This window comes from Colossoma macropomum, unplaced genomic scaffold, assembly GCF_904425465.1.
Source record: "Colossoma macropomum unplaced genomic scaffold, Colossoma_macropomum, whole genome shotgun sequence".
Lineage (NCBI taxonomy): Eukaryota > Metazoa > Chordata > Actinopteri > Characiformes > Serrasalmidae > Colossoma > Colossoma macropomum.
The window spans coordinates 47,728,825-47,800,913 of NW_023494791.1; the positions used below are offsets into that span (position 1 = coordinate 47,728,825).

Sequence of the window (72,089 nt, forward strand, 5' to 3'; positions counted from 1 at the left end):
AACATATTAAACATATAAAATGTGCCATAACAGGTTTGTTGATAACATGTTTATTTGTTTATAGTAGTTCGATTGTCTCTCCTGGAGGGTTTGCCCAACGTCAGCCATTCTGGACAGTTTGTATTGCAATGTTGGCCCATTGAAGGACCCTATTAGACCTTCAGTGGGTCTGTAAGTGGATGTTTACCTCATCAAATCGCAGGTTTTTTATTGTGGCAGAAAATGCTAACACCAGTACATCATTCCCAGTTACATGCTGGCTTAAAATAAAGACTAAGGCCTAATCCCATTTCATCCCTTGCCCCTACCACTCAGCCCTACCCCTACGTTTCCGCCTAGGGGTAGGGAGACCTGATTCTTGTTGAGATAGAGGGGGAGGGTGAAGTGTTGGGGCTACACGACCCTCTAAATGGAGGTTTTTCAGAGACTCCAAACAGAGAGTTATGAGAAAAAAAGAAAAACCGGCAAGACGGAGAACAAGAGACCAAAGAAACCCACAAATGTGAGAATTTTCTCTGTTAAAAAGTTATAATAACCACTGTATTATCATCGTTTAATGTAACTTTACTGTATTATGGTCCTTTTCTTTATAATAAGTGTACAAAATCGCTAGTATAGTGCTGATGTCTCAGTAGCTAAATTTCCCGTTCCACCTTAAATGCTGCAGCAGTTACATTCTGACATCTCAGACATCAGAACTGCTGCACCATTTAAGGTGGAACGGGAAACTTCAAACAAGAAGCGAATATCTGACTTCAGCTTCATATCACTGAAGAATTAGCGGTGGGTGATAATAAATAATTGCCCCCCTCTTTGAAGGCATATGATGCCCTAAATGTAACTAAAGCCCAGCAGTGAGGAGCTGAACTTTACCCTCCTCTGCTGTCACTGCAGACTGGCAGGGTCGCCTACAGAGCAGCGCTGGTAGCTGTTAATGAAGTGATGCTCTTTTTATTTGAGGGTCCCATTTCAAAAGGTAATACTTCAACCACTTCAACCACTACTCAGTTCCAAGGGGAAAGGAGACACTCGAAAACAAGGGGTAGGGGTAAAAAGAAGTGGGACTGGGCCTAATAAATGCCTATACACAAGCATTCCACCCTTAAATGGTATCACCGGCGATAGTAAAAGCATGACTGTAATTTTGTATGAATTATTATAGTTTAATTGAAACGAGTGGAGAAACTGTGTGGAAAGTGCAGATTGTAAACAGTCCAGACCACATTAGTGTCTGTAGGTAGAAAAGATGTTTTATTATGATATGAATTTAATTAAAGAAATCACTGTGACTGTCGACACAGAATGCAGATCAAATGTAAATGTAATGCATCACACAATTAACTATATAACCATTATAATGTTGTAACCTACATTACACAATTACATTTCCTGAGTTATGTACACTAGAAAATGGTCCTTCAAGGGTTCTTTACCAAAGGGAACAGTCCTATTTAGACCCATTAGTTCTATATAGAACCATTTCATGCTTAAATGGTTCTTTGCATGGTGAAATGGTTCTTCAGATTGTTGAAGAATGTGTTGTATATGGTTTTTGAAAATGGTTCTATATAGCACCAAAAAGGGTTCTTCTACTGTTACAAACTTGACATTATAATAGTAGAAGAACCCTTTTTGGTGCTATACAGAACCATGTACAACGCGCTCTCCAACCTGAAGAACCATTTCACCATGCAAGGTTCTTTCAGTGTTAATGGTTCTATATAAAACCATTGTTTTTACCAAAGAACCATCTTTTTAAGAGTGTAATGTAAATCGACTCTAACAAAGCTACAATGAGCAATAATCAGTGTGAGGGTCAATATGTGCTTCTTATTCTCTGTAATGCACTAACAGATGCCAGCGCTGGTCTACATGGAGCTTCTACGCCGGACAAGCGTTCGAGTTCCTGGCTCAGACTGAGAGGTCAGAGGGTAAGTGTCAAGTACGTTTTGAAACATGGTGGTCCAGAACCGTTCCTGTCCTGTTTCTCATCTCTGGTGGACGATCCTGTGTCAGATTGGCTGATTGTGCCAGCGATGATTGGTGGAAAGTTGCGTTCACCACTAAGGTCTCCGTGAAGCTCGTCTGGGCCCCAGAGACGCTGAGCCTCCACCGGGCTTGTCTTCACCTCGGTCCTCCTGAGCCTTTCAGCCCTGAGCTTCGGCTTTGGCCTTCTGCTCGGCCTCCTAATCAGTTCTGCTTGGAGATGCTCGCTAACGAACCGCGGCTAATTGGACGGTTGCGATCTCCGTGGCGATCGGGGCGTCATGGATACCGGGTTACCGGGGCCTGATATTCGATAAATAGGTGGGAATGGGATACAGTGAGCACAGCGATATGTCAGCCCCCCTAATCACGGGCGCGCTATTGGAAACATATGAAGGCCTTGGACAGGCTGGACTTTCTCCATTAGATACAATTCCACCCTTCACACGAATTACTGCGCTCTCGTATGGTTCCTATTTCTGTCGTTTGCCAAACTCGTCAACGGTGAGCCTTGTTTTCTGTTGGTTTAAGCCTCAGTGGTCTGGAATTATTACTGTAGTTTTCCTACAATGTTTAACCGTAATAACTTAATGAATTACATAGTTACATAATGAATTGCACTTACGTTCTGTTTGTCAATAAATGACACAAACGTGGAAAAAACAAGACTGTAGTACGCAAAACGAACTAATGTGGTATAGATTGAGACTTCACAGTCTTTCCACACAATTTCTCCACATGTTTCAAGTCAAATTCATATAAAATTACAATGTGGCTCAATTACTGCAGGCAGTAACTGTGACTCCTAAAGAGAAAAACCTGTAGTGCATCAAGAATTAAGTTATAATAAATGTAATATTCAGAATGCCTCATATTTGAAAATCAAATCTTGAACTAGATAGCTTGACAAATATTATTGTAAGTAGATCATTAGAGCATAGAAGGGTGTTGTTAGGCATGGTGCAAAGCAGAGTAAAACCACCTCACCTGTGATAAAATCTCTGTAATGTATGACCTCAGGTGGCTTATTGCTTTCATAAAACAGTGGCCTATATAAAATATGATAAAGCACACAATTTACACACAAGTCATTATTGTTAACCATCAAAATAAACAATTTTTCCACCAAGAAATGTAGCTACTTTAAGGCCACTGCACACCAGACGCGTCGCGAAATCTCCAAAATTTAGAAATCATTGTTTTTAATGGGGACCTGTCCACGGTGTGTCCTGCCTTCCACCCAATGACAGCTGGGATAGACTCCAGCACCCCACCGCAACCCAGAAGGATAAGTGGTTTAGATGATTAGTTTCGACTCTATAACAGGTTATAAAAGCCATCTCACACTGTCCGACTGATTTGCAGAATTTTTGGGGTGACTGAAATATTTGAGATCACACAGTAAACGATTAGGGATCACACACTACTCAACTTTTCAGCTGTTGCTGAATCGAACATACTCACGAGAACTCACGAGAACTCACGAGAACTTGCGAACTCACATGTTCTCCCGTTACTAGGAGACGCAAATAAGCAGAGAGCGTAAGTTAGAGCGACTCGCCGCTGCTGCTGTTTTCTTTGCCGTTTGCGCCGACACAGTAAAGAAGCTGCAGGTAAACATGTTTAAGTGAGGGTCACTGATTAAAAATGTGATCAGTTTGGTATTTATAGTTTTAAATGTACATAAACTCGACTGTGCTTTAAACTCAGCTCATTAAAAGCTTTGCTCCACACGTGAGACTTTTCACCATTTTTCTTTGTTTACTTGCTGTATTTCCTTCTTTCACGCTCTCAGTTTTCATTGGTTGTTGCAGGAATCCATTCAGATTGAGTCGGTCGGGTCGAAAAAATCATGTTTGATAAACTCTGATCTGAAACGCGATCAGGAGGCCAAAAATCTGAGTCTGCGCCGCTCAAACACGACTCGACTCTCTCTCTGACTGTCGACTCCGACTGACCCAAAAATCTGCAGACTAGAGCCGACCAGCTCAGACTCAGCCGGACTGAGAATTGGGGCTGAAATTCGGGTAAAAGTCGTGCAGATTTAACCCCAGTTTAAGCTAATGTTACTAGCCTGGCCTTTTCAGTATCTTTCACATGAAAACAGCCAGTCTGTGCAGAGGCAGTGAACTGATGCTAAGAGTGAAAAGTGATGCTGAATGCTTAGTTTCATTCAGTGTTCAGAGTAGAAATAATAATAGTGTAAAAATGAACCAGAACCTGGCGTTTATCGGCTCTAACTGCCGGCGTTCTATAGCAGCGCTCTGCTACGTGACGCTACACTATCCAGCGGCCAGTTTTAGAGTATGGCATTGTTGCCAAGCAACCATAGACTGCTAAAATAGGACAAGAACATTCAATCTCCTATCATTGGGAATGTTCTTGGGAACGTGATGTCATAACGCAGTGCTGTATGGGTTTTCCGCATCAGGGCAGGGATCGTCAGTCCAGGCTGGTTTAAAACTTTCCTACCTGCTTTCCTTTATTCTGGCTGATCTGTAGCTTCCCTAAATGCATTTGCAGAGATGACTAGCATGTGGATCCACATGACTACCAGATCTCAGATCAGATCACAATCAATAAATGTCTCAGTTTAAACAGAACGTGGGGCCGCATTACAGAAAAGTCTTATCTTTTTGTCTTAACTTAAGATCTGACATAAGATTTTTCACAAATTCGTATTACAGAAACAAATCTGATCTTAATTTAGGAATCTTATCTGATCTTACAGCATCTTTTCTTATCTTAAGTTAGGAAATCTTAACTTACTCGATTGAAGTCGACAATCAACTGTCGTGTCTGTTACCTAGCAACCAACCATACGCGCACACACGCGTAAACACAATCAAGTTAGTTAGACAGCTAACGTTAGCTACCGTTACTGGTGGAAAGAAAGTCAAATAAAACTAAAGCGATAAACTGAGAGTTAAGAATATTGTTTTAGCGCCCCCTGCTGTTTATCAGAGCGTCGCCGTCTCCACAGTTTCAGTCTCCATTTCCCAAACGCTTCAGCCGAGCGCGCTAACGTTACTCCTCCTAATAAACAGACACACGTTCAGCTCCGTCTCCTCATTATTCACCACCATCACTGCAATATTTCATCATCAACATTAACACACGAAGGTGATCAGAGGGGCGGTGGAGATCGAGTCTGCAGCGTCTGAGATCTTAAAAACCGCTGATAGAAAGAAAACCTCACAAGTCAAAGCAGCGTTTTCAGTGTAGATAAATGTGGCATCATTATGTCAGTTATAGTGAACTGAGCTGCGTCACTGCATTAAACAATAGAAACAGACAGTTTCTGTAAAACCGTTTTCTAATCTGGAAATAAGATTACAGACTTAAGAACTGTTGTTCTGTAATGGCTTCTGTCCTCTCTTTAGTCTTAACTGAAGTTGCCATGACAACAAAGCAGATAAGATATGATCTCAGACTTAAGAAGTTTCTGTAATGCAGTGGGTCTATGTGAGCAGCACTACAGTCAAAGATTAGTCCATTAACAGCACAGAGGTTTAGTGAGTTACATTAATACAGAGCTCAGTTGTTGTGTTGTGTTGCTTCACACGCGGCTCAGCCAGTCAGATTTAAGCACCGGAACTATCCATGTTATAACTTACAGTGTATAATAATACTTTAATAAAACATCTAAAATGTATACGTTTTGTGTGTGATGGTTAGCTGTGCAGCTAACATCATGCTAAACTGGTACCCATAGGCTTCCACTGCTTGTTAGCTACATTAGCCTCGTAGCTCCAGTGCTAAAACTAAAGAAGCAAACTTCAGAGCCCAAACGTCTCTCGGCTCATCGGCTACATTTGGAGTAAGAGGAGGGTGAACTGTGTAAATTAGGCTTTCTTTGATCAACTAAAGCATTAAAAACAGTGTTAGATTTTTGGTGGAAATCTGGCAGGACAGTCGCTCATGTCTGAGTTCCCACGTCTGAAGGAATGAAAGCAGTGAGAAGAACTGAGAGGAACGTGGAGAGGAGTGGAAGACAAACAGTCTCACAGAGAGAGAGAAAAGAAAAGCAAAAAGAGAAGAACAGATTGAGTGACGGGGATCCAGCAGGGAGAGGAGATGAAGAATCTCGTGTTGACTTTGTATTTAAAAACTCATACGCTCTGTATGCGCGACCGCAGCGGCCGAGATGTTGGACCACAGTGGGTTTCTCCTCTCGGTGGGTTTCTCCTCTCGGTGGGTTTCTCCTCTCGGTGGTTTTACACTGACCTGTTTATTATTTTTTCTTAATTGTGATTGTAGTATTTCTTCAAATATTATTATGATTCTTATTTTTATTAATAAAGTCACTACATTAAAACTATACAGTACAAAATGTATGTAGGTGTATGTATAAAAAGAGACATTAGATATTTTTAAGTTGTTAGTTATTACTTAAACAATTCTATAGTGTGTGTTGTGCTGGTCTGAGTGGATCAGACACAGCAGTGCTGCTGGAGTTTTTAAACACTGTGTCCACTCACTGTCCACTCTATTAGACACTCCTACCTTGTCGGTCCACCTTGTAGATGTAAAGTCAGAGACGATAGCTCATCTGCTGCTGCACAGTTTGTGTTGGTCATCCTCTAGTTCTTCATCAGTGGTCACAGGACGCTGTTGGCTGGATATTTTTGGTTGGTGGACGATTCTCAGGCCAGCAGTGACGCTGAGGTGTTTAAAAACTCCAGCAGCACTGCTGTGTCTGATCCACTCAGACCAGCACAACACACACTAACACACCACCACCACGTCAGTGTTACTGCAGTGCTGTGAATGACCCACCACCCAAATAGTACCTGCTCTGTGAGGGTCCATGGGGGTCCTGACCACTGAAGAACAGGGTAAAAGGGGGCTAACAAAGTATCAGAGAAACAGATGGACTACAGTCTGTAACTGTAGAACTACAAAGTGCACCTATATAGTAAGTGGAGCTGATAAAATGGACAATGAGCGTAGAAACAAGGAGGTGGACTTAATAAAGTGCTCAGTGTGTGTAATTTAATTAAAATATATACAGTTGTGGTCAAATTACATGTTGTTACGGAGCCCCGCTGGTGACATCCTGTATAAATAAAAATAACGCATGGCCACGACTTAGTAAGGTATGAGAACGAGATCCTAATTTACATTCACGTCATTTGCTCTTATCCAGAGCGACTTACAATTTAATCATTTTTACACAGGTAGGTGAAGGTAGTGTTGAGAGTCTTACCCAAGTACTCTTATTGGTATAGTGTAGGGTGCTTATCCACTTCACTACACCAATCCTAATGCATGGCCACAGCATGATCCAGTAAGGCCCTACTAAGTTGTTATCTCATTCCCGAGGCGGCACGGTGGCGCAGTGGGTAGCGCTGTCGCCTCACAGCAAGAATGGCCTGGGTTCGATTCCCGGCCAGGTGACCAGGGTCATTTCTGTGTGGAGTTTGCCTGTTCTCCCCGTGTCTGTGTGGGTTTCCTCCGGGTACTCCGGTTTCCTCCCACAGTCCAAAGACATGCAGTCAGGCTGATTGGACATGCTGAATTGCCCCTAGGTGTGAGTGTGTATGTCTGTCTGCCCTGCGATGGACTGGCGACCTGTCCAGGGTTTATCCTGCCTTCCGCCCAATGACAGCTGGGATAGGCTCCAGCACCCCACTGCGACCCAGAAGGATAAGCGGTTTAGATGATGGATGGATGGATGAAATAAGTGAACCCGTCCTCTACAGAGACACACTTAAATGTGGCATTTTCTGCTAATTTTAGTGCCCAGTTTCTAATTGTTTGCTGAGTTTGACATATTGGAAAAAAGATATATATAGAATATAAAAATTTGGGTAAATTTGGCTAAAATATCCGTACAGTGTAAATGTTTTAGCTTTTATTTATTTATAATCCTTTATAGTGTTAATTTTTTGTGAAGGATAGAGTTTATATTTTTTATCTTATTTTTTACTGTTAGTATTATATATATTGTCTATAAAGTAACAAACTGTAAAAATCCTGTTAAGTAATTAACAAAGTTAATTACTTGCTTATTATTTCTCTTCTTGTTACTTCTTTTCTTTTTCTTGAGTGCCTTTCTCTCCCTTTGCTGCTGTAACACTGAGAATTCCCCCGTTGTGGGACTAATAAAGGGTTATCTTATCTTATCTTATCTCATCTTATCTTATCTTATCTTGTCGTAAAACATGCCATAAAATTTGCAAAGGCCACATTTTATGTTTTAGGTAAATTCAGCAGATAAACAGTGACCGTGCATTAAAGGGTGCAGAGGTGTGTCTCTGTAGAGGAGTGTAAACTTATTCACAGTTTGAAAATGAACATGAACCAAAAAGGGAGCATCCAGGGTGTGTCAGGTTGTTTGGTTTTGTTTTTGAAATTTGTTTGTTTTACCTGAACAGAATTTTAGAGAGTCTTTTATTTGAGTGAGTTGTGTCCCAGAGTGTGTGTGTGTGTGTGTGCGTGTGTGTGCGTGTGTGTGTGTGTGTGTGTGTGTGTGCGTGTGTGTGTGCGTGTGTGGGTGTGTGATTTATTTCCTGTGGAATTGAAGGTGTGTTCACGTTATTAAACATAACTTATTATAAATGTGCCCTGATGTCAATATCAGGAAGCTACAAATCACATCTATCACACACACACACACACACACACACACACACACGCACACACACACACACACACACACACACACACGCACACACACACACACACACACACACACAAATACATGCTGGTCTCACTGTATTTGTGAGAAAATATGACGATTCTTAATGTTCCACACAGATTTTCAGACAAATTCACTTTAAAACAATGGGATCTGACTGCTCACCATGTGGCCACGAGGGACAGGGATGCAGGTGTTCATGGATCTGTATAGAACCATTGTCTTGACCAAAGAACCCCTGAAGAACAAACTTCTTAACTGTATAGTAGATATGGCACATTTGTATGACCCGACATCCAGACAAGCTCTAAAAACAAACATATCTGTACGTGTGTGTGCGTGTGTGTGTGTGTGTGTGTGTGTGTGTGTGTGTGTGTGCGTGTGTGTGTGTGTGTGTGTGCGTGTGTGGTAATACACTGGCATGTCTCTGCAGGTGAGGTTAAGCTTGGCAGGCTCGCTCTGCTCAGGTGGCCGTCCGTTATTACGAAACTGAACAATAATCGCAGTAAAACAAAGGCTCCTTCAGCCGAGGAGGAAGAGTGCAGATAGGTGAGGCTGCCTTTGTTATTAATCCTGTTGAGGTTGTGTTTCAGACCAGGAACTGACAGCTCTCTGTTCCGATAAGACGGTGATGATGATGTTTTATTTGCTGAAATGAATGTAAACACGTGCACATTTCAACACTGCATCGGTTTACATATATCTAATTATTTTTTTTTATCAAACTGATCATGTGACTCATATCATTTGTATGAAAGCCACAACACACACACACACAAAGAGCTCACTGAGCCGCTGCTGTTATGAGGCCGTAAAGTTGTCATCAGTGGCTTCCTGTGTGGCATGACGTCCCACATTCACTACTATTTGTGGTTCTACACTCTAATCAACCTCAACAAACTGATTCTCATATTAAACACACTCACACATACAGGCATGAGGCTGTAGCTCATCTGTTGATGCGCAGGTCATGCTGACTGCCCTCTAGGTCTTCATCAGCGGTCAGTTTCTGACCACAGAGCCACTCCTCTCTGGATATTAGTATTGAACCTCTAAGGAAGGTCATTTTAATTAAGTGGCCAGTGAGCGGAAGCATGAGGCGGGTGTTTCTAATAAAGTGGCCAGTGAGTGGAAGCACAAGGTTGGTGTTTCTAATAAAGTGGCCAGTGAGTGGAAGCACAAGGTTGGTGTTTCTAATAAAGTGGCCAGTGAGTGGTAGCACAAAGTGGGTGTTTCTAATAAAATGGCCAGTGAGTGAAAGCACAAAGTGGGTGTTTGCAATAAAGTGTCCAGTGAGTGGAAGCACAAGGTGGGTGTTTCTAATAAAGTGGCCGGTAAGTGGTAGCACAAAGTGGGTGTTTCTAATAAAGTGGCCAGTGAATGGAAGCACAAGGTGGGTGTTTCTAATAAAGTGGCCACTGAATGGAAGCACAAGGTGGGTGTTTCTAATAAAGCAGCCAGCGAGTGAAAATACAATGTAGGTGTTTCTAATAAAGTGGCCAGTGACTGGAAATACAAGATCAGAGTTTCTAATAAAGTTCCTTTTGTCCCAATCACTTCTGTCATTTTTACTCTTCTACATTTTACTTAAGGCAGTGCTGCCCTCTAGTGTCCCGTACTAACACAACAACACAAATTATGGTGTAAAAAAGGTTTGTGTGTTTATAACTACTGCATTTTCCCTTTCACTCTGTCTTGAAAGCAGCCTTATTTTAAAAAAATTAAAAGTAATAAACTGAACATTGTCTATCCATGTTTATGGATAATATGTTATGCAGTTTTTGCACTATAAGCTTTGAGTCTGATCTCAGAATATCACTAAATATCATTTTAATTATATTAAAATCTACAGAATAAAAAATGTATTCACCAAGTACAAAATGTGAATTGTTTTATAATAAAAACCAGGTGGAATAGACTATACACAACATAAACATATAGATTACATGAAGAATGTGTGATGGCACTTATGTACAGTTACATTACACATTATACAAGGTTTATGTTCTGCCCTAATGCACTTTTACACTGACTCTGAAAGGGCTTTAAACTGCATATTCCCTCACAGGAGAAACGCATGGAATCTCACACACCATCCTGGCTCTCTGCCATCACACACACGCACACACACACACACACACACACACACACTCACGTCATGTGCCTCCGGCCTGCTGTTGCTCTTTCCAAGCTCCTGCCATGCTGCCGCGTTCTCCACCAGCAATTAAAACTCGCAGCCACTTTGATTTTGATGTGGGCAATTTAACTAGTGCCCCATAAACGTGAATGTTTTTGCACAGAGCGCTGTTGTTTTGGCCGTTTATTTCTTTAATAAGTTGGAACGCACTTCAAGAAGAATCCCGTTTCAAACACATGCCGTCCAGCTGCAGCAGGTCAGCACGAATTACTTGAATTATCAACCGTAATGATTTTAGATGGCTGGAGTTTTATTGAGCTCAGCGCAGAGCCAAACTGCGTCTGGACTCCAGAGTTTACGTGTAAAACACCAGGCCTACGGCATTAAACGTGCTTAAGGAATTTAATTCACTGAGCAGCAGGTTAACACAAGCGAGCATCTTCACCGGTCATCAGTGACTGAAGTGAGAGCATGAAGACCCCCGAGAAAGTGTGAAACCCACTTACAACATCTGTGTGGCTTTAAATGCCAAAAACAGTCATAAATCATTTTTATATGACTTTTTTAACCTGCAGGCTGTTTTTGTTACTGTCGCTTTAAGACTGATGTATGTATATGACGTCTGTTCTGATTGGCTGCCCTGTATTGGGCCTTGTTCAATTAGCAGCCCATGGCTGGAACACTCCTTATAATATGGGCGGGGCTATACTGCCATAGGCTGAATAGAATATGCAGACGTATGTAAATGAGATGGTTTGAAACAATGTTTACACACTGCAGCACACTTTTATTTGAAAAATAAAAAAGTGAGGAAAATTCTGTTTTTCATGATGTTAATATGTTAAATATGTTAAAAAAATATCCCAGATTGCAGCACATATCGGTTCGCTGTCTTGATGCGAAGGGTCCGCAACCCGCTGACTGTATGCTACTGCTGGTCCACCTTCGGACCGCCCAGATTACTGTTGTGTGTACAAGGTCTAACTACTTTTTATTCTTCTCAAACAGATTTTAAATGCAGAGACTTTTAGTTTGGAAAATAGACCAAGACAAATTTTACAAGCAACTGAGAGAGAGAAATTAATGACTAGGCCTGATATGAACAGATTTAGCTGAACATGCTGCTGATACTGTGCTGGATTAAAATGATTGACCAAACAAATAAAAGGAAAGTGAGCGATTAGAAGTGGAATTACGTCTAACACTCGGCTTAATCACCAGTGGGCCGCCCGGAAAACACTGAGCCTCTGCTTTTCCATGGCCCGCTATCCTCTTCCTGTCTGGGTAGAAAGAAATTGTGCACAAAATGTTGCAGAAGTATGTTCCCTGTAGAGCCCATGTGTCAAACACAAGGCCCGCGGGTCAAGCCAGGCCCGTGACACAGTCCTATTCAGCCCTCAGAATTATTTTCATTTTCCATTCTTAGTAGCCTGTTTCACCCTGAGCAGCGCTACAGTTCATGCATGTATTACCTCAAGGCTGGATTACTGTAATGTTCTAGATCAGAGGTCACTAACTGGTGAACCGCGGCCCGAGTCCAGACCCAGGCGCTGTCCTATGCAGACCTGGACCTATAACCAATAAACTACGGAGAATTCTTTAATTTCGACAGGGTGGTCCTATTTTACTCTGGATAACTTGTCTAGCCTTTACGGCAGCTTTAGCGGCCCGGAAGAGTCACAGACCAATCGCATGCGTTGTAAATATCACACGTGATGCTACTCAGCCAATCAGATCTGTGCATTACGATGAGCACTGAGACTCGAGTGAGTGACGCACACACAGGGGAGGGACGAGGCGAGACACAGCAGTTGGAGAAGAAAGTGAGTCAGAGGGAAGTTATTTCACATGGTGGCTCTAAAAAGAGAAAACTGACAGTAAATGTTGTTGAAATATGACTGAACTGTACTTTATTTGATTTTATATTCAGTTGTTGACTGTATAAGATGTTGATATACCTACTAGGCTACTTCAGTAAACAGTATATGGCACTGAGTCATAACATAAGTTAGACATTATGATGTTCTGGACCTTTGCTTGAGGATATTTTCTCTAACTGGACCTTATTGAATTTTAATTAAAGACCCCTGTTCTAGATGTTCCAGCAAAAGCCATAACAAGCTTCAGTATTTCTCTATTTCAATATTTTATACTAATATTAAAACTTCATTCTCGGTTCATTTTACTATTTTGTTACTGTTTGCTATCCGGTGTCGAGGAGGATGGGTTCCCTTTATCAGTCTTGGTTCCTTTCAGTGTTTCTTCCTGTTGCGCTTAAGTAGTTTTTCCTGCCACTGTCGCCATTGGCGACGCTCATGGGGACTCGGATCCAAATTTTTCTGTAAAGCTGCTTTGTGACGACGCCTGTTATAAAAAGCGCTACATAAATAAACCTTGACTTGGCTCAATTTGACTTGATTTGACCAGGTTCAAACTTTTGCATACGACTGCAAGCTTCCATCACATTAGCCTTGTAGCTCCAGCGCTAAAGCTAGAGAAGCAGATTTCAGACATCAGACACGTCTTGGCTGATCGACTACATTTGAACTAAGTAGAAAAGCTGGGAACATTTTATTTTTGGCCAAACTTTCATCTTAAATGAGCAATTTTAATTAGGCCTCATCACTGGAGCATGAACTTTCAGGGTGGAGGCCACAAGCTGAGAACGTGAAGTTCAAACAGCTTCCATAATGCAAAATCAGCACTCGGCCCTCAAACTGATCCATATCAACTGCACCCACCACAAACCTGTACAAGCATTAGAACGCCTTGAATTTCTGCACCTTTCACACAGTGTCCTGTCCATCCAGAGCTGATGTTTGGGGGGGGTCCAAGTTGGCACCGGACCCTATTTTTCTAACCTTTGGTGCGTTTATGACTCTCCTGTATGCAGTAAAGTGTGGGGGTTCATTTGTTTCAGCTTTTCTAGTCTTGGCTGGCTGCCTGGCCCGGTGTTATTAATAGGCATCCTAATCACCAGCAAGGCGCACGCTTTAAAATCCCTGTCTTCATAATCAGGCACCATATGGTATCAGGAGCTGGAGGGAGGCTACGCGGCGCTCCGCAGGGAAAATAAATAAATAACTGCATAAATAAGGTTGAAAAATGCACCGTATTTGGTAACATGTGTTTTGGTTTAAAGCAAATGGAATCATTTTCAGTGATCAAATCGATGACATACTTTCCTGCACACACGCAGCCAAACGGCAGTTAGAGCCCTGCATACGTCCCGTATCAGAGCCACCTTAACGTAAAGCACAGAGTTTACCTTACAGATCTTACACTGACACCGAGTCAGAGGCGTAAACAAACCCTTTACTACAAAACTACACCTTTAAAACCACACCTGCAGCCCCGCAGCAGAAGAACCAGCCTGAGGAGAACCTAAGGACGGCCTAAGACTGAGTACACGTCTTACGGAACCACATAAATGCAAACATAGTTTGACTGAAGGACTGTGTAGATCAGGGGTGCACAAACTTTGGAGCCAGTGTTTGTGGTGAACCAACAGCCTAAAATACAAAACAATACACAAATAAAGAAAGTAGGAAAAGTTTCAAATCACACTTTATTTCATAACATTATGGTATATTTTACTGAAATCTTAGTAAAAAAGTTACTAAAATACTTCAAAAATACAATTTTAATAGGAAAATAAGAATTTAATAAGTTACATAAAGTGTACATTTAGGTTTTTTTTTACGTTGGTTAAGGGTTTGGGGTTGTTTTATTTTATTTTATTTCATTCATTTATTTATTCACAAGTTTTTCCTGGAAAAGTGGTGAAATTGAATTTTTTATTTTTTTTATGTTTGTATGTATTTATTTATTTATTTATTCATTTATTTATATTAAACTATTGTTGTTGTTGTTTTTGTTGTTACCAAAATACTTCAAAAATACAATTATCATAGAAAAACAAGAATTAAATAAGTTCATTATAATATAAAATTATGTTTATTCTTTGATTGTTTGAGATTTATTTTATTTTATTTTATTTTATTAATTCCTGGAAATTCAAGTAACATTTTTGGGTGAAAATGAAATGAAGTTTATTAAAGAGCCAGAATTATTTATTTATTTATGTATTTGTTTATTTAATAAACTATTATTATTATCATTATCATTATTATTATTATTATTATTATTATTGATGATGCTTTGTTATTCAGAACTTTCTCTCTCCAAGATACGTCACCGGAAGGGGCTTTTCCTAGACGTTAAAACAGAAAGTCGCGAGGAGGCGAGTAGGTATGTTTACAACAGACACATAGCGATGGTAATTTTTAAATATTTTCCCGGACTGCCCCTTTAACACTCACCGATGAAGGCCTTCGCGCTGCAGTGCTCCTCCAGACCGACAGGCGGCGACCGCGCTGACCAGAAGCGAACTGACCGCCAGAAAAACAAAACAGAAGAAAGACCCGGGGGACAGCACGTGTGTGTTAAAATGGGGAAAAGGAGGCAAAAACATCAGAATTTAACCGGTTTAACCAAAAAACAGAGGAAACACCTGAAGGAGTTTGGAGAGCAGCACCCGTTCCACGAGTAAGAGCCGCTGTTCGTCACTCACTGCGGAACACGGCGCGTTTTAAGTCTTCCTGTTGGAGTTTAACGTTCCACCTTAAAAGGTGCAGCATTTACATTCTGGCGCCTTGGGGACCATAATATTCCAGCAAGGTGGAGCTCCTGCACCATTTAAGGTGAAACGGTACAATACCAGTAAAGTGGAACGGTACAATTCCAGTAAGGTGGAACTCCTGCACCATTTAAGGTGGAACGGTACAATTCCAGTAAGGTGGAACTCCTGCACCATTTAAGGTGGAACGGTAAAAGTCCAGTAAGGTGGAACTGCTGCACCATTTAAGGTGGAACGGTAAAATTCCAGTAAGGTGGAACTGCTGCACCATTTAAGGTGGAACGGTAAAATTCCAGTAAGGTGGAACTGCTGCACCATTTAAGGTGGAACGGTAAAATTCCAGTAAGGTGGAACTCCTGCACCATTTAAGGTGGAACGGTACCGTACGCTGTAACCAGAAGGTGGCGAATAAGAAGCGAACTCCAGCCTCGTGTTTACAGACCGTCTAAACACATCTTACAGTCCACCTCAGGTCATTTGGCCTTAAATCTCATTAACAGCTCTGTGTATTTCTCTTTGTGTTTCAGTGTTGCTGACAGACCTCAGAAAACACAGATTGTCCGCCTGGTAAGTTCCAGAAACGTGCTGTTCAGCTATTGAACTACAAGAATTATTGAAATCTTTTTAAAGGAAGTTTTTTTTCCAGCACATCAGTTTTCATATCAGAGTTTTTAAAAAACTTAATTCTACTTTTTGTAGGATTTTCTTTTAACTTAAAAATAAAATTAAAGTCCAAAAATGACCTCTCTTATGTTTCCTTGAGGCACAGCACTGCGTCTGGTTTGAGACTGAAAATGAACTGGTGCAGTCACAAGGATAAAGTCAGTTGTGATGTCACACCCATGGGATACTGTGCAAATTCTGGATGTTTAACAGCAACAAAGCAAATGGCTGTAAAGTTATTTGTCTCAGCGTGTAGGCAGAGCTGGGCGATATGACAGTGTTTATATTGAATTCATTTGATTTAGTGCAGCACAACATTTTTAATACAAATAATTGAATCCATTATTTTTTATTGTACGTTTAAAATGTGTGCTTACTTTGTTTGTTCTAACTTATCAGATGTCAGAAAAAAAAATCGTGACGCATTGTGTATCATAACAAATGTCCAGAAATGTTTTGCCATATCGCCCACCTCTACGTGAAGGTCAGTCATTTTGTAAAAACATTTTACACTCAGAAATAAAGGTACTAAACTGTCACTGGGGCAGTTCCCCTCCTGTCACTGGGGTGGAACCCTCAAGGGTCCATCTCAGTACCTTTAGTCAGGGAACATAACTGAACCATAATCCACTGAAATGATATGTTCTAAGCTGTACTGACTCCACACACCCCGTCTCGTCTCCAGGCTTTTATTTTACTGTTCTGTTTTAAAACATTCGGTTATGAAAAGGTACAAATACGAACTTATTATACAAACTTATTTAAGGTTCACAATCAGACCTTAAAACCACTGTTGGAGCTTTGAGGGAACATTTACACTGTTTGTACCTTGATGAACGAAAAAAGTACCTGAACAGAACCTTCATTTCTAACAGTGTAGATTAATTGTGTTTAAAATAGTATGAAGTGATTAAATTGTGTTGAAGGTGGAGCGAGACGAGAACCTACAAGGAGAAGTTTGGCTGTGTGAATTAGATAAATGTTGATATTCGTCTCCGCAGCCCAGCCGTCCTGAGCGCTCCAGGCCCAGGAGTGATGAAGATGTTGAGGAAGAGGAGGAGAAGCCGTCTGCGTATCAACAGCTGCTGTCAACAATGAGCCGCAGCGCTGGCGACCTCGGTGAGGATGTGGAGAGCGATGAAGATGAGGAGGAGGATGAAGAAGTAGAAGATGAACTGGCTGGTGCTGATGAAGGTCAGCTTTCTGAATCAAGACAGGGAGATTTAAGTGATACTTAATTTTGATTTAGTTTTACCTCTTAATGACAAATTTCGTTGGTCAGCCGGGTCATGTTGAGGTTTTATTTCTTCAGTCAACCATCACGTCAACTTGACTAGATGTAAAATGGGCAGTTTGGGAACCTTAGATTATTTTTATCTCTCTCTTTTTGACAGGAGAGGATGAGGATGAAGATGATGATCTAGAACAAAGTGGAGAGGAGAGTGATGAAGAGGAGGAGGATGGAGAAGAAGGGGGCAATGAAGTACCTGCAAACTCTGAGGAGAAAAACAATGTGGATGGAGAGAAGCAGGCAGGAGAGAAGGGGAATGGAGAAAAAGAGCTGGAAGAGGAGTTCGTTGATGAAGCTCATGAAGAGAAGTTCTGTCTGGAGTCAAACCTCCCTGCAGAAGCAGAACAGGAGAAGACGGATCAGTCGCTGGAGGAGGGTAAGACAGTGTTCACTCAGTTCACACTGTCATACGGAGCCTCTGGGAAACAGCTTAGATCAAAATGAATAAAAATATAATTTATTCTCTCGTTCACCATCAATAAAAGTGAGGTGGACGTCTGCTGGCAAAATCCAGAAGTCATTTCTCCTCCAGATGTGCTGATCTGCTCAATAGGGGGATCAATCGATTCAGTGCTTCATAACATTTTAAATGGTTGAATTAAAGAATTAAAACCCCATTTCCAAAAAGTTGGGACACTGTGCAAAATGTAAATAAAAGCAAAATGCAATGATGTGCAAATCATTTAAATTTTATTGTTTTTTGAAAAATATTTGCCCATTTTGAATTTGATGCCAACAACACATTCCAAAAATTCAAGAATAACGCTTCTCAACATAAAATAGCAAAGAACGTTTGCTTTTCATCATCTACAGTACATAATATCATTAAAAGACTCAGAGAATCTGGAGAAATCTCTGTATGTAAGGGACAAGGGCAAAAACCAGTATTTGCTGGCCGTGATCTTTGGGATCTCAGACAGCACTGCATTAAAAACAGACATGATTCTGTAGTGGAAATCACTGCATGGCCTCAGAAACACTTCTGAAAAACACTGTCTGTGAAAACAGTTCATCACTGCATCCGCAAATGCTAATTAAAACTCTAAAACACAGAGAAGAAACTGTACATAAACAGGAACCAGAAACACTGCCACCTTCTCTGGGCCTAAACTCATTTAAAATGGTCTGAGGGGAAGTGGAAAAAGTGTCTTGTGGTCCGACAAATCAACATCTGATATGTGTCCTCCGGGCTAAAGACCACTCAGCTTGTTATCAGTGCACAGTTCAGAAGCCAGTATTCATGATGTTAGAGGGCTGCGTCTTTTTCAGGGAAGGCCTTGAATATTTCAGCCAGACAATGTTAAACCACATTCTGCATGTATTACAGCAGCATTGCTCCGTATTAAAAGAGTCCGAGTGCTAAACTGACCTGCCTGCCGTCCAGATCTGTCACCACTGATAACATTTGACGCATTATGAAATTAAAAATACAACAATAGAGACCCTGAACTGATGAGCAGCTGAAATCCTGTATCAAATAAGAACAGGAAAACATTTCACTTTCAAAACTACAGCAGTGACTCCTCAGTTCACAAACACTTACAGAGTGCTGTTAAAAGAAGAGGTGATGAATCACAGTGGTAAACAGGCCCCTGTCCCAACTTTTTTGGAACGTGTTGTTGACATCAAATTCAAAATGGGCAAATATTTTTTAAAAAGCATAAAATTTCTCAGTTTCAACATTTGATATGTTGTCTTTGTAGTATTTTCCATTAAAAATATGGTTTACATGATTTGCACATCATTTCACCCTATTTTCATTTACATTCTGCACAGCATCCCAACTTTTTTGGAAGTGGGGTTGTATTTATGCATTGGCAATACAGACAATAAAACATTTTGTTTTAAATTTTAAAACAGCCCCAAAAAAATGAGACACCAAATGTAATAATTTTATATGTTAATTTTGTTTGGAACTCATTTTGGATGTTTCATTTTTAGAGCTTCATTGTGAATGTTACTTTTTTAATAATTAGAAAAGCTTTCTTGGTATTTTTATTAATAAATGAATCAATTTCAAAATCATCTACAGCTCTTTTCATCCTTCTAAACACGTCTGTAACTGTAAAATCTCATGTTTCGTGAACAGCCACCTGGTAAATATGCATGGGACAAACATTGTGTCTAAATTAATTTTATACATGCATGTAAGATGAAACTGGTTTAACAGTATTGAAAAAAACATTCTTAACATTTGTGTACATTTAAAAAATGATAATATTTGTGTTTAGATTCCTAAGAGTGTGTTTTGTTCTTGCCTCAAACACTAGATTTGCTTCTGAAGCATCACGAAACAGAGCTGAGTGATGAAGAGGTGAAGAAAATCTCTGAGGGCTCTAAACTCCGGACTCAGGTTAAGGTAGGATGAGATTTAACCTGCAGGCTGTTTGCTGTTACGGAAAAAGAAGAAGTTCTCTCTCGACTGCGGTTTTGATTAGTCCAGTCTGGCATCTATGCTGTTACAGTTCAGTGTCTGAATTTAGCTTCTTCAGTTTTCACATTGGAGCTACGAGGCTGATGTAGCTAACGAAGCTTATATTTGACCAATTAGCTTGATGCTAACTGCCCACCTAAATCATCACACACTCGCCTCAAAGCATGTGGAGGTGTTCAGTATTTCTGATAGACTTGATGATGTGGTTTCTGACTCTGTATGACTCTCTGGTATCTATAAATATGGAATAAAATACATTAATATAGCTAAAAACTGCATCGCTATGCTGATACAGTATTTTTGTCCGGGGTTTATTTGTTTTTCCATCTGTTGCAAAAATAAGAAGCAAATTTTAGAAACAAGGCGTGTCTTGGCTGGTCTTCTACATTTCGAGTGACTAGATAAACTAGGTAAATTAGGTTTTTGCATTTAAATTATTATTAAATTCAAATTTTTGTCCATCTCAGTGGTCCAGACTGGGTGTGCTGCAGTGTGTGCGCCCCCTGGAGCGGTTTCCCTCCGTCGGTCAGGCTTCTTCTGCCCCCCTGCCTTCCTTCCACAAAGCACTGGAGGCAAACTGGCGTTCACTCAACCAGCCTAAGGGGGGCGCTGCATCGGACCTCACAGACCTGCAGAAAGAGCTGCTCAGACTCATGGGTATGTACAAAAATAGGCCTGTGGGAGTAAACAGTAACTGGGTTTATCGGCCATATCACCCACCCATAGAGTCAGGGGTGGGGGGTGAAACAGAGTACAGTGCTGGGAAGTGGGACCCCTCCCTACAGTTTATAATGGGGGGCCATGCGGCTCTCTTACTTAGATTTGTAGGTAAAACTAAAATAATCCTCCTTTACAGTAAAATAAAGCTCTGCTGATCGTTCAACACAGTTTAACAATAAATGGTCTTAAACTCTGGAGTTAATGTAGAACTGCTGATTCACCCTTTAACCCTGAAGATCAGCGCAGACTGCTGGTCACCATAGCAACACAGACAACAGTCTCGCCTAGCTAGTAGCTAACGAAACGGCAAAGAGAGAGATTTAAGATGAACATCGATAATTTGGAAACAAATTATTTGCAAATAATTTGGATTATTTGCATTTGCAGCTGATTTCCTGATACATTTAATCTGCAACGAAAAACTGTAAAACACTAAAAAGTCACAAGGCTGAATTCAGCTCCTCATTCGCCAGCTTCTCGTTCTAATTTTCCCGTTCCACCTTAAATGGTGCAGCAGTTACATTCTGGCACCTCAGGCAGAATTTAAGGTGGAACGGGAAAATTCGAGCAAGAAGCTGGCGAATAAGAAGCGACTTCAGCCTCGTAAAAAGTCAAACATTGAGACATTTTACAAGAAACTGTTCTACTTTTGAGGAAAAGTTTCCTGCTGGAGATGTGAGAAAAGCGGCTATAGCTGAGCTAAAGCTGAAAGCAGAGCAAAGTCAGTCTGTGTTTTCATTTATATTATATTTTTAGTCTGTACTTTTACATCAGCACATACTGAGACATATTAACAGCCCAGATGGTGAAATGTTACTCCAATAAAACTGACATAAAATGTGGCTCCCAAGATGAATTGATTTTTGTTGAAAGGACAAAATGGCTCTTCTTTTCTGTTCAATATTAATAATGTGTGTTTGTATTTTTTTCCGATAAAATTATTACACTGTTCTGTTCCTCAGTCTCGCATAAGCAGCAAAGGCTCAAACTTCAAACAGTGGCTGCTTTAGTACACTAGGTGGCGCTGTATGCTTTTCCCCTTACTAGTGGAGGGAGAAGAAGTCTAGCCATTCACTCACAGCAGCACAAACTAGCAGTGCTATGTAAAAATGATGGTTCTTCAAGGGTTTTTTGTAAAGAAAATGGCTCTGTATAGAACCATGAACACTTAAACAACCCTTTGCATGATTAAAGGGTTCTTTGCATCATGAAATGGTTCTTCAGGATGATGGAGAATGTGCTGTAGATGGTTCTATATAGCACCAAAAAGATTTCTGGTATTGTTATGATATCAATCCTGTAATAGAAGAACCCTTTTGGTGCTGTATAGAACTCTTCAAATGGGTTCTATATAGAACCTTCTACAGCACATTCTCCATCGGTCTGAAGAACACTTTCATGATACAAAGAACCCTTTAATCAGGCAAAGGGTTCTTTGAGTGTTCATGGATCTACATGGAACCATTTTCATTAGTAAAGAACCCTTGAAGAATAAACTTGTGTAGTTTTAGCTCTTTTCAGTGAGCTGATATTACGGAGACTAAAAATGGTTAAACTTAAAATGTTTAGTTTAAGGAAAATTAAAACTGGTTGCAATTAAATCAGAAAGATTTAAGACTTGTTAAGAGTTTTTATTTATTCTTATTTACTTTAAACTTTTATGAACCACCTTTTATTCATTTTAGTTTGTACACGCATTTTTAACTCTAGGGACAAAATTCAATTTGATTCACAATATTTTATATGTTCAAAGTGTTTAAAGTCTCATCAGAGACAGAAAACTGAAGTCTGCGAAGCAGCATGTCCAAATCTTGACACATCTTTTGGTCAGCGATGGTTTTATGTGATACACTGTTTCGCACATTAATTCCTTTCCATGCTGTATTTGTCTCAAACGATTTGGGAAAATACATAATTAAAAAGAAATACTGGCCATATTACAGATTACTCAGTGCTCTGCAGCCCGTCAGCAGCGTGTGTTGTCTCCTCCACAGGGTCCTACAGGGACATTTACTACCCAGAATGCTCTCCAGTGGTGGAAGGTCCGGAGGTTAGGCGGGCGTACTGCCTCCATGCCCTCAACCATGTGCTAAAGGCTAACTCCAAGGTTCTTACCCATAATGCTCGGCTGAAGGAGGCTAAGGGGTCGGAAGAGGAGGAGTTCAGAGACCAGGGACTGACCAGACCAAAGGTAAATCTAAACTCTCCTCATATACATACATATATATATACATCAGGCATAACATTCTGACCGCCTCCTTGTTTCTACGCTCATTGTCCATTTTATCAGCTCCACTTACTATATAGGAGCACTTTGTAGTTCTACAGTTACAGACTGTAGTCCATCTGTTTCTCTGATACTTTGTTAGCCCCCTTTTACCCTGTTCTTCAGTGGTCAGGACCCCCATGGACCCTCACAGAGCAGGTACTCAGTGTCACTGCTGGACTGAGAATAGTCCACCTGTGGGCAGCGTCCTGTGACCACTGATGAAGGTCTTGAGGATGACCAATACAAATTATGCTGACACACATGAGCTGTTGTCTCTGACTTTACATCTACAAGGTGGACCAACAAGGTAATAGAGTGGACAGTGAGTGGACACGGTGTTTAAAAACTCCAGCAGCACTGCTGTGTCTGATCCACTCGCACCAGCGCAACACACACTAACACACCACCACCACGTCAGTGTTACTGCAGTGCTGAGAATGATCCACCATCTAAATGGTACCTGCTCTGTGAGGGTCCATGGGGGTCCTGACCACTGAAGAACAGGATAAAAGGGGGCTAACAAGTTTTGAGCTGTTTCTTTTGGTTCATTCATCATGAAATTTACACACAATCTAAAGGACACACACACATGTAACTCAGAAGAGTGAATAATCTGTCAGATGTTTGTTTTGTCCTTGTGCAGGTGCTGATCCTGGTGCCGACTCGGGATGGAGCTCTGCGGGTGGTGCAGACCTTCATCAGTCTGCTGGAGCCCAAAGAGAAGAAGATGGACGTCAGTAATAAGAAGAGATTTAAGGACGAGTTCGGAGAGGATCCCAACGACAAACCGACAAACCTGCACCGGCCGGACGATTACAACGCTGTGTTCTCGGGCAACGTGGACGACCACTTCAGGATAGGTACGCAGTGCCTTCCAGTGTTTCACCTGTTCAGATACACCTGATTTAACCTGGCGAAGTCCAGAATTGTTGTAGTTCTGCAGTAGATTTGGATTTCAACTATAGCCATTTTGGTGTAATTACATAATTACATATTTACTATCATAGTTACGCAATAAATTACATTTACAGTCTGTATCAACAGGTTTTGACTCTTTTATGTTTGTTTCAATGTCAAAAATGACCTAAAACTACACGTTCTAGATACACAAATTTTTACCAAAACCTTGGCAAAAATGTAAAGGGAGGGTTTTCCTCACTGCAAAACAAGACAACCCAACAATGACATTACATTAAGTTCACATCATAGTAAAATATCTCCTCTTCCACTTACAGACACCAATGTGGTCTGGAGTGAAAGTGTAGAATCTGCACTTTCCACTCCGTTTCTGTTGAGTCAGAAATGCTGAAGCTTTTGCTTGAGCTGAATTCAGTGTGTTGCAGAAATAACACTAAACTGTACAGGGCTGAGGCCTCGAGGACTGGATTAGCTTTTGCTCTACTTTTAAAAATGTTGGTTTTTTCAGAGGCTCCCGAGCTGCGCAACCGTCTAAGCGTTGGCCCTATCATCAGGAGATCGCGAGTTCGATCCCTGGTGATGCTACAGCCGTCCGTAGCCGGGAGTCCGAGAGAGCACAATTGGCCTCGCTCTCTCTGGGTGGGTGGGATGGCCCCTCCTTCACCCCCCATCACTCAGCGCGATGCTAGTCAGCGCAGGCGTCTGTTAGCTGACGTAACAGATCTGGCGGTTGGCGCTTTCCTCCGAGCGCATTCGGCTGTCCGGTGACGTTGCGTGAGCGGCAGCTCAAAAAGAAGCGGTGGCTTCACAGGTCTGTGTTAGCCTTCACCCTCCTAGCGCTGATAGCATCGTGTGATTGGGGGAGTCCTAACTAGCGGGTGGAATTGGAGCCGATTAAATTGGGGAGAAAATCGGGTAAAAATTAAAAAAAAAAAAATGTTGGTTTTTTAAGGGTGCTTTAGTAAAGAAAATAGTTCTATATAGAACCGTAAACACTCAAAGAACCCTTTGCTTGATTAAGGGGTTCTTTGCATCATTAATTAGTTCTTCAGATTGATGGAGAATGTGCTGTAGGTAGTTCAATATAAAACCTTTTTGAAAAGTCTTCTGTATAGCAAAAAAAAAGGCTATTTATTGCATCTATTGCATTTTCTTTACTAAAGAACCCTTGAAGAACCACCTTTTAAGTGTGTAGGCTGTTTGAAATTGTTTTGTCATTTTTTTCATTAGGTCTGTCCATTCTGAAGCGCAGCATGCGGCTCTACTCTCCGTTCTACTCGTCCGACATCATCATTGCGTCTCCGCTGGGTTTGCGGACGCTGCTGGGTGTGGAGGGTGAAGCTCAGCGAGACTTTGACTTCCTGTCCTCCATCGAGCTGCTGGTGCTGGACCAGACGGACGTTTTCCTCATGCAGAACTGGGAGCACATGCTGGTGAGAACCTGGTCAGGTGCTCTGCCCGCACGGAAGCAGTGCCTGATGTCTTTGCACACAAAGCTTCTCACAGCTATCAGGATTCTTTCAGTTGTATCCTGATTGGCTCTTCGCGAGTCTGTGTATTTGCGCTTCTGCGCAGCAGGTTTTTTCATTCAGACGGGAAGTTTTGTTCTTCCAGCTTAATTCTAGTCTGAAACAGCCGCTGGCAGTGGACATTAGCCTTTTTATAATAATATAAGAAGTAAATTTTATTTGATAAGCACATTTCAAGGCACCCAAGGACACTGTACAATAAAAATAACTATGCTGTATTGGAAATCCTGAAAAGGTGGGAGGTTCTTGGATGTTTTGCAGTAAAAAAGCACCTCCTGACTCTGTGCTGACGGACAGAAATCCAGCTTGCAAGATTAGTGAGAACTATATTGATTCAAGTTCAACTTTAGGTTTGGTTGGGGCATTTTTGATGAAATGCCTCAAAAATGATTCATTCCTTTTCGTTCCTTAATTGGTTGTTATTATTATTATTATGATTATTATTATTGAGGGGTCAGTCGTGGGCTGAAGGTTAGGGAACCTTGTGACCGGTAGGTCACCAGTTCAATTCCCTAAGCTGACAGTACGTGACTGAAGTGCCCTTGATCAAAGCACCTAACCCACAACTGCTCCCCGGGCACCATGGATAGGGCTGCCCACTGCTCCGGGCAAGTGTGCTCACTGCCCCCTAGTGTGTTTGTTCACTAGTGTGCATGTTTGTGGGTGTTTCGCTGCACGGATGGGTAAAATGCGGAGGTGTATTTCCTCTGTGTGCAAAACACGGTTGGCCAATGGTTCTAAATTCTTCTTCTTATTATTATTAGTATTATTATTATTAATAATAATAATAATAATGTTTACATAGCACCTTTCATACATTAAAAATGCAGCTCCAAAGTGCTTCACAATACAAAATACAAACAACAGAGGAAGAAGAGAAAGAAAGATAAAGGTAAAATAAACCAATAGCAGAAAAGGGGATGTATTAATAATAATTACAAGTAAAAAGCATAAGATAAAAGTAAAAATCAAAATTCAACTAACAAGAAAATAAAATAGTAATATTCCAGTACAAAGAGAAAAAACGAGTTCAACGCTAAAGTAAAGAAATATGTTTTAGTGGTGAAAGCTTGAACTTTTGAGCAGTTGCTATTTCAGTACACTAGGTGGAGCCTTTTACTCTCCAGACGGGGAGGGAGAAGTCTAGCTGTTCACTCACAACAGCACAGTTTTGAAATTATGGAACGTAAAAAAGGTTTGAGAAACCCTCTCAGAACAAGAGGCAACTGTGTAGAACACCAAAAGAAACCTTTTTACTCAGAGTTGAATTAGAGTGACAGTTTTAATAATTCGATTTTTGTAGATATCAGTATCAAATAGGGGTGCGGGAAAAAATCGATTCTTAGATGCATCGCGATGCGGGCGCGAACGATTCTGAATCGATTCACAAACGCCAAAAATCGATTTTCTAAATATTTAATTTATAACGTAATGTTGACGGAATGCAAAGGGCGGAACTTGGAAGTGGGTAAGTGCAGCGCCCGGACAGTCTGTGGCGGCACATAACAAAAACACAACTGGATGAGCGAGAAATCGGACCGGCTCCCTCTGCATTAAAGCCAGGTTAGATCAGGAGTCACAACCCAAATGATAAGGAGAGCCATTTTGACCTTTCAACAAAGTCAAACCACCTTGGGAGCCACAACATTTATGTCCAGTATGTCTCAGTGTGTGATGATGTCCTAGTAAAGGCTAAACAATATAAATGAAAATGCAGATTTACTCCGCTCTGCTTTAAGCTTTAGCTGTAGCCGCTTTCCTCCCCTTTCCCTCAGGGAACTTTTCCTCAAAACTAGAGCAGTTTCTCGTAAAAAGTCTCTCAGCGTTCGACTGTTTTCCGAAGCTGAAGTCGCTTCTTATTCTCCTTTTTCTTGTTTGAATTTTCCCGTTCCACCTTAAATTCTGCCTGAGGCGCCGAATGTAAATGCGGCACCATTTAAGGTGGAACGGGAAAATTCGAAAGAGAAGCGACTCCAGCTTCGCAACTGTTTAGTGTTCGACAGTCTATAGTTGCAGATTTAACTTACCAGGAATCAACTGCAGCGCTTATAAATGCGAATAACGCTTCGTTGCTATGTGACCTGCAGTTCTTAGTCGTTGCGAAACAGGGCTTTCCCGCTACGTTGCACACGACCCGTCTCAGGGATATTTTAGTGACACAGCGATCGCCCCCCCCTCCCTGTCTCTACAACGAGACCAAAACCGAAGTTATAAAATCACTAAAGAAAACGGGTAGAATAGCTGTAACTTGTGCTGCGTGGTCATCCACTGTCACTGGATCTTATTTCACCGTAACTGCGCATTTTATTGCAGATGAGTGGCAGCAGCTTTTCATGCTCCAAACAAGAACAGTGAATGAGAGTCTTCTACTTCAATTGCCACATCACTTCCATTTGATTTATTAATAAAAGATATTGGAAGTAAATTCATTATGGGTCATTACAAATACTCTGCTTTAAAACTACCAAGTCCTCAGACAGTAGGAAAATAGAAATCCGGTATAGAAAAAAAGATGCATCGATAATCGTTTTATAATCGCATCGCAGCCTCTGAATCGTAATCGAATCAAATTGTGAGGTGCCTAAAGATTCCCACCCCTAGTATCAAATGATACGGGAGAATATACTACGATAAGGTTTTGGCCGTGTCCTCTGCTGTGGAATTGATTCCCTTTTCTTAAATCAAATGTACTTTTTTTTTTTTTTATTGTAAAAGCTAATTAACAGAACGTGTGTTTTATGATCACACATATTCCAATATTCTTACAATTTACTGCTGAAAGTCAAAAATCTTAGACGCTCTTTGTATTATTTTATAAAAATAATGTTTACAGAGCAGATCACTGAAGAGACGCCATCTGTTTATAGTTTATAGCCCAGATTTGTGGAAAAATGGGTCGACTTTCAGCAGAAAAAACTTCAAAAAAAGAAAAAAGTTCAGCTTCTTTTATTATAAGGGTTTAAAATTACATCACCATCTATTTGACTGGACAGAAGACAGTTACAGCTCTCATACGACCCCCACCTTTAGAATGGAGCTTATGGAATATGAAAGTTATGAAGAATATGATGAAGTGCAGTTTGGAACCACCGGGGGTCTCAAGGAGTTGAAGAGGTTAAGATAAGTAACTACAACAGTGATCTTTAACTACCTGTCATTAAAACAAGCTGCTCCGTCTCATTTTGGCAAAATATTCACACTTTTCTTTATTTTAATCCTGTTTCTGCTCTAATTTAGACGTTTTTCACTTTTGGTTCTGACACAAAATGCAGCCTGAGTCCAGATCTCTCAGTGAACTCCATTACCCACAAGCCTTTGCTCTGTGTGTGTCTTGCAGCACGTGATGAAGCACATTAACCTGCAGCCGCTGGACTCTCACGGCGTGGATTTCTCCCGAGTGCGGATGTGGAACCTGAATAACTGGGCGGGTTATTACAGACAGACGCTGATATTCAGCGCCATCCCGGACCCGCAGATCAACAGCATCCTCACCAAACACTGCAGGAACTACAGAGGACAGGTACGCGGGGAACGTTTAGCATAGGAGTCCACAGAACCATGTTAATTAGGAGGCTAGAACCGGTCCAAGATCAGCCCACACATACTGAGAGAGCCTCTGTGCACCCAGTCCTTCATCTGAATGTGGTTTGAGACTGTTAAGTACACTTAAAAAAAAAAAGATGGTTCTTTAAGGGTTCTTTAGTAACGTAAATGGTTCTATGAAGAACCATGAACACTCGAACCTTTTGCGTGATTAATTGATTCTTTGCATCATGATAGGGTTCTTCAGATTGATGGATAATGTGTTGTATATGGTTCTATATATCACTCAAAAGGGTTCTTCTGCTGTTACGATGTCAAGCTTGTAACGATAGAAGAACCCTTTTGGGTACTATATAGAACCCCTTTCAAAAAGGTTCTGTGTAGAAGCATCTGCATCAGTCTGAAGAACCCTTTTAAGATGCAAAGAATCCTTTAATCATGCAAAGGGTTCTTTGAGTGTTCGTGGTTCTTTATAGAACCATGTTCCTTACAAGAGAAGATTATTTTTTAAGAGTGTGTAAAAATGGAAATAACTGTGTGTCAGCAAGTCTATTTGCACCTGTTTGCGCCTTACAGATTAACTGCACTCCTAAAGATGGTTCTTCAAGGGTTCTTAATCAAGACAGTGGTTTCATATAGAACCTTGAACACTCAAAGAACAATTTGCCTGCTTAAAGCGTTCTTTGCATGGTGAATTGTTCCTCAGATTAATGGAGAATGTGCTGTATATGGTTCTACATAGCACCAAAAAGGGTTCTGTTGTTGGTACAATGTCAAGCTTGTAGCAATAGAAGAACCCTTTTTGGTGCTAAATAGAACCATTTTCAAAAGAGGTTCTGTGTAGAACCATATACAACACATCCTCCACCAATCTGATGAACCATTCCACAATGCCAGGAACCTTTTAAGCATGCAAGTGGTTCTTTGAGTGTTAATGGTTCTATATGGAACCACTGTCTTTACTAAAGAACCCTTGAAGAACCATGTTTTTTAAGAGTGTGCCTAATACAGTACTTGTTAGCTACATTAGCTACAGACACCAAACTGAAGGCTGGTCTCTCTCTCTCTCTCTCTCTCTCTCTCTCTCTCTCTCTCTCTCTCTCTCTCTCTGTCTCTCTCTCGCTTTCACTTTGTTTCTCTCTCTCTCTGTGTCTCTCTGTCTGTGTCTCTATCCGTCTCTCTCTCTCTCTCTCTCTCTCTCTCTCTGTCTGTCTCTCTCTCTCCCCCTCTCTCCCTCTCTCTCTCTCTCTCTCTCTCTCTCTCTCTCTCAGGTTGCTACTAAGAACCTCCCCAAAACAGGCTCCATCTGCCAGGTGCTGGTGCAGCTCCCACATGTGTTCCAGATGTTCCAGGCTGACAGTTTCATGGACCAGGACACCAGGTGAGAAATGTGCTGCTCTGCTCTATGAACACTAGAGGGAGCTCTGTATCAAACATACTGAGCAGTCCTCTGCAGAGATTACAGATCGCTCTGTTTTGTTGTTCTTGGGGCTGATATGGTGCTGAAGTTGTTTGCTGGAACCTTAAAGCAAAACATTTGAATCGTTGCCTTTGAACAGAGTTTAGTTTCCTATCTTCATATATATACGCCTGTCAAAAGTTTGAAGACACACAAAGCCTTAAAAAAGTTTTGGTGGCATCATGTTCATCAAAGTGTCCATCAAAGTGGTGTAAAGAACAGGTTTTGGTGTAAATAATAAATCGTGATTTGACAGTTTTCTTTTCCAAACTGTTGTTAAAAGCACATACTGAAACTCTTTTGGCTTAAATGTGTTTTAAAGGTTTATTCCCAAGCTAGCACCGTCACCAACATCGGCACAAATATGTACAAAAATATGATTTATGAGTATATCTAATATGGTAAGTTATTGTAAATTTACAAAGCTTATTTGTATTAAAAATTTAAATCTATGTGACCCAAACTTTCAGTCTGTAGTTTTAATCTGAGACAGTCATGAGAGTTCATGTACATAACTACATTTCCCATGATGCTCCAGGTTCCAGTTCTTTGTGGAGAAGGTGCTCCCGCAGTACAGAGACTCCGTCATGTCCCACACTCTGATCTACGTGCCGAGCTATTTTGACTTTGTGCGTTTGCGTAACTTCCTGAAGAAGGAGGACGTCAGCTTCAGCAGCATCAGCGAGTACTCCAAGCGCTCGGAGGTTTCCAAAGCTCGGCATTACTTCCAGAAAGGAGAGAAACAGTTCCTGCTCTTCTCCGAGAGATTCCACTTTTACAAGAGGTGTGTCTGTTTATCTGTTTATCTACCTCAAAGCCCCGTACATTACTGACACAGCTTTACCTGTAAGGTAAATTCACATCATTCACACTTGCAAAACGTCATATAAAATATCCTCAGCATGAATGACCAGCAGACACTTTTTCTGAGTTATGTACAAAATACATCCACACAGCATTTTACTTACAAATCTGAAAACTTGACTGTAAACTCAGAAGCGTCACAGACATTAGCAGCAATGCACGCATGAGGGAGAGTATTTGGGGCGCTTCTCTTGAGTGGTCTGCCACTGCAATAATGTACAGAATATACTCCAATTACGTTTTTCAGTCACAAACACTGACTGAAATTCAGGCGTCGGCAACATGCGGCTATATTACTGCCCTGTTGTGGCTCCACAGCAGAATCAGATTAGTAGGTAAAAATAAAATAATCCTCCTTTACAGTAAAATAAAGCTCTGCTGATCGTTCAACACAGTTTAACAATAAATGGTCTTAAACTCTGGAGTTAATGTAGAACTGCTGATTCACCCTTTAACCCTGAAGATCAGCGCAGACTGCTGGTCACCAACACAGACTAGCTAGTAGCTAACGAAACGGCAAAGAGAAACATTTAAGATGAACATCGATAATTTGGAGACAAATGGACTTATTAGCATTTATAATCACTCCAGCTGGTTTCCTGATACGTTTAATCTGCAATGAGAAACAGTCAAACACTAAAATATCGCTAAGCTGAAATCAGCTTCTTGTTTGAATTGTCCTGTTCCACCTTAAATAATGCAGCAGTTACATTCTGGCACCTCAGGCATCATTTAAGGTGGAACCGGACAATTCAAACGAGAAGCTGGTGGTCGAACGTTGAGACATTTTACAAGAAACTGTTCCACAGTTTCCTGTCAGAGATGCGAGAAAAGCAAGCAGAGCAAAGTGATTCTGCGTTTTCATTAATATTAAGTTTGTTAGCCTATACTAGTACATCAGCACATACTGAGACATATTTTCAGCTAAGATGGTAAAATGGACATGAAATGTTGCGGCTCCCAAGGTGATTTGATTTTTGCTATAAGAACGAAACGGCTCTTCTTAACATTTGGGTTGCGGCCGCTGCTCCAAACCGTAAAAACAATTTTTCAAATATCATTTAAATTGCTGTGTTAATGGACTATACGGCTTGCGTTTACACTTAAACCTTCTTCCTGTTATTAATTATGGTAAAGTTCCCGCATTAAAGTGAAAAGGGCTTATATCTCCTGCACGTTTCGGGCACGCTGAGTTTGTGGAGTCTTGATAGATTGTCGAGAAATGAACAGTGAATTAGAGCTGAGCGATATGGCCACATATATTTGATTCATACCATTCAGTGTCAGTGATTATGTTTCCTAATGGTCAATTTTATTTAGAATTTATTTTCAAATTTAACCCTGAAGCCTGAAAAATGGAAATGCTGGCTAACTGTGCAGACTGTCCCGCTGCTGTGTGCTGTTGTGAGTGAACAGCTAGACTTCTTCTTCCTCCCCTTCTAGAGAGCCCACAGTGTACTGAAGTAGCAACTGCTTACAGTGTTTTGTTCAAAGTCTTTGATTCTCATTTCATCATTCGAGACAAAATGAAATTACTTTTTGATTCTTTAATTTCAGTAATTACTTTTAGAAAACGTTTTAAGTCACATCAGAATCACAGCATGCTGGACATTAGGTTTTCTGGATTTCTCTCTCATTAGCAGTGTGGTTGATTAAGACTGTGTACCTTTAATTTACGAATGCTTCTGTCCTTTCCTTCCTGACCTTTTGCCTTTTCTTGTTTCTTTTCCAGATACACCATAAAGGGCATTCAGAACCTGATATTCTACGCTTTGCCCACCTACGCTCATTTCTACAGCGAGGTATGCAACATGCTGCAGACCAGCACCGGCGCAGCCGCTCTCACCTGCACTGCCCTGTACAGCCGCTACGACACGCACAGACTGGCGGCCATCACGGGGGCCGAACGCGCCGCCCAGATGATCCAGTCCAACAAATCTGTTCATCTTTTCATCACCGGAGAGGAGAAGAGTGCGTGAAGGAGGGAGTGAGAGACGATACCATGAAAGGCTGGATATCAGATCCTGCAGCTTTCACACCTTCATCAATGTGAAAGAAGACATGGAGAGATTAGAGGAAGCCCAAACAAGCTTGATGGCCTGTAGTGACCAAAATGTAGCCAGTACATTATTTGTGACTGTTTCATTTGTGTTCTGTCTGCTGAACGCTGGCAAAAATATCATTCAACCAAATTGAAAATCTCACCAATTCTCCAAAGTTTTTGCATAATCCAGTGTGTGAGATGTAAACAGAGAGATTCAGAGTGGTTTGGTGTGAAATGGTTCAGATGTCTTTACAGTGGTGGTGATAGGAACCAGGGGTCGCCATGACTACAACACAGATATAGACATTTTATTTACTATCCAGAACCACCAGTGAACCAACACGAGTCTTCTGAGTTTATATGGAATGTTGATGATGGAAAATAGTGGAAAATCTGAAATAATAAGTTTTCTTTGGGGACTATTTTGCCTCACAGCGCCCTGCATGTATCCCTCCACCATGAATAGAGCTTGAAAAATATGTATTTTAGGCCAAAATCTTCTCAAAACGAAGCAATTTCTCAGACATCAGGCAGTGAATTGATAACCATTTCATTTAATAACTTTCTGTGAGGAGCTTTTAGAGGTGATGAACTTTTCAGATGCCAGTCATCACCACTGGGAAGTGAGTTATGAAAAATTCATACTAGGCTGATTGGAAACAGCAACGATGGATTAGTCACCATTCTAACGTTCGCTCAATTACCAAAAAAAAAACGCCCCCGACCTGCCCTTACAGGGAGGTGTTTCACATGCACTGAAAATAAATCATTTGAAATTAAATACACACTGGATTACGTATTTTAACGCTTCCCTTTAATGCATCGTTGAGTGTGTTTACATGCACTCAGTAATCCGATCATAATCAGGTTTCTGCAGTTATCTGATTATTCAAATGGTTGTGTAAACATCACACTGATTTCTTAGATCGGAGTAAGGTCTACAAATCCGATTAAGAAATCTGATAAAGAGGCTGGATTTTAGCTCAGTAATCAGATTTCTCAGTGCTGTAAACTCTTACTCTGATTTCTTTCGGATGTTTAAGTCTGAGCATGTGTGAAAACAGACAGCGGTGCCAGAAATAAGTGAGCAGCGTCGCCGCGAGACGCAGCAAAACACTTTTGGAGCATCACTGAAACCAAATACATGCTTAACGAAATGAAGGATTTAAATATTCTTCACCTTCTAGATGATGTTTGTTCATATTTTCAGGTAAAGTGGTGCGAGGTTTTAAAAAAAAGCATGAAGTTTGAGTTTTACGTTAGGTTTACGCCACGTCTTCTTCTGTGAGTTTCTTGGCTGGTTGTAAAGCACAAATCTGATTACTGTCTGACTCATGTAGACCCAGAATTTCCCCATTATCCGATTACTCAAGTGCATGTAAATCTGTTCTGCAGTTATCGGATTATTAAGTGCATGTAAACGCACCGACTGTGTTCTCATTAGGTTGAGTGGAATTATTGTCAGCGTTCTATAAAGCTTGACCAACCTAGCGACGTTAGCTACGATAGCGTATTTGTGGGCAGTTTGGGTTGATCAGTTTAGTCTGAACTGGATCAAACGGGCGGTTTTATCGGTTCTCGATGGAGAAAAGGAGAAGAGAGACTGTGCTTAAAGAAGATGCTGAAATGCCAGATGTGGAAGCACCCAGCACATTCTGTTATGGTTATAAATATTAAATATTTAAGTGTTGTTTTAATGGAAATGCAGGGGTTTTGTTACTTCAGTGTCAGGTTTTGTAACACATTATGCGCTATAACACATTATAGCGCTGTACAGAGATACCTAAAGCCAGCCAGCCTTCCTAGAGTTTCTTAAAAATAAATTCAGTTAAAAAACAATTCTTACTTGGTCCTGATTTCTCACACAAACTGTGTACTGTAAGAAGTGTGTTGTAAACTGGGGCCTGTTCTGTTCCGTTCTGCTGTAAATGCTGGTCTCTTCCCCTTTAATGAGACTGAGTGACTGATGACGTTTTCTGTGCTAATGAGGTCTAAAGAGCTTGAACTGAACTCTCCTGCATGGTCAGCCTGTTTGGGGATATGGTCAGCTGACTGCAGGCTATCAGCAGTGCGGGGGCTTTTAGATTCTGTGGAGGAAAAGAAGCAGATTTGGCTTTAGCTAAGTATTTAAAAGGCCCATATTCTTTTTTTGGTGTTTTTTCAGGGGTTCACTCATGTTTGTTTGGGTTTATGTGCCAAAAACACTCAGTTTATTCATTATTTACACGACCCTGTTTCTTTTCTCTCTCTTTATCCTTCGGAATTAAAGAGGCTGTTTTTGTTACTGTGACTATATATATAAATAAGCTCTGTTCTCATTGGTTGGCCTGAAGAGGAAGCTTTTTTTACAATACATCATGTCAGGATATGTATTTTCAGATCTGGCATCTGATGGGTTAGAAGAGACAAAATAGTCACATTTATTTTAAAGTACTATAAAAACTATGAATCCAGTTATTTGTATTCAGCGTTTCACACACTGCTGCACTCAGTCCAGTTAAACAGGACTCATGATGCGTTCTTATTAATCAAACATGCAGGTGGGAAGTGATTTTTAAGTACTGCTGATGTCCTCGATATGCTAAGAAAAACATATTGTGTAATTTATCACTATAATCATTATTGTGCATTTAAAAAGCAGCCCAGGCTGAAACACTTTGGCTGCGTTCACACAGCAGGTAAAAGTGGCCCAAATCTGGTTTTCTCACCAAATCTGATGTTTTTGTTTGTCTGTTCTCATCATCTTTTAAATGTGATCTGTATGCAACATCAGTCTGAACAGATCAGCTCCTAAACTGACCCACATGCGCAAAAGAACAGAGCGTCACGCTGCTTCACGGCTTCATCCAGAGGTAAACAATCAGTGCGTATACATGCACTCAATAATCCGATCATAGTCGGATTTCTGCAGTTATCCGATTATTCAAAGTGTCACGTAAACACCATACTCCGATCTAGAAATCCGATTAAGAAATCAGATAAAGAGGCTGGATTTTAGCTCAGTAATCAGATTTCTCAGTCTGAGCATGCGCAAGAAACTCCAGCAGCACTGCTGTGTCTGATCTACTCAGACCAGCACAACACACACTAACACACCACCACCACGTCAGTGTTACTGCAGTGCTGAGAATGATCCACCACCCAAATAGTACCTGCTCTGTGAGGGTCCATGGGGGTCCTGACCACTGAAGAACAGGGTAAAAGGGGGCTAACAAAGTATCAGAGAAACAGATGGACTACAGTCTGTAACTGTAGAACTACAAAGTGCACCTATATAGTAAGTGGAGCTGATAAAATGGACAATGAGCGTAGAAACAAGGAGGTGGTCATTATGTTGTGCCTGATTGGTGTATTTAACACCATATATACAGTGAGGTTTGAATGTTACTTAAGCCCAAAGTCAAGCACATCCAGTATGAGAAGTGCAGTCCTATTCTACAGTCCTCCCTTCTGGCTTAAGTTATCCAGCTAAACTCACAAATCCTGCTTTGTAGAGAGCAAATTAGTTAAAAAAACCCTTTGTGTCGTCAGTGTCTCCACCAGGAAAGCAGTAATATATCCATCCTGCTTCTGGCTCTGGATCAGGAACACAGTGGGATGTATTCTGGTGGGATTATTTGGTAATCTCCCCTTCAGATGGGGTTTTAGTGAGCTTAGTGTGTGTGTGTGGGGGGGAGTTACTGAGGGACCGCCATCAGCATCAATATTATTGACAGGATTGTCAGCGGGCTGCCTCTCTGACAGATGAGAGTGAGCAAGAGGAGGAGACTGTCGTTCACACTAGACTGCCGTGCTTGATGGAGCGCATTTATTTCAAGTAACTGTTCAGTAGGGCTGCACAGTGGACACTGTCTGACCAAAAGTGTCCAGACTTGCTGATACAGTTTGTATAATCTCCATAGAAAAGCACTGACCAATAGAGTGAGACACTCCTGAGCAGCCACACATGAGCCTATGGTCTCCAGTGCCTAATGCCCAGTGTGGGCTAGAGGGGTATAAAGCCCCCCAGCATTGGGCTGTGGAGCAGTGGAACTGTGTTCTCTGGAGTGATGGAGCTCCATCCAGCACCTTTGGGATGAGTTGTAGTGATCCAGAACTGACCATCCAACATCAGTACCTGACCTCACTGATGCTCAATCAAATCCTCACAGCAATGTTCCAACATCTAGTGTAAAGCCTTCCCAGAAGAGTCGAGGCTGTTACTGCAGCACAAACTCACCATTAACACCTTCAGAATGTGTTGTATATGGTTCTGTATAAACCCTTTTTGAAAAGGGTTCTACATAGCTATATTGACAAGCTTGCCATCATAACAGTAGCAGAACCCTTTTTGGTGCTATATAGAACCATATGCAACACATTCTCCATTAATCTGAAGAACCATTTCACCATGCAAAGCATGCAAATGGTTCTTTGAGTGTTCATGGTTCTATATAGAACTGAAGAAACATCTTTTTTAAGAGAGCAGTATAATTTGAGTGTGGGATTCTGTGCATGTGGTGCAGCTCCTGCTAACAGGCCTCTGCTGCTGGTTTCATTCTTCACCTCCGAGATTAGACACATTTTTTCTGTTCTTTCACTCCAACACTCTTTCTTTTTTCAGATTCGACTGTGGCACCCCACCAGACGGTCGATGGCTGGACTTAGCTGCCCCTCTCTGGTTTATAATTAGCTCCTCATTGACGTGTTGCCCATGTGTGGGAGTTCTGCCCTGCCTGGGCCGCCTTAGGTCAGAGATTTGGCTGCATGGAAGCTTGATGTTTGGTGACGAAAGCAAGCAGATTATGATCAATGAAGAAATTCATCAAACAAAATTAACACCAAAAAGCATTTTAGCCAAATTTACCCAACTTTAGCCAAGTTTCCCCACTTACTCCAAATGTAGTCGATCAGCCGGGACATGTTTGGGGTCTGAAGTTTGCTTCAGCACCGGCCAGAGGAGAGAAATGTTCTAAATGAGGTCTCCTCTTGATCTCAGGTTCTTCTCCTAGACACAGTTCAGTCCAGTTTGAGATCAGAGTGAGACTTCAGCCGTTTTCTCCTCTTTCTGAAATTCGGCTCCTGAGAAATAAAACTCAGATTTTCTCACTTTGATCAAAATCACACATGTGGCTTAACTCTTTAGTGTCTGACTCGTCTCACCACAGTCTCAGCTGAGTGATATCTCCATAAGAACAGTGTGAGATCTCATGGTTCTCTTATACAGCTCTATATATTATGGAACTCTCTCAGCAGTCCATCAGTGCAGAAGGGGAACTCACGCTTTTCTCCTTCATCACCAGAACGTCTCACAGTGAGATGCTGAGGTTAATCTCCTCTTTTCTCCTGAGGAGGTTCAGGAGTGTAAAGAACCATTTCACCATGCAAAGAACCATTTAAGGATGAAATAGAACTCATGGTTCTAAAAAGAACCATTGTTTTTACTAAATAACCTTTCCTACCAAAGCAGTTTTGTAGCGAAGCCTCTCTCTCTCATACAGTCCATCTCTCTGTCTCTCTATCACTCTCCCTCTCTCTCTCTCTCTCTCTCTCTCTCTCTCTCTCTCACTCTCTCTCTATCTCTTTCTCTCTCTCCCTCTCTCTCTCTCTCTCTCTCTCTCTCTCACTCTCTCACTCTCTCTCTCTCACTCTCTCTCTCTCTCTCTCTCTCTCTCTGAGGTCATGAATAATAAATAGCTCTGACTGACTGGTTGGTTTGGCTCTGACCCAGATTGTCTGACTCAAATGTTTGTTTCTCTCAAAGTCATCTGAAATCTCCTCTTCCCCATCCATCTATCCAGCCATCTGTCCATCCATTCATCCATCCATCCTTCCTACTGTCCATTCATCCATCCATACAACTGTCCATTTATCCATCTAACCAGCTATCCATATGTCCATCCATTCATCCATCCATCCATCCATCCATACAACAGTCCATTCATCCATCCACCCATCCATCCATCTACCCAGCTGTCCGTATGTCCGTCTATTCATCCATCCATCCATCCAACTGTCCATTCACCCATACACCCACCCATCCATCCAACCATTCATCCATCAATCCATTTATCTGTCCGTCCTTCCATTCCTGTCCCACATCTCTCCATCCTTTCGTTCCCCATCCATCCATCTGCATTTCCATTCCTCCATGCATCTTTTTATCCATTCTTCCATTCATTCCTGTCTATCATCTCTCCATCCTGTCATTCCCCATCCATCCATCTGCCCATCCAATTCTCCATCCATTCATCCGTCCGTCCTCCATCCATCCGTCCTCTCTCAGACCTCTCTCCTGGAGATGAGCTCTCTCAGATTAAACCCAGGATGGCTGTGGATGGCTGTGCAGTAGTCGGTCAGTGCTGGATGGGGTCAGTGTTGTTGTGTATGAGGACGCGCTGCTCACACGAGTCTGACTGCATGAAATATTCAGCCGCGAGGCTTTAGCTGCTGTTTGTGACGCTCCAGTTCATCCGCAGCATTGAGAGAAGGTATCGGTGTCTGTGTGAGAGAGGCTGTGCTGTGAGTTACAGTTCCTCCAGGTGCTCGTAAACTCGCTGCTCTCTCTCTCTCTTCTCTTCTCTTCTCTTTTCTACTCTTCTCTCCTCTTTTCTACTCTTCCCTTCTCTGTTCTACTCTTTTCTTCTCTTTTCTGCTCTTCTCTTCTCTTTTCTACTCTTCCCTTCTCTTCTCTTTTCTACTCTTTTCTTCTTTTTTCTACTCTTCCTTTCTCTTCTCTGTTCTACTCTTTTCTGCTCTTCTCTTCTCTTTTCTACTCTTCCCTTCTCTTCTCTGTTCTACTCTTCTCTTCTCTTTTCTGCTCTTCTCTTCTCTTTTCTACTCTTCCCTTCTCTTCTCTTTTCTACTCTTTTCTACTTTTTTCTACTCTTCTCTTCTCTTTTCTACTCTTTTCTACTTTTTTTTTCTATTCTTTTCTTTTCTACTCTTCCCTTCTCTGTTCTACTTTTTTCTTCTCTTCTCTTCCCTTCTCTGTTCTACTCTTTTCTTCTCTTCTCTTTTCTGCTCTTCTCTCCTCTTTTCTACTCTTCCCTTCTCTTCTCTGTTCTACTCTTCTCTTTTCTGCTCTTCTCTTCTCTTTTCTACTCTTCCCTTCTCTTCTCTGTTCTACTCTTCTCTTTTCTGCTCATCTCTTCTCTTTTCTACTCTTCCCTTCTCTTCTCTGTTCTACTCTTCTCTTCTCTTTTCTACTCTTCTCTTTTCTACTCTTCCCTTCTCTTCTCTTTTCTACTCTTCCCTTCTCTTCTCTGTTCTACTCTTCTCTTCTCTTCTCTTCTCTTCTTCCAGATGGTCCAGAACTCTGCTGCTTATCTTCTCACTCACACACTGTCACATCATCCCATTACACCCTTTCTCCAAAATCTCCACTGGCTTTTCCATAAAGAACTGCATAAATTTCAAAATTCTGTCCCATATAAAGCTTTTAACAGTCTTACTGCTTCTAATCTTCTTCCCTACAAACCCACCTCGTACTCTGAGGTCTTCCTCAGCTGGGCTGCTCACAGTTCCAACTTTCATAGCTTCAGGAATCAAGCAGGAATCCAGAGATGGCCCTTCAATGGTTCTTTAGTAAACAGAATGGTTCTATTTAGAGCCATGAGTACCATTTTATGATTAACTGGTTCTTTGCATGGTGAAATAGTTCTTCAGATTGATGGAAAAGGTTCTGTATATGGTTCTATATAGAACCTTTTTTGAAAATGATTCTGTATAGCACCAAAATGGGTTCTTCTATTGTTACAAGCTTGATATTGTTACAATATCCGCCCATCAGAACAGAGTGGGCAAGTAGACCAATCAGAGCTCACTGGATTAATTGGGAAGTGGGGCTTAAAGACACAGGAGCTCTAACAGAGCGTTACAGACAGAGGGTGAATAGAGATGAACAGTTTGAGGAATATAATGTGTTTTTGGAACATTGAAGCTGTAAATCTGTTCTAGTAGAGCCTAAAAATAAACAAACATTGAAAATGAGCATAACAGGTGTGTTTGAGTGTGTAGGTCTGCTCCTCATCTCTGGATCTCTCCTCCTCCGCAGGTCCGACATGGATTCTCTGTCCACTTTCGAGTCTAATCTTTAAACACGTCTATTTTCTCTCACCTTCAACCTTCCTTAAACCTAAACTACTCCTTCAGGAGGTCTTCCCTGTGTCCTCTCTAGCTGTGTCTGTCTCTCCAGTACTGTGTTTTCTCATTGGTTTCTGATGTTGTGTGCACTGCTGTAATTGTAAGCTTCCTTTGGGTCTTGAAAAGCATTTTATAAAGATAATAAATATATGTATGTTTTATTATATCTTCATCATCATCTTCATCTTCATCATCATCATTGTTAACCGCTTAATCCAGATAGGGTCACAGTAGCAGTTGGGAGAGCAAAGAAACCCAGACGACCCTGTCCCCCACAACTTCCTCCAGCTCATTCCGGGGGACCCTGAGCCGCTCCCAGGCCTACTTGAAGACATAATCCCTCCAGCGGGTCCTAGAATGACCCCGGGGTCTCTACTCTGAGCTCCTCCTGGATGACCGAGCTCCTCACCCTGTCAGTAGAGTGTAGCAGCCACCCTGTGAAGAAAGCTCATTTCTGCCGCTTGTAACCGTGGTTTCATTCTTTCGGTCATTACCCACAGCTCATGACCACAGGTGAGGGTCAGGATGTAGACCGCCCGGTAAACAGAGAGCTCAGTTCCCTCTTTACCACTACAGTCTGGCACAGTGACCACATTGCTGCTGCCGCCTGTCCCAGCCTGCAGCTGATCTCACCATCCCTCTTCCCACTCAGCAACAAGACCTCGAGATACTTACAGTCCTCCACCTGGGGCAGGTCCTCTCCCCTTACCTGGAGTGGGCATGCCATCCTTTTCCAGGTTGGCACCATGGACTCAGACTTGTTGTATTATAATTATTATTAAATTCTGTTTACATTTAATGAATTAATTTTGCAGAACATGTGAACAATTAATGCAATTCCCCTTTAAAGTGTACTTTTTAGGTCAATTTAAAATAAACAGGCTGTTAATTGCATATTGTCACTGTTCAAAAAATAATAACAATAATAATTTTTCTGGATTTTTATATTTCTACGTCATTTGAACAGGGGCGGCACGGTGGCGCCGTTTGAGGCGCTGTCATTTCACAGCAAGAAGGGCCTGGGTTTGATTCCCCGGCCGGGCGACCAGGGTCCTTTCTGTGTGGAGTGCATGTTCTCCCCATGTCTGTGTTGGTTTTCTCCCACAGTCTGAAGACATGTGGTCAATTGGACATTCTAAAGTGTGTGTGAATGTTTATGTCTGACTGTCTGCCCTGTGATGGTCTGGTGACCTGTCCAGGGTGTATCCTGCCTTCCACCCAATGACTGCTGGGATAGGCTCCAGCCCCACCCCCCCAACCTAGTAGGATAAGCGGCTTAGAAGATATGTGATTTGAACACAGGAGATGTCCTTTACATTAAATGAAAATGTCACAATGAATGGACCAATAGAAATGCTCTAAAATCACCTGGAATAAAACCTCTTTACATTAACTTACATTAGAAGTTAAGAATGTTTTTGCCCTCAACTGTAAAGTTATTATTTTTGAGATGTTTCTCATTTTTTTGGACAGAAAAGATAAATATATATGTGAGGGTTTTCTCACTTAGTTAATGTCTGCTATAGATCATCACACAGAGCTAACAGACTGGAGAACAGAGGGAGAAATGAGGGAGACTGAAATAACCCATACGGGAAGTAAAAAGCCGTGTCCTTTATGCTGCGGAGTGTCGTGTGTTGTTGAAGTCCTCGTTATTTCCTGTCTGTTGTTTATCTCAGGCTGATGGTGAAGAGACTCTCAGCAGCAGCTGCTCTTCAGCTGAAGCTCTTTAACGCGTGGGTGCATTTCTTCATTTATTCATCTGTTCTTTCTTCACCTTTCTGTCTCTGTTCTTACAGCGATCCTGCCAGAACACCACAGTGACATCTCACAGAAAGGAAATGCTCATCTTCCATCTCTCTCTCCCTCTCTCTACCACTCTCTCTCTTTGTCGCTCTGTCTTTTCTGCCTTTGTTTCTCTCTTTCTTCTCTGCTTTTCTTTTTCTTCTATATTCTCTTCCCCTCCCTTCCTGTTTCTTTGTATTCACTCTCCTTTTCTATCCCATTCTCTTTGTCTCTCTCTCTCTCTTTCTCTCTCTCTCTCTCTCTCTTCTCATTTATCATAATGTGGGAAGCCTGTTACCTTGGAAACCTTTCTGTGATGCACTTGTGAAAGTACGGTGTGTGTGTGTGTGTGTGTGTGTGTGTGTGTGTGTGTGTGTGTGTGTGTGTATGAGAAACAATAGGACCCTCGGACAGTTTTGTCTCTATTAGATTAAAAATAAGATATTATTATATATATTTCATTATTACATGATTTATATTTTTTTCAGCCTGTTGATCAGAGACATAAACGACAGCAGCTGGATAGATAGATAGATAGATAGATAGATAGATAGATAGATAGATAGATAGATAGATAGACAGACACAAATATATAGACAGACACAGATATATAGATAGATGGATAGACAGACAGACACAGAGCCCTGACCTCAACCCCATCACACACCTTTGGGATGAACTAGAACGGAGATTGTGAGCCAGACCCTCTCATCCAACATCAGCGTCTGACCTCACGGATGCTCTTCTGGATGAATGGGCAGAAATTCCCACAGACTCTTTCCAACATCTTGTAGAAGCTTCCCAGAAGAGTGGAAACTGTTAGAGCTGCAAAGGAGGACCAACTCCATATTAATGACTATGGATTTAGAATGGGATCCTTATAGTGTAAATAGATAGATAGATAGATAGACAGAGAGACAGATAGATAGATAGATAGATAGATAGATATGATGGTGTATTTTTCCTGGTTATGCTGAATTAAATGAACTGCATCTTTATTTTAAGTGCTGCATTTTTCGCTCCCCAAACCATGACAGCAGAACGCTCAGAGTTTCTATGGCAACCAAGACGAGGCTGACTCGCAAAACAGCTCGCATGAAGCTCTTAATTCTCTGAGTCCGGAAATATCCACACATCAAACAAACAGAGAGAGAGAAAGAGAGAGAGAGAGAGAGAGAAAGAGAGAGGGGGGGGGTGAATGAGAATGGAAAAGAAGAAAGAGTGAAAAAGAAGAGAAACATTGGGGGAAAACAGAAAACATCAAAAGTATATTGCTGTTTTATTGTTTCCAGTATGTGAAATTGTGGTAACTTACTTTCACTTCAAAAATACATTGTTGCGTAGGACTGTAGATGCTTTTCAGTGTTGACTTTAGATGATTTAGCAACTTCTGGCCATGACAGAGCTTCTGTGACTTTGATGCAGATAAGAAGGGAGTGAGTGAGAGAGGAACAGGGATGGATGGAGACGGGAGACGGAGCAGCCGGAGCAGCCGGAGAGCGGAGGAGGTCAGACGGTGCTTTTGAGGAAGAATTCAGCTCCGTCTTCTGAAATGTCACCAACAAATTACCTTTAATCTGACAGTAATTGAAGTTCCTGTCTAACAAATGCAAATCTTAAAGGCAATTTGCTCTGCCTGGCATTTACTAAATGACGGCTGACCAGACAGACAGACAGACAGACAGACAGGCAGACAGACAGACAGACAGCTCCCTTTTAAACGCTGTTTTAGAAATCACAGCCACAGCCTGTCAGACACAATATTGTGAACCATAGCATCTGTCTCTTCTCTTCTCTTCTCTTCTCTTCTCTTCTCTTCTCTTTCTCTTCTCTCTTCTCACCTTTTCTCTTCTCTTTTCTACTCTTCTCTTTTCTACTCTTCTCTTCTCTTCTCTCCTCTCTTCTCTTCTGTTCTCTTCTCTTCTCCTCTCTTCTCTTCTCTTTTCTACTCTTTTCTACTCTTCTCTTCTCTTCTCTTTTCTGCTCTTTTCTACTCTTCTCTTTTCAACTCTTCTCTTCTCTTCTCTTTTCTTCTCTTTTCTTCTCTTCTCCTTTCCCCTCTTTTCTTCTCTTCTCTCTGTCTCCCATCCATCCACCCATCCATCCATCAGTTTTCACTTATCTATCCATCCACCCATCCATCCATTAATCCATCCATCTCTAAACATATCCATCTATCAATCTGTCCATCCATTCTTCTGTCCATATTTCCATACATCCATCTATACATCCACTCATTCATCTGTTCATCCCTCCATCAATCAATCCATCAATTAATCTATCCACCCATCCATCCATGCATTCATCCATCCATTCATCCATCAGTCTATCCACCCATTCATCCATCCACCAAACCAATTACACACATCCATCCATCCATTCATTCATCCATCATAAATGCATAAGATATAAGTAAACCCAAACTCGTACATTAGGTGCAACTACAGTGGTTTAAACTACTAATCTAAACAAGTTAATAAAACCGAAAACTACACTAATTATTCAGTAATTATTATGAATCTAATCATGAATCTGTTATGCAGTTTATAAGAATGAGGAGCTGAAGTGTGGATAAGCTGACGGGTCCTTTAAGAATTTAAATGATCCCTTAAAAACCAAAACCAGTGAAAGTGTGAGTGCAGCGTCCCTCTGTGTGTCCGAGAGCTGTCAGTAGTATTTAGAGTGTTGGTCTCAGCTGTGCTGCTCTAACAGTGGTTCTGCTTATCGGTTAGCCTGTGTGGCTAATGAAGCGTCTGACAGAAGGAGAGATGAGCGAGTCTTCAGCGGTCAGACCTCGTCACAGCCACTCACACCTGAGGTGGACAGGAGCGAGGCACTCGGGCAGACAAAACATGTTTGTTTTCACACATTTTCAGGACAAACATGCCCTGACGGTGTAAAACCAGAGAAAAACAGCACAGGGCTGGACCAACCAAGCAGCTCTGACTACAAAGTGCTTTTTATGAAAAGTATATGCTTCATTTTTTAAATTAAAGAGCAAAAACATTTCCTGTTTCCAAAGTTAAGACAACATTCTTAAAGATGGTCTTAAAAAAGACGGTTCTTTAGTAAAGACAGTGGTTCTGTGTAGAACCATGATCACTCAAAGAACGATTTGCATGAATAAATGGTTCTTTGCATGGTGAAATGGTTCTTCAGACTGATGGAGAATGTGTTGTTTCTGGTTGTATGTGGGTTCTGCTATTGTTACGATGTCAAGCAACTCTTTTCAAAAAGGTTCTATTTAGAACCATATGCAGCATGTTCTCCATCAATCTGAAGAACCATTTCACCATGCAAAGAAAACTTTTAAGCAGGCAAATGGTTTTTGAGTGTTCATGGTTCAATATAGAACCATTTTCTTTGCTAAAGATTCCTTGAAGAACCATCTTTTTTAAGAGTCGAGAGTCTAGGATTAGGACTAGTCTTACACAAGATGCTTCCACATACACTGATCAGGCACAACATTCTGACCACCTCCTTGTTTCTACGCTCATTGTCCATTTTATCAGCTCCACTTACTATATAGGTGCACTTTGTAGTTCTACAGTTACAGACTGTAGTCCATCTGTTTCTCTGATACTTTGTTAGCCCCCTTTTACCCTGTTCTTCAGTGGTCAAGACCCCCATGGACCCTCACAGATCAGGTACTATTTGGGTGGTGGATCATTCTCAGCACTGCAGTAACACTGACGTGGTGGTGGTGTGTTAGTGTGTGTTGTGCTGGTCTGAGTGGATCAGACACAGCAGTGCTGCTGGAGTTTTTAAACACCTCAGTGTCGCTGCTGGACTGAGAATAGTTCACCAACCAAAAATATCCAGCCAACAGCATCCTGTGACCACTGATGAAGGACTAGAGGATGACCAACACAGACTGTGCAGCAGCAGATGAGCTATCGTCTCTGACTTTACATCTACAAGGTGGACCAACAAGGTAGGAGTGTCTAATAGAGTGGACAGTGAGTGGACACAGTGTTTAAAAACTCCAGCAGCACTGCTGTGTCTGATCCACTCAGACCAGCACAACACACACTAACACACCACCACCACGTCAGTGTTACTGCAGTGCTGAGAATGATCCACCACCCAAATAGTACCTGCTCTGTGAGGGTCCATGGGGGTCCTGACCACTGAAGAACAGGGTAAAAGGGGGCTAACAAAGTATCAGAGAAACAGATGGACTACAGTCTGTAACTGTAGAACTACAAAGTGCACCTATATAGTAAGTGGAGCTGATAAAATGGATAATGAGCGTAGAAACAAGGAGGTGGTCAGAATGTAATGCCTGATTGGTGTATATATTATACCTAATTAAAATCTTATCAGCGCCTATTGAAACCGAACACATGATCTGTAGCCTTAAATCATCTTCATTGTATTGTTTACATTCACACACAGTGCTAGTCTGAGAGTGACCTATGCTGACCTTTTACATGCCTGCTGACCTTTTGTCTGGTTCCAGTGCAGCGCTGCAGGCCGAGTGTGATGATGATGAGAGACAGGCAGGAGGACAAAAGCATGTGCAGAGTGAGAGACAGACAGATGGAGGGAGAGGTGTGTCAAGTATAGCGGCACGTGCTTGTGTTTTAAACCAGCAGGACGAACAGGCGCCTGGCAACAGCCGTAACCATGGAGACGTTTAAGGAAGCAAGGACGGATGGAAGGCGAACACGAGTTGGCCGATGTCACAGCTCATTCTCTCCCTTTCTCCCTCTCTCCATTTCCCTTCCCTTACTTTCTCTCCCTCTCTCTCTCTTTCTTTCTCTCCCTCTCTCTTTCTCTTTCTTTCTCTCCCTCTCTCTCTTTCTTTCTCTCACTCTCTCTTTCTGCTTATTTTTCTTTCTCTCTCCTTCCCACTCTCTGTTTCTCTCTCAATTTCTCCATTTCCCTCTCTTACTGTTGCCTTCACTCTCTGTCCCTCTCTCTTTCTCCCTCTCTCTGTTTTCCTCACTTTGTTATCTCTTTCTGTTTCTCTCTCTCTCTCTTTGTTTTCATCACTCTCTCAGCTTCTTTCTCTCTCTTCTCCTTTTCTCTTTTCTATTTCTCTCATTTTCCCTTCCTCTCTGCCCCTCTCTTCCCCTCACTTTCTTTTCTCTCACACGTTCTTTTTTCTCCCTCTGTTGCCCTGTTTTATCCCTTGCTTTCTTTCTCTGTATTTGCCCTCTTTCTCTCTTTATCTCTGTGTCCCTCTCTCTCTCTCTCTCTCTCTCTGGTTGTATGTTATTACTGGTTTCCTGTAATTGCCCAAATCTAATCAAACCTTTTATCCAGCAGGAAATGCATTAATATCAGGCAGAAGAGCCGAACAACACGACTGTCAACAAACAGCATGAATTCCCATCATCCTCTCACCACAGCCTGGCTCCTGCTGATCAGTTCAATCCAGAACACACTCTGCTGGGCTCTAGAGACTAGGCTGAACATACATTCTAGACCAGGGGTTTCAAACTCAATGAGTAAAAGGGGCCATATTAGAAAAGCTCAACAAATCTACGAGCCAGAGAAAAAAAAAAAAGATTTTATTTCATTTCTAATTAATTTGCTACAACTTGAACTGGCCATCATTCGCAAACACACAAAAACTAATCTAAGCCAATGATAGAGGGACGAGATCCTATCAATTCTACACTCTTGGGACCAGGCTCAGTACTAATTCCAGACTCTAGATACTAGGCTCAGTACTAATTCTAGACTCTAGATACTAGGCTCAGTACTAATTCTAGACTCTAGATACTAGGCTCAGCACTGATTCTAGACTCTAGATACTAGGCTCAGCACTGATTCTAGACTCTAGATACTAGGCTCAGCATTGATTCTAGACTCTAGATACTAGGCTCAGCATTGATTCTAGACTCTAGATACTAGGCTCAGTACTGATTCTAGACTCTAGATACTAGGCTCAGTACTAATTCCAGACTCTAGATACTAGGCTCAGTACTAATTCTAGACTCTAGATACTAGGCTCAGCACTGATTCTAGACTCTAGATACTAGGCTCAGCACTGATTCTAGACTCTAGATACTAGGCTCAGCATTGATTCTAGACTCTAGATACTAGGCTCAGTACTGATTTTAGACTCTATATACTAGCTCAGTATTGACTCCAGATTCTAAACACTAGGCTCAGTATCGATTCCAGATTCTAAAGACTAGGCTCATTGTTGACTCTGCACTCTAGAGACGAGACTGAGTAATGATTCTAGATGAGATAGATTTGAGTTCTTTTGCATACATCTAGAACCAAAGATCCCTGGTTTCTGTGCGGTTTCTGAGTTTTGCATGTGGTAAGGATCAGACCACAGGCAAGTCTCAACTCGCCTGATCTGGTAAAATAATAAAAACAGTAATAAGTAAGATTGAGATCAGTGTCTCTGTGCTCTGGTAAACTGCCTGTCTTAGTTGAGCCTGGGTTGTTTGTACTTATATAGAGACCTGAATTGCATCTGACTTCTTCAGAATCTAAAGGGTAATCTCATTACTGCACTATCCTGGTGTTTGCCAATGAATTTTTAATTCAGCTGTGCTGTGCAGGGCTCTGTGTCGAACTCAGTGAAGGTTTGTATTAAACTGGGGTCAATCCTAATACTTTATTTAACAGTTTGCAAGTGAAAAAGTCACATTTGTCCCTGTATGTTGGATTAGAAGTCTGCCAACCCACATTTGAAGCATTATAATGCACATTAATCTCAATAACATTTAGATTATGTATTGCTGATCCAGTGAAGTGGCTTTTGAAATTGCTTCCCCAAATCATCCCTTTGTGTTCTAGAAATGCTCCTACTGTCTTTGTGCTTTTCTCTTATGTATTTATTTATTTCAGTCACTGCACAGAGAAGCAGCCAGACAGTGTTTCATTATACTGCACAGCCCTGTTTTGGTATAATGACAATATAGTTGAATTGAATTGAAAAGAAAAGCTGTGAAAACTTTGCAACACTCCTGGTATCACTGTTTCATCAGAGCTGTAATTTATTTTCTAAATTATGCAAACAATAATACATAATTAATTATTTTATAATTTAATTGTAAATAATTTATTTTATTTTTCATCTTTGATGACTTGCCACGCTCTTCTGTTTCACAGGGATTGTAAATATATTGTTAATTATATAGTTATGCTTTATGTTTTATCGTATTCTCATATGATTAATACCCCTCTGGCTCTTTTCCTTCCCTTTTTTCTACTTCTGTCCTTCTACCAGGTTCACTCTCTCTTTGTAAGTCGCCTTATGTTATAACAAACAAATAATTGTAATAAAAGATTAGTGCAAACTTAAAAAAGACGGGTTCTTTAAGGGTTCCTTAGTTTCTATGCAGCACCATGAACACTCAAGGAACCATTTGCGTGATTAAGGGTGAAATTGCGAGATAGTGCTGGACATGGTTCTATGTAGAACCTTTTTAAAAAGGGTTCTATGTCTATGTGGTTACACAGAACCATCTACAGCACAATCTGAAGAACCACTTCACCATGCAAAGAACCCTTTAATCATGCAAATGGTTCTTTAGTTTCTATGTAGCACCATAAACACTCAAAGAACCATTTGCGTGATTAGAGGGTTCTTTGCATGATGAAGTGGTTCTTCAGATTGTGCTGTAGATGGTTCTATAGAGAACCTTTTTGAAAAGGATTTGTTACAATAGAAGAACCCTTTTTGGTGCTACATAGAACATTTTCAAAAAGGTTCTCTATAGAACCATCTATAGCACAGTTAACCACGCAAAGAACCCTTTAATCACGCAAATAGTTCTTTCAGTGTTCATGGTTCTATATAGAACCTTTTTGAAAAGGGTTCTGTGTCTATGTGGTTACGATGTCAAGCTTGTTACAGTAGAAAAACCCTTTTTTGGTGCTATATAGAACCTTTTCAAAAAGGTTCTTTATAGAACCATCTACAGCACAATTCAGCGTGCAAAGAACCCTTTAATCATGCAAATGGTTCTTTGAGCGTTCATGGTTCTATATAGAACCTTTTTGAAAAGGGTTCTGTGTCTATGTGGTTACGATGTCAAGCTTGTTACAGTAGAAGAACCCTTTTTTGGTGATACATAGAACCTTTTCAAAAAGGTTCTCTATAGAACCATCTACAGCACAATTCAGCGTGCAAAGAACCCTTTAATCACGCAAATGGTTCTTTCAGTGTTCATGGTTCTATGTAGACCCATCTTCTTTTCTAAAGAACCCTTAAAGAACCCTGTTTTTCAGCGTGTGTGGATAGTAAGTATGAATGAAGCGCACAGGTTGATGATTCCGGATCGTACCATGTTGAATTCCCCCCCCGTGTCCCCCCCGTGCTAAAGCTGCAGTGGTTCGTCCCTCCCCTCCTTAACCGCTGCGCTTGGTTTGGTCCGAATCAGAGCATCATGGCGATTGATGGTGAGTAGGCCGGTATCTGCTCTTCTCTCTGTCTGACTCTCTGACTCGCTGCGCTGCTCTGAACCCGAGCACCGCCTCGGGCTGCGGGCGGGCAGCGCCCCCTCGGCTCGCCGGCTGGGTCTGAGGGGACATTCGTTAAAAGTTTACCTCATTTTAAGGCTGTAAATCACTGATTTTGTCCGTTTTGCCTCAGTAAATCAGCTCCTCGCCTCTGACTGACGGTTAGTTGCAGAGAGAACGTTCAAACTGGCGTTTCAAATTCCGACCGTTAGAGGGGAACTCCACCGATTTTTTAAAATTTCTGCTTAATGCTGTGCTTGAGATATAAACACTCATTCACAGTGGTTGGGTGTGAAGTGGTTCATTTGCAGAGAAACTTACAGAATCTCTGTACAGTGGCGGTGATGGGAACCAGGGGTCCCAATGTGTCTACAACACATATTTAGCCATTTTATTTACTATCCAGAAGCGTTCAGTAAACCTGCACGAGTCTTCTAAGGTTTATATGGAATGATGATGATGGGAAAATAGTGATTAATCTGAAAAAAAAAAAAGATTTTCCTTTGGGGACTAATTTACTTTACAATACCTTTTTATGTGCCCCTCCGACAGTGGATTTTAAAACATATGTTTAAGGCTGAAATCTTCTCAGAAACTACAGTAAAACAGCGTCTCAGTCATCAGGCAGTGAATTCATAACCATTTCATGTAGTAACTTTCTGTGAGGGAGCTTTTAGAGGTGGACGTCTGGTTCCTATCACCACCACTGTGAACAGTTCTGACTGGATAAGTTTCTCTAGAACAGAGCGTTTCACACCAAACCACTCTGAACCGCTCTGATTACATCTTAACTGTTTAATTATGTGGAAATTTTGAAGAATTGGTGGAGTTCCCCTTTAATGACAGTTACTGACTGAAAAGGCTGAATTTTTCTCGGATGGAGAGCCGAGTTTGAGTTCCTCTGAGGTTTAGAGCCGAGTTTGAGTTCCTCTCGGATGGAGAGCCGAGTTTGAGTTCCTCTCGGATGGAGAGCCGAGTTTGAGTTCCTCTCGGATGGAGAGCCGAGTTTGAGTTCTTCTGAGATTTAGAGCCGAGTTTGAGTTCCTCTCGGATGGAGAGCCGAGTTTGAGTTCCTCTCGGATGGAGAGCCGAGTTTGAGTTCCTCTCGGATGGAGAGCCGAGTTTGAGTTCCTCTCGGATGGAGAGCCGAGTTTGAGTTCCTCTCGGATGGAGAGCCGAGTTTGAGTTCCTCTCGGATGGAGAGCCGAGTTTGAGTTCCTCTGAAGTTTAGAGATGAGTCGAGTTTTTTTTAGACTTAGAGCCGAGTTGAGTTTCTCTCGTGTTTTGAGACAAGTTGAGTTCCTCTCGGATTTAGAGATGAGTTGAGTTCCTCTTTGGAGCGGTTGGTGATTGAGGCCCATGGTTAGTGATAATACTGTTAATGCTAAAGGTACTTCTCAAGGATATCCACTGGGTTTTTACCCTGCTAAGCAGCTTCATTGAGCAGCTTCATTACGCTGCTAAGCAGCTTCACAACCCCACAGCGTTGCAGAGCCATTTTGAACATTTAGTAAAAGAAAACAAAATTGATGATGTGCTGCCTGTGAGTCTGGATGAGTCTGTAATCAGAGTGTATTTTGATGTCAGCTTAGGACTTAGGACCACAAAATATGAGCTTATATTGCCAAATAGGGTATTTAATATATTTTGCTATATATTTAAGGGGCTTCTTGCATTTTTCATCTAATTTTATGACATTTATTTGCTTTCTTGTGCCAAAAAAGTCATCAATGACCATTTTTAACCACTGTTCTTTACAAATAAACAGGCTGTTTTTACTTCTGCGTTTAAGACCGATATATTTAGATGAGCGCTCTTCTGATTGGCTGCCCTGCATTTTGTCTCATTCAAAAAGTAGTTCCAGCTGAAACGCTCCTTATAACTTTGGCCACACCCATTCATGCTAATCTGCAAATCAGAATCAGAATCAAGCTTTTTTGGCCAGGTTTGCTGACACATACAAGGAAGCTCACAGTGCACAGTATCAAACATTTACATGTAGTGAATAAAATAAAATAAATATAAAATAAAACACAATAAGATAAAATACAAAAAAATAAAATAAAGATAAAACATGCATTCCTACCGTCACTCACACACACAGTCATACCTGTAACCTTTACATTATGCAAAGTATGGGTCTGAAGTTGAAGTGCTGAGTGCAGCAGCAGTTCAAGGGTGTATAGTGGCAAAGAAGGGATCAGTGAGGTAACAGTCAGGTAAGTGGGGTAAATCTAAAAGCCTTAGGTTTAGTGATGTCACTAAAACGATTAATCCAAAATGGGCTGTTTTTGCAGCACATTTTGCACATATGGACTCTTTAGGGAGTGAATGATACGCTGTGAAACCACACCACGCTCATTAATTTAAATAAAGCAAGGAAATTTCAATTTTCCATGCCTGTCACAATTATTACAGATCTGATCGCAAATATTTAAGCTGACCAGTTATTTCCTACAGCTGTTGGCTTTCATAATCATATGATTACATATGTTTACAGAGTGAATGAAGTGCATTATTAGTTGGCGTGAGGCAAATGCATATAAATGAAAGAAAAAGAAAAAAAGAGTTATAGAGATGTGCCATGGGTCTTAAGAAAACAACAAAAGTTTGTAACTTCTGACTGGTGCCGTAACACCTTTAGAGGGCAGCAGTGAGTAATGTTTGTTTATTTGAGCTTGCACTGTTTCTTTTGTCATTTGAGAGCGACATTCATATTTTGTGGATACTTGCAGCACACAGTAAAAAATGTAGTGATTGATTGGTTAAAGGCTTATTTGCAAATTGCAAAGGGTAAATAAATTATATGGAAATGATAGGTGGTGTGTTGTGTCAGTGTAGCTCATCATTGAATTGCCAAGGCTGTTCGTTTGGCTACCATGTTTCTCACGTATGAAACGCAGTAGGTGTGTGTTCCCCTTCAGGCCTCATTGTTGCATTCCTCTCATCAGAATATGTGCCTTTTCACACCCGTTGAGCATCTGGCGTGGCGCCGCAGGCCATGTTTAATTGATTCGTATTTAGGCTGCTCTCTAATGACCCTGGTGGGATGCATAAAAGCTTTCTCTTATGAGCGACCGTAGGCGGCAGGCAGGCGTCACAACCGGCAGGAGTCAGAACCTATGAAATGTGCTCGTACTTGCTCTGTGTCAGTCGTTGCTGTTCAGTGTTACCGTGGTGGTTTGTCACCGTTGGAAAAAGCTCTCTGTGCGCCTGGATTCCTCTTGAGCTCCCACACATTCGCCCACAGCACAGCCTACACACATTACCGTAGACTGACACTCCAGCTGTTCAGAAGAGGAATGGAGATGGAGTGCACCTCCAGCTTTAGCGCTGCTCAGAGGACTTTAGTCTGCTAGATTTAGGACAAATCCTGTCCAGGCTCCGCCCACAAATGCACACTTTTTAGAGTGAAAACACTGAAAAGAAATGTGTTAAATAACAGCACACTAACTTGTGCTACCCCTTTTAACACTTTTTGGCCCAGTCCCATTTCTTCTTTTTACCCCTACCCCTTGTTTTCGAGAGTCACCCAAACCCCTTGGAACTGAGTTACAGGGTAGTGGTTGAAATCTTCCTCTGAAATGGGACCCTCAAATAAAAAGAGCATCACTTCATTAACAGCTACCAGCGCTGCTCTGTAGGAGACCCTGCCAGTCTGCAGTGACAGCAGAGGAGGGTAAAGTTCAGCTCCTCACTGCTGGGCTTTAGTTACATTTAGGGCATCATATGACTTCAAAGAGGGGGGCAATTATTTATTATCACCCACCCCTAATTCTTCAGTGATATGAAGCTGAAGTCAGATATTCTCCAGCTTCTTGTTCGAATTTTCCTGTTCCACCTTAAATGGTTAAATTCTGGCGCTTCAGGTGTCAGAACTGCTGGACTATTTAAGGTGGAATGGGGAAAGTTAGCTAGCTAGCTACCGAGACATTAGCATGTTAATTTTGTGCTTGTTATGAAGAAAACGACCATAATACATTGAAATGACATTATAATACAGTGATTATCGTAACTTTTTAACAGAGAAAATTCTCACATTTGTGGTTTTCTTTGGTCTCTTACCAGTTTTTCTTTTTTTCTCATAACACTCTGTTTGGAGTGTCTCTGAAAAACCTCTGTCTGGACGAACATTTCGCCCTCCCCCTCTATCTCAACAAAAATTGGGACACCCTACCCCTAGACGTGAACACGCAAAACGGGGCCTTTGCGTTCGTTTTCTGATTTAACGCGTTCTGCGACGTTTTCCATGGTTCTGGTGGAGTCACTCTAGAGTTCAGCTATGGATGCCTTTGGAAATCATGCAATATCATAATTTCAGTTTTAGTAAGTCAACAAACTAGAGATGCACTGATACCACTTTTTCCCTTCCGACACCGATACCTGATCCTTTAGTATCGGCCAATACTGAGTACAGATACTGATACTAACACTCCTGATATTTATACAATTACATTTTTTAAATATTTTATTTTGGTAAAATCTATGTTCACAAATTAACCACACTCAGCTTGGCTAGATGACATTTTATTTGTTGGATTATATTTATTAAAAGCTTAAGAAAACTTCTTTTTGTTTATTTACTGTATATATTTATTGTTTACTGTTATAATTAGTAACAAGAACCAAGTTTAACAACATGTGTAAATGTAAAATATCTTTATTTTGCAAAACAGTTAAAAACAGAACTGGACAGTGTTCAGATAAACCTGTGGTGTTTACACAGCAGCACACAGCAGCTTCTCTGGCTCAAATACGGAGCTGAATGTTGTTTCACATCCAGATTTCTCAAGTTCTTTGTCTCGGAGTGTGTTGTTCACTCGCACTGCATCTCTTGGCGTCAGTTCAGTAAATATCCCCGTTGTTCACGCTGTCAGGTTCAGCGACTTTGTGTTTTTCTGGCTTGGCTGAAGTGGCGGGCTGCTGTGCTAAAGGCTAAATCGAGGCTAAAAGCATTACACCGAGAGTCTGATGGTTCCTTACACACTCTCAGTAACATTAACTCTGACTGTAAGTGACCTCACAGCGGCAGATGGGTGATTACTGAAAGAAGCAGCTCAGCCATTCAGGTGAGCAGCTCCGTTAGCGTGTTCTTCACACCAAATTCTGCTGTTACAGATTCTGCCATGAGCGTTTTTACTGCTGCTTTACTGTCCATCACCAATACCTATACTATGTTTAAGTGCCAGTACTGGTGCCGATACTGTGCAACACAACAAACCACCAGAGCACTTAAAGCTGGGGTTACACTACACGACTTTTGCCCCGATTTTAGCGCCGATTCTCAGTCTGGCCGAGTCTGTGCTGGTCGGCTCATGCGGATATTTGGGTCAGTTGGAGTCGACGGTTGGAGGGAAAGTCAAGTCGTGTCTGAGGGGTGCTGACTCAGATTTACAGCCTCCCGATCACATTTCAGACCAGACAGAGTTTATCAAACGTTTGATTTTTTTTTCGACCCGACTCTGAGCGAAATCTAGTATAAAAACTGGTCAACGACTCAATCTGAACAGATTCCTGCAACAACCAATAAAAACAGAGCGCGAAAGAAGAAAATACAGTCTCTCACGTGTTGAGCGAAGCTTTTAATGAGCTGAGTTTACGGTACAATCAAGTTTATGTACATTTAAAACTCTAAAAAATACCAAACTGATCACATTTTTAATCCGTGATCCTCACTTAAACATGTTTACCTGCTGCTTCTTCACTGTGTCGGCGCAAACGGCAGCAGCACCTTTTAAAATCCCCATAATAACCCAAAGTTTTAATAGCAAAGGTAAATAAAACATTGTGTCCATATTATTTAAAATTATTTGTTACTTTTTCTGATCCTGTTTCCAGTAGACGGTGATCAGAGGAACTTCCTCTGCTTCCAGAAGTTCCAGGGCTGAAGCTAAATTAGCTGCTCTATGGTAAAACCCAGTCACTTGGGCTCGGTTGAGTCACACTGAACCAAGCTGAAGTTACAAAGCCTGCATTTATTTTCGGTTCCGTGCGCTCAAGCTAAACTTAACGTTAAGTAAAATGGCAAACAGAAAAAACTGACTATTTGGGCCTGTACGGTTCTTAAAGGAACGTGTTCCCCACTTTCCCAATTCTTTGATGTTAATCAGTTTTGATATTTTGGAAAAAACTGACAGTTTCTTGTTAGATCGAATGAGATTCTGTAGCGTTCATTAAAGCTTGTCCAACCTCGCAAAGGTAACCGCACACAAAAGTCTGTATTTGGGGTGGATATTCAATAGATCAACTGACCACTTTGGAGTAAATGCCTTGAGCATGTTTTGGTCCAACCCCAGGCCACGTGGCGCTGAATTGCTTGTGACTTTCTGACAGAAAACGGAGAGATTTTGTCAGTACGTTTAATGTCTGACTCCATCTCCCCTCCCACATGAAACATTCATATCAGCCCAGTGATGTTTTGCATTAGATGCAACCAGAAAATCTATCATGACAAAAGCTGCAAGCACTTTAAACTAAAAAGACCTCTTTTTTTAAGCAGAGGGCAAACCAGGTCGGAGAGGCTGCTGAGGTTTTACTTAGTTCTTCATCGCTCCAGGGAAGAGCATCAGCCCACTAAACAGCTCATCCTTTTTCCCTCCATACTTGGTTTCTGTTCAGAGCTCAAATTAACAAATAAACTTGGCACAAACATGCAGAGAGGCAGAGAGGAGACGGCCGCGTTTTGTTCGACATGCTCTGCATCTTTCTGCTCACAGATTCTTGCTCTGAATATTTTGTCGTGCTGTGTTTGTACAGTTTGCTGTGTAAGTGTTTGGTAATGATGCAGCACTCGACTAATACATCAGCCTGTGAAGGAGTTTGTGATTGTTTTTTGTGACTGTTTTCCTGTGTTGTGGGTGCCGAGTTTCTCGCTTATGCCAGAATATAGAGGCAGCCATTCTGAGAGAGCAGCATTCGATTAGAGTCAGCTCAGTTTTACTTTCTGGGGTTTATCGTCATTTGAACATTTAAAACCTTCTAAACTTTGAAAAGTGATATCCGTCTCTAAAACCCATGGGCTCCACTGGCGGAACTAGAGTTCATGTGATGTAGACACTAATTATGATTATACTGCTACATATCGTGATTGTGGTGTGCCTTGGTGTTTAGTTTAGTTCCTCCCGTGCAACTCGGCACATCGGGCAACAAGCATTTGCCAGTGGAGTCAGTTAGCAGCAATGGTTTCCATGTCTACCAAGCAGGTGTCAGTGCTCTTAAGGTCTGCTTGGAATGTCCTCCGCCAGGTTTTCAGTGGGTGGCCAACCTTCCTCTTCCCATTCGGTGGTGTCCAGCGCATCACAGTTTTCGCATGATGGCTGGCTGAATCACAGGGAGTTTTACAGGTTGAGGGCCAGGATTACAAGCTGGATTCCTTGTTTTGGCTGTTTTGAGTGGTTCTCCAGTTTGGAATTACCCTGGAACAGCACCATCCAAATTATGAAAAATATTGCAGTGAAATGGGTTTTTAGCAGCACAAATAAAAAAACAGTACAGCGTAATGCAAAACGCTAGACGTTTTTCTGTCGTCACACAATATATCGTCATATCGCACAGCGCTAATTGGCCGATATGTACATGAAAAATATCAGCACCAGCCCACAACGCCTGTATCAGTGCATCCCTACTCAGAGCTCTGCTGAATTATCTGAGGTTAGAAATACTGCAGGCAGGAATTTTCTTGAAATTAACCAAGAACTACTATATTCTTAGTAGTCAACAATACAGAACGCAAAGAATACATACTTAAAAACAAAGTAGTGTTAAGTAAGCAAAGTAGGGTTTCTTACGTATCCTTAGTATGTGCAACTGGTGGTGGGTGATATATCAAAGTAATATTTCAATACTTTTCCTGATGCACAGTCTGTCACGATATTTATTTTTCCAGACATCTGATCTGATATAATTGAGAAAAAGAGCCAGTAGCACTACACTTAAAAAAAAAAAAATAAAAAAATAATCAAAAACTGTGAATGCAGAGATATTTATTCAATATTTGTCATACTAATTCTGCCCTCTTCATAATGAAACATGCAGTCAGTGTCTACAGGTGCTGATGATCACGATACATTCAGAAAAGCATAGAGAATTTATCATGATAGCGATATATATTTAATATTGCCCAGCCCTGTGTACAGCTCACTGACAGTGGAGTCTGTCTTTGTCTTCTCCCATGTCTCTCTGGTTTGCTGTCTGGTGTTGTGCAGTGGAAATGACTGACTGGCTCAGACAGGTGTTTTTATCTGTCTGCCACTGTCTTCCAATCACTCAGCTGTGTTTGGGGAAATGGGAACTTTGTTCCTTTCTGTTTCTGTTCTGTTCTCTTCTCTCATTCAGCACACCGTGTACTGTCAGTCTTCCTGAGACTGCAGTTTTTTGTAGGGGTGCACAATGTTTCGAGGACCGATATATTAGAGTGTTTATACTTCTTTTTCTTTTCCACAATAAACAGCAAAGCACACTGAACCGCAACAATTTGATGCACCAATCTGATGTTCTATACTGTCTATACAGTAATCTATACTGGATGAAGGTCGGATCTGATTGCACCGCATTGCGGTCATATGTGACACATTTGGTACTGTTTCTTAGTCATGGATGTTTTAAAATTCTAACAAAATGTAAAAAAATGCACGACGCTTAAAATAACAGAATATTACCATCAAAATGTGTATCTTGTTTATGTTGTTACCGGTGTTAAAGCCTTTTTCCCGTAGATTTCCATAGATCAGAGCTGCCTAGTGGGCTCATGAAGACGTTTGTTTTGGCCTGTTACCCTAACCCCCCCACCTCACCTAGTGATAGGTTTAATACAACGTAAGTAATTCTTACTGACCTGTTTTGTGTTTTTTAAGTATTTTAGTAACAAAGATATTGTAACATTATCAAATACATTTTTAAAAATGTACATTTTTGTAAAACCTTCCTGCCATTTATTTATTTGTTTGTTTGTTCATTCCTTGGCACATCAAAACATTTCACTTTGGGCCCACCCCAAGACATAAAATGTTTGGGCACCCCTGGCATGGATGCCTTTGGGTGCCCTACACACGCCGAAATACTTCACCAAGTAAGTTTTTAAAAACTTGAAACAAGCAGGTAACGAGATGAACCAGCCACGTTTTTGAGCTCATGGTGCCGCAAGCGGAGGGCTTTTACATACGATGCGGACCGCAAGAGGCTTCGCTGGAAGCAGATCATAGACCACATTGCTTTCAGGAGGACCTGCAGCCAAAAAATGCATATTGATCGATATCAATACATATCGCGATAAATGTCGAATCATTATTTCTTTCAAGTTTGAAGGCTGATTTTTGCTTCTGGGTGGTTAATTAATGTTTTAAACTGTCCTTTATGGCCAGAACGCGACAAACACTCACCAAACAGTGGAACACTTCACAAATCTGTCATGGGAGAGTTGGAGAGAGTTTCAGATCGGCTGTTTTTACCAGTTGGAAAAGCCACAGTCACAGTATTCACACGCCAGCTAGCGACGTCTGGATTTCTCTGCTCTATCATAACGTAGTAGTTTGAGGGCTGAACTGTAATTTATCTGACGCTTGCTGTGTAAAAGCATTAACTGCAGTGCGAATCTCTCACACCAGACAAACAGAGTCCTCCTTTCAGCTACATTTAAACTGAAATCAGCGCTTTTTTGTCTTGTTTGATCTACAGTAACATCAGTTCGTCGTGCTGTGTGAGTGACGGAGCTGCTTCAAGTTAGCCAGCTGCTAAAAACAGCTAGCCTGGGAAGCTAGCGTTCTCTCACTCTTCAGTTCTACACAGGCATTCAGCTTCCTCAGTTTACTTTCGTTTAAATCAGGGCTGTAACGAACATGAACCACTTCTTTCTTTCACTTTCATTACTTGGGAATGCATTAATGCTAAAATATGACTGAGTGCTGCAACAGGGCTGTAGTTGTGAGGAGCAGACGTGATTTAACGCTGCTAAAGCTTGTTAGGAAAGAGGTGAGTTCACTGTGGGACAGTACAGTTACGCCACTTATCTCGTCGGTCACAGGAGAACAGATCGTCTGTCGCTCCACTCAAACAGCGAATGTATAACTCCACACTTTAGCAACGTCTGAAATAGCTATATCTGCCAACTCGTTTTACTCGTCGCCCCCTCCCCTCTAATCATGTTGAAAAACTCAGAAGTGCGCCCTCTCCTGGCGACAGCAGAGTAGTGTCGCAGTAGAGAGCTAGAACGTGGAAGTCTGAGAATGCTCTATTATATCGAACATTTATCGAACATTTCCTATAGCTCCATCGAGGAAAGTTATATCGCGATAATTATCGTTATCGTTTTATCGCCTAGCCCTACTTTTGAGGTAAGCAGCCTTGGTTGAAAGCAGATATGTGATCTGTGCATCAGATAGCGGAAGTGTCCGTCAGTGTTTTAGACGCTCTGTGTAGCTCAGTGTAGTGTGGCCTTGTTTCTTATGCTGGTCTCCCTCCACTCTCTCTTCTCTTCCCTTCTTCTCTCTTCTCTCTCGCCTCAGTGCTGATTAGAGCTGTGTGAATCAGCCGAACGCTCAGTCTGCTCCTGTGGAGGCGTGTGTGGTTCGGCTGAGGAAATGAAGCCGGATGGGGTCCGGTGTGGCTGTCTGGTGTGGGGGAAAGAGCCGTGGCTAATTGGCTCCTGTGAGGAATTGATTAGCCAGAGTTTTGGTCCTGAGTCAGGTGCTGGAAATAGGAATCAAAACCTCTCCGAGTCGTCTCAGCAAAACGGGCTCCTGGCTGGATCCCTCAGATGCCTGTGGGGCTTCTCAGGAAACTAGTGATTTTCCTTCATACCTTCCTGACGTTGTGCCGGGTGTGTGCAGTGTGTGATGGTATTTGAATAGAAAAAAGTAAAAGCTGAGCTGCTGGTGATTAAGTCAGTGAATGACACTGTCTGGCCTACAGTACTGTGTATCTAATACGTCATCAGCCTACATAGTAGTGCTGGGCGATATGACCTCAAATCAGTATCACCATTAACTGAATATTTCACCTCGATTACAATTAGTGAACGATTATTTTGTTTTTGTTTTGTTCTGCATATCTTAATGTAAATCGTCTCAACAGCCAGATTGGAATTCACGCAGCTTTTACGTCAATCCAACTCGACATTCGTCATAATTTCGTGCTGCTGAGACTCATAAACTTTTGGGGTGATATTTCATATCCAAAACACAGTTAAAGATCTGAAAGCAAAGTTTAAAAATCCAAGGACGCGAACCAAAGAAGTGACCGCGCCCTTTTTATGGCGAGCTGAACACATTCTGGGTGATGAGTCCAGCTGTCAGTCAGTGAAGCTTCATGATGGCTCCTGTGATGCTGGTGAAGATGAAGCTGATCCTCCGGGAGCGACTGGCGTTCGTTGGCGGTCATGATTGTTTACCTCTGGATGAGCCGTGAAGCAGCGTGACGCTCTGATCTTCTGTGCATGTGGGTCAGTTTAGGAGCTGATCTGTTCCGACTGATGTCGCATACAGATCACATTTAAAAGATAATCTGAACAGCCAAACAAAAGAATCAGATTTGGTGAGGAAATCAGATTTGGGCCACTTTTACCTGCTGTGTGAACACAGACTAAATGTCTTTTTCTGTTGAAGTGTACAGCCAGCTTTAGTTGCTCCCAGCTCAAATAAACAAACATTAGTCAGTGCTGCCTTCTGTAGGTGTTTTTGCACCAAGTGAGAGGTTTCGTCAATGTTGTAAGACTTGAGGGTCTTAAAAATGCATCTGCTTTTTCTTTTTTTCTTTATAATTTGTGTTTTTGTATTGACTGAGCTGATGAATAAATGCGTCCAGTTCACGTTCTCTTTGTTCCGACAGCTGAAGTAAATGCAACAGGCCTAATGTTTAACGTCCTGACATTGCATAGAAACAAACTTACGTGTGTGTGTGTGTGTGTGTGTGTGTGTATGTGTGTGTGTGTGTGTGTGTGTGTGTTCCTCCGTCTGTGCTATATGGGGAGACAAGGAAAGAGCTCAAGTGAGGATTAAAGCTAATAAGGAGTGAGACGTTAAGGGTCAAAGCTGTGTGTTGTGCACCTACAAGATAATCAGCCCTTTCAGTGTGTGTCAAATCAAGATGCTGATGCTGTGCCTGGTGCATGTACTAGATCTAAGTGGGTGTATCTGTCCATGAAACTGCAGAATGAAAACAAATTTCCAGGCTGCAGTGTTTTATTCAGAGTTTCAGGACTTTGTTACCAGTGTTCTCCTCATCGCTCTTGTTCCGAGTTTGCTGTCGTGCCCTCCCCTCCTTCCTCGTCCCTAGCGAGAGACTGCTTGGGGTGTCCTTGGCCCAGCACGGCTCATCCTCCACAGCATCTGCAAGTTTGACCCCTGTAGAACAAATGACTCGAGTTATTTTGATGCACTGTAGGCCTAAGTTATGGTGTAAGTTATGATGACTTTGCACAGTCATGGTTTAGTTTATGACCGTCCTGCTGGGCAGTAGATACCTGGGCACCTTTTTAAACAGCTGAAATTCTGTATTTTCCTTGTGGTGTTTTATGTAATTAATTAATTAAATCTTTTTTTGCCCTGAGGTCTGTTTATGTTTGTGTGGTTTTATCAATCGGCTTTCAGCTAGAGCTGGGTGATTAATCTAAAAGCAATCGAAACCGACATTCAGAACCTCTAACCAACGTAATCTTGCCCATGTCGGTTATTTTGATTTTTTTTTTTTTTAATTTTTTATTCTGTTAATCCTTTCCCCACCCTGTGTGTTCATGTACTGTCCCCTTAAAAATTTACTACCGCGCGTGTTTCACGTGACTCCGCCACGTCCAGTCTACGACATGTAAGCTAAGGCTGCGTTCACACAGCAGGTAAAAGTGGCCCAAATCTGATTTCCTCACCAAATCCTATTTTTTTGTTTGGCTGTTCAGATTATCTTTTAAATGTGATCTGTATCATCAGTCTGAACAGATCAGCTCCTAAACTGACCCTCATGCACAAAAGATCAGAGCGTCACGCTGCTTCACAGCTCATCCAGAGGTAAACAATCACGACCGCCAACGAGCGCCAGTCGCTCCCGGAGGATCAGCTTCATCTTCACCAGCATCACAGGAGCCATCATGAAGCTTCACTGACTGACAGCTGGGCTCATCACCCAGAATGTGTTCGAGCCGTAAAAAGGGCGCGGTCACTTCTTTGGTTTGTGTCCTCGGATTCTTTAACTTTTAACTGTTCTTTGACGCTGCAGCCTCGTTCTCCTGCGGCCGCGTTCGGACATTTCTTTCTAAATCTCTTCAAACACCCTCCGTGTTTGGATAAGACTCTTCTAATTATTGTACAGAAATATCACCCCAAATGTTTGTTGGGTCTCAGCAGCGCGAAATTATGACGAATGTCAAGTTGGATTGACAGAAAAGTCACGTAAATTCCGATCTGGCTGTTGAGATGATTTACCTTAAGATATGCAGAGCATATTTACAGTACAAACATAGTAAACTATGAGGGCAAAAAACAAAAACAAAAAATAATTGTTCGTTAATCTTAATCAAGGTAAAACATTCAATTAATCGTGATATTGATTTGAGGTCATATCGCCCAGCACTAGTTTCAGCTCAGTCGGCCGATAGCTGATACTGATCGAGGGCGGAGCTGGACTGTTAAGGTCTACTCACACCAAGTGTGATTTTTTTAAATAATCGGACGAAAAAATAGACGCGATTTTAACGTAGTGGACCTGCAAGTGCGAAGCATGTTTCATGAAGCATGGTTATGGTTAATTCTCTGGGACGTCCCACTCAAGAAAGACAGCAACACAGGGAGTCTTTGTTTTTCTAAACTAGCCTTACTTTGTTTGTTTATTTGCGTCTACTTTAATGAGACGGTGTTTTGCAAGCAGAAGCACACTTACTGCCAGGATAATTGGTTTTAAATAATGTGCTTGTTTCTTGAAGACCTTTGCACACAACTGTCGACCTGTATACGCACCACACACACACACACACACACACACACACACACACACACACACACTGCCATGCTGCACAGTTTGGCCACAGCGATGTTAGAATCCTCTTTTCTGTGTTGAACACAATCAGCTCTGTGAAGTGAGAGCTCCTCCTGGGTGTCTCTCTCTGGAGTTCAGCGGGGCTGGAGAGGCGAGGAGCATTGGTGTGTGGTAATTGGTGTCCCGTGTGACGCGAGTCTGTCAGGAGGCAACAGAGCTACGTGCTTTTAAACTGGGTTGGGAATGATGTAAACAAGATACGCTTCAGCCATCTTTTCTTCTTGAAGCAGTTTTTCAGCAAAGAATCAAATTTATACAATTTTACTCTTTTCTTCTAATAAAGCCAATCAAGGAGGACATTTTTGGTGTCTGAAGTTTGTTCCTTCAGTTTTGCTAACAAGCTAATCCAACAGTTACGCACACTTGCCTCAGACTTGCCTCACTCTGGGCTCAAAGTGCCTCAGTTAAGTGTGTTCAAATGTGGGATTTAGTTTATGTGATGGTAAATGTTGATGTATAAGCTTCCATTGCTTGGTAGCTACAGTGGTTTCTTTTCAAAGCATGGGATTAATATATTTTTATAAAAGTTTCCACTGTTTATTTTATAACATGGGATCATGTAGGATATGAATTATTTCTATTTCTACATTTCATTTCATAGCACAGGATTAATTTAATCTTGGATTATTTCTATAGTTGAATTTATATCATGGGAGTAATATAACCTGGGGTTCTCTCTGCCATTCACTTTATAGCACAGGATTCATATATTAGCGGTTAATTTTGTTTCTGAGGGTCACATGACGGCGCTGATATTTTAGCATTAGCAGTGCTGATAGAAAACAAAGAATTACATCCGTGAAGGAGAAAAAAGAAAATGAAGGAAAACAAACCATAACTAAATACTAAAGCCATGTCAGGCCTGTAATACAAACTTTATTAATGCTAAATTATCGTCTGATACTGTAATATATTTGGAAAATACTGTGATCTTTAATTTTACCACACTGCCCAGAGCTATCTATGGATACAAAATCTACTGACCTTTTAAAGACTGCTTTTCTAGAACAGCAAAAGTCCAGAAAAACTATATATTAGCATTACTGATGTAATCAGCCAATGTAATATTTACATCAATCTGTGCTGAAATTTTGAGGTAAATAATGCGAAGCAGCTGTGTGCACTCAGTGTATTCAAATATTTACATTATACACGATCAGGCAGAACATTCTGACCACCTCCTTGTTTCTGCGCTCATTGTTCATTTTATCAGCTCCACTTACTATATAGGTGCACTTTGTAGTTCTACAGTTACAGACTGTAGTCCATCTGTTTCTCTGATACTTTGTTAGCCCCCTTTTACCCTGTTCTTCAGAGGTCAGGACCCCCATGGACCCTCACAGAGCAGGTACTGTTTGAGTGGTGGATCATTCTCAGCACTGCTGTAACACTGACGTGGTGGTGGTGTGTTAGTGTGTGTTGTGCTGGTGTGAGTGGAGTTTTTGAACACTGTGTCCACTCACTGTCCACTCTATTAGACGCACCTGCGTTGTTGGTCCATCTTGCAGATGTAAAGTCAGAGACAGTAGCTCATCTCTTGCTGTACAGTGAGATGATCATCCTCTAGTCCTTCATCAGTGGTCACAGGACGCTGCCCACAGGACGCTGTTGGCTGGATATTTTTGGTTGGTGGACTATTCTCAGTCCAGCAGTGACACTGAGGTGTTTAAAAACTCCAGCAGCACTGCTGTGTCTGATCCACTCACACCAGCGCAACACACACTAACCCACCACCACCACGTCAGTGTTACTGCAGTGCTGAGAATGACCCACCACCCAAATAGTACCTGCTCTGTGAGGGTCCATGGGGGTCCTGACCACTGAAGAACAGGGTAAAAGGGGGCTAACAAAGTATGCAGAGAAACAGATGGACTACAGTCTGTAACTGTAGAACTACAAAGTGCACCTATATAGTAAGTGGTGCTGATAAGATGGACAATGAGTGTAGAAATAAGGAGGTGGTCAGAATGTTATGTCTGATCGGTGTATCTTCTAGCACAGCACTGTCCTTATATCTACTGTGTGTGTGTGTGTGTGTGTGTGTGTGTGTGTGTGTGTGTGTGTGTGTGTGAGAGAGAGAAAAGGGAGAGAATCTGAGACGGGTAGTGAGTAGAAACTCCCTTAGAGGACTAAACTGTTAATTGCGGTGTCATGTATCGGGCTGTTAATGATATGTCTGTGTGTAAGAGAGAGAAAGACTCTCTGGAGCTTTCAGTCGTCTCTCCGTCTGCTCGTCTGCGTCTGGACATCAATCTAGGCCACGATCAGTTAAAGGAATACTACAGCACTTTTAACCTAATCCGTCTGTCAGATTTGTATTGTATGATCAGTCGCCGCAGAAAATAGTTTCAACAAGCTCACCGGTGCTGAGTGAAGAACAGAAATCCCATTGATCTAGACTGAACACTGGACCGTTGGTTAAAACATAATCAGTTAGCCTAAGTCCTCTCACACTTGTCTCAAATTGTGTCGACCTGAGTAATATTACACTTGATGTTTTCTGGCTCTGTAGAGCTTCTGTTTCCTGTAAAAGCGGTCAGTACGTCTGACCGTAGCGTTTTGAAGCCTGAATTTTGTCCGTTTTTATAGGTGACAGTAAGTCATAGTGTCAGAAGCCACTTAAGCATGTCTAAGCAGAAAAGTATGGAAGGCCTTTGAGCTCAAAACAAGTTTAAACATGCACGTTAACACACAAAATTTTGTCGTGATAACATACCAAAAAAAGCACGTTTACATTGTAAAATTCTGCCAAAAGACATTGTTCACAATATATTTTAAAAGAAATTAAAAATTAGAATTTCTCCTTTCCTTGTCTTTCCGTTCAGGTGAGCGGCTTCGTTGGCGCATTTTCTCACCAAAAACTGCTGTTACAGATTCTACCATGAGCTTTTTTACTGCCGTACGTCGTCCCACACTGCCAACGTGTTAAGTTCTATCTGTAATTGCTGTGTGGTATCGGTCATATATATTGGAATTCCCATCACTGATACCAATACTTCGTTTAAGTGTCAGTATCGGCGCCGATATCGATACAGTATCGGTGCAGCACGAGATACAATATCGTCATATCGCCCACCCAGGCAGGAGTACTCTGATAACACTGTTTTTTCAGCCAGCCTTAGTGAATCCAAACTCTGTTCAGATTGATTTCTAATGATTTCATGTTGTCTGGACATTTTTTATGTGAAAAATGAAATGAAAATTCTCCTAACGCAGAGATTATCTAGAGCAGCAGTCCTGTCTTTGTGGGCTCACGTTACCTGTTCATAATTCGAGCAGGCTGTAATTTGTATTGCGCTCTGATCGCTGTAATTTCCTCAGACAGGGTGATGGGCGCGATCTTCCCAGATTAACTGATGATTCTTTAATGAGGCCACTATAAACGGAGTGTGGGCTGGTTAATATTGAATTATCTCTCATCTCTCATCTGTTTCCTCCGTTCGTGTGCTTGTTATTTTTCCTGTGCTGCTGCTGCCGCATGTAAATCAAAGTTAATTACCTTACCCGTCATGTAAGATTATGGAGCTTTTTCTACAGGGGAACGACAGAAATTTCACAATTCTTGAAAAATTCAACTGCTAAGATGTAAACAGAGTCATTCAGAGTGGTTTAATGTTAAATGTGCCATTTTAGAAAAACTAGTTTTGGAATATTTTTGGCATAAACAGTGCAATTTTATCTGCGAAGGGCCAGTGTGGCCGCAGGTTTTCATTCCAGCAAAGCAGGATCGCACATAATCAGCTGCTGAAGGCTGAGACCACCTGATTAAGCAGGTAAAATCAGTGGTGCTCCTGCTTGTTTGGAATAAAAACCTGCAGCCACGCCAGCCCTCTGTGGATAAGACTGGACACCAGTGACCTAAAACATACATGTAAAGTCTGTTCATGGCAGAGTGCACATGATGGGTGTTGTGAGGCAAAATAGTCCCCAAAGGATTTTTTTTTTTTCTGATTTTCCACTATTTTCCATCATCAACATTCCATATAAGCTCAGGAGACTCGTGTAGGTTCACTGGTGGTTCTGGATAGTAAATAAAATGTCTATATTTGTGTTGTAGTCATGGCGACCCCTGGTTCCTATCACCACCACTGTAAAGACATCTGAACCATTTCACACCAAACCACTCTGAACCACTCTGATTACATCTCAGGGATTGAATTATGCAGAATTGCAGTTCATCTGTAAGTTACTGCTGTCCGGTTTTGCTTATTCTTGCTTTAGTCTTGCATCATCTGACTGGATCTCCCATAAAACGCCAACGTGGCAATGATGTGCTCAGTCTGAGCCACTGGCTGCGTCCCTCGGTGACCACTGTGTACTGACATTTTCATCAGCTGAGTTTTGTCTGCAGGCTGGCAGGGTTGGGGGAGAGGTTGGAGTTTGGTGTTCAGAGTGTAAGACTGCCAGCAGCTGAGAATGAGATGCGAACTCTCCAGAGAGAATGCGTGAAAGAGAGCAGAGACCCCGCGAGTGAATCCGTCCAATCTCCAAGAAGGAAACTGACAGATGTTTTTTGCAGGGGGGGATTAGATATTGGCATCGGCCCACAACTCCCTTATCACCTCCTCCGTAACCGCAGCTATCAGGAATAGAAAAATTTCAATACAGTATTAAATAATTAGAAAAATGAGCATGTGAAAAAATGTGTCCTTGCACTGGTGGCAGTGTGCGTTTTCTGAAAAAGAGCAGCGAATGCTGACTGAAACTGCTCTTTTATGCAATTTCTTTCTTTAATAACACAATATGTGGTTATGTGGACTCAACTTAAACACGCCCGAGTTTCTGCTCTAAAACCTGTAAGCTAACTTTGTTCTTGCTTATTGTTTGGTAGTTTTTGCTGTTGATCAATTTGTGTGTGTGTATATGTGTGTGTGTGTGTGTGTGTGTATATATATATATATATATATATATATATATATATATATATATATATATATATATATATATATATAATGCGCATTCTTGCTTCTTGTTAATAGTAAAATGGCCAGAGCTTACCGTCAAGTCAATCTATAGGCTACTGTTACTATAGCTTTTCTTTGTTGTTGTTGTTGTTGTTGTTGTTGTTGTTGTTGTTGTTGTTGTTGTTGTTAACAATTTGTATTTTGTTTTTATTAACTTTGATTTAACCACAAAGTGAAAATCATTTACCGCTACAGAAGGAGCATATTACGAGACAAATATGTATCTTAAATCTGCGTACGGATCGTTTTCTGACATGTAAATCGTTCAGCTTGATGGGCAGTGATTCACAATACTGTCGTCAGTCTGTCAGCGCGTCAGTATGACCCCCAGATCATCAGTCGGGGATTCGATTCCTGTAAAAGCGTTTCAGTGTCTGAGTTTCAGCGTGAAAATTTTTCATTTTTATTCATAACTAATTCAAGAACACATGGCTGTAGGGGTGAGTGGGCATGTAAGGTTTGTGTGTCTTCTGAAAGCCTGAAAAATTGTCCATTATAAAGAGACGGGCAGAATAAACGAGCAGATAAATGGAAGCAGAACATGAGGAACTAAACAGGTGACCTGACGCGTCTAGTGACCCTGTTGCTTCGAGTGCAGTTGCCGTTCTGTTATTCAGTTAAGAGTCAGCAAATATGAGTGTGTGTGTGTGTTTCACACAGGCCCAAGGCCACTGCTCTGTGGATTTACCTCATTTCTCTCTCTCTCTCTCTCTCTCTCTCTCTCTCTCTCTCTCTCTCTCTCTCTCTCTCTCTCTCTCTCTCTCTCTCTCTCATTCAACCTTCTGTGGAGGTAGAGGGAATTTCCCAAAAGTGGGACGACTCTATAAATATTCCGTCTGATTGAGAGGGAGAGCAGAATGGTGCATCTGCCCCTGAAAGCTCACCTTGACTTAGTTTACCAACAGTCAGTCTTTTTACATTCATAAAGGCGCCTCAGGTCTGATCCTGACTTCACTGCTCAGCAGTTACTGTTACCTTCACCATTCAAATATTCACCATAGAGCTGGGCGATATGGCTAAAAACGTTATCACGATAAACATAATTCATATCGTTCGATATCGATACATATCACGATAAATGTCAAATCATGATTTCTTTCACATTTGAAGGCTGATTTTGCTCCTGGGGGGTTAATTGTGGTTTTAAACTATCACTTATGGTCCGATCATGATAAACACTCGGCAAACAGTGGAACATTTCACTAATCTGTCTTGGGACAGTGGGAGAAAGTTTCTGAGCTGTTTTTATCAGCTGGAAAAGCTGCAATTTTTGTAATAGTCATGATTTAAGAAAGAAAACAGATTATTTTTAGCTGTCTGGTGACGAGCGCTCGGCTACCCCGCTACAAACGCTAAACAAGTGGCCAACAAGAGAGCTAAACTCTAGTTTCTCAACAACGTCAACTCGGTTCGGTAGGTCACTTATGTCACTCCTACCACATCCATGTCAGAGCAGATCACAGTATTCAGACACCAGCTAGACGGCTGGGTTTCTCTATGCTATCGTAGTAGTTTGAGGGGTGAACCGCAGTGTATCTGACGCTCGCTGTGTAAAAGCCTTATCTGCAGTGTGAATCTCTCACTCCAGTCACAGAGTCCTCCTTTTAGGCATGTTTAAACTGAAA

At 41.5% G+C, this 72,089-nt stretch overlaps 1 protein-coding gene across 2 annotated transcripts; it reads left to right on the forward strand.

The window, feature by feature from the left end:
• Window positions 1-15,163: 15,163 nt before the first annotated feature.
• On the forward strand, window positions 15,164-33,437 carry utp25 (UTP25 small subunit processor component). 2 transcript variants are annotated; one of them, XM_036575211.1, is made up of 13 exons: window positions 15,164-15,314; window positions 15,933-15,972; window positions 17,070-17,262; window positions 17,463-17,735; window positions 19,630-19,718; window positions 20,261-20,450; window positions 22,508-22,704; window positions 23,426-23,642; window positions 24,931-25,133; window positions 28,567-28,749; window positions 30,044-30,153; window positions 30,770-31,015; window positions 32,828-33,435. In XM_036575211.1, exons 1-13 carry the CDS (start codon window positions 15,217-15,219, stop codon window positions 33,072-33,074), a joined length of 2,286 nt encoding a protein of 761 aa, XP_036431104.1. In that variant the 5' UTR covers window positions 15,164-15,216; the 3' UTR covers window positions 33,075-33,435. The 2 variants fall into 2 exon arrangements, with proteins under 2 accessions (XP_036431104.1, XP_036431105.1); XM_036575212.1 differs by lacking the exons at window positions 15,164-15,314; window positions 15,933-15,972 and having other exon boundaries at window positions 17,075-17,262; window positions 17,468-17,735; window positions 32,828-33,437.
• The last annotated feature ends 38,652 nt before the right edge of the window (window positions 33,438-72,089 follow it).

What these genes read in the sequence shown, in the direction of transcription:
- utp25 (XM_036575211.1), top strand. Translation starts at nt 15,217, where the DNA reads ATGGGGAAAAGGAGGCAAAAACATCAGAATTTAACCGGTTTAACCAAA. An exon ending in AAACACAGATTGTCCGCCTG is followed by an intron (nt 15,973 to 17,069) that starts GTAAGTTCCAGA and finishes TCGTCTCCGCAG; the next exon opens with CCCAGCCGTCCTGAGCGCTC. An exon ending in GGATCAGTCGCTGGAGGAGG is followed by an intron (nt 17,736 to 19,629) that starts GTAAGACAGTGT and finishes CTCAAACACTAG; the next exon opens with ATTTGCTTCTGAAGCATCAC.